Raw genomic sequence first — 72,089 nt, forward strand, 5'->3', positions numbered from 1 at the left:
ATTATACTTTAATACAACATTATAATACCTTAAAGGTAATATTATTGTAATAATAAAAACTTATTCCCGTAAAGTCTATTTATATCATACACGTGTTATACACGTATTGTTTTATGCTTAATGAGTTTTCCGTTAAAAGTGTCCAAATTCAAAATTTAAATTAAATTGTAAAGTTTTATAAGGAGTATTCGCACCGTGCATGAGTTTTATTATAATGCAAAAAAAGGAGTAAGACAAGATTGTGTGCTATCTCCTTTGTTACATAATCTCAATAGTGAGCAAGCTATGAACGAAGCATAAGAAGGTAAATATGGGAGTTTCAGTGAATGGACAAATCATAAACAACATCCGATACGCAGATGATACAGTACTTTAGCGGATTCTGAAGAAAATTTGCAAGAACTGCAAGTGTAAGTGTGCAAGAACTACTCAGTTTATTTGACCAATGATAAAGTGTTGCAAATTATAAATAAAAAACGACAATTAGTGAGCCAAATAAAAAAAAAAGACAATGTTCATATCTTGGTCACATAATGCGTTCGGAAAAATATAGTGCACAACAACTGATTCTAATGGGCGAACTCCAGCAGAAAAGAACTAGGGGCAGAAAAAAACGTCATGACTGGATAACATCATAAAATGGATCAACATTAAATTCAACCACCTCATCCGTAGTGTTCATGCTGGAATTAATTAAATGGAACAAAGTAGTATCTAACGTTCTCTAAGGGTTATTATTCAATAAATTTTATTTGACATTTACTATACCAGTTACATGTAAACAATTGAAAATTAATCATATTATAAATAAAACTTGTGATTTATTGAAAATTTTATAAGAGAGCAGCGCTGCGATCGATTCAGTTGTCCCCTGCAGATAAGAGCTAACTGAAAATATTTTTACTTTATGCCATATACAAATGGCTTAACTCGGACACTATTAGTGGAAAGCCCATTATTTAAATATTCTATAGCAGTTATTATTTCAGATTCAATTTTATATTAGTTAATATGATATGCATGAGACCGTTGAGAGCGTTAGTCTGATGTTTACTAGTGGAAAAATGATAAAAATAGTAGTTTTTTAATCTTATTTAAAGAAGGAAAAAAAGTAGATAGAAATATAGCAGACACGTGGAAAAGAAAATACTCAAACAAAATTCGACGTAAAAATAAAATAAAATGTAGCTCTTGCCTAGAAAATCTTTTACGTAGAATGTAACACTTATAGAGTCCAGTTAAAGGTGATTAAGAATGTAACACTTATAGAGACCTGTTAAAATATGATTAAAAATAAAGATTATCGAAGACAGCATATAAAATTTTCCATTTTACTTCATAAAAATGGTAAAAATTTTAATCAACCAAGCAGCATTCGCAAGTATCAGTCTCTCTGTCAACTTAAAAAAAGGATTCATTGGAATTCATTGTACCAAAGTTCGGTTGATTCTCAATCAAAGCATCCAACTGTTTTCTCCAAAGTGTGTTTTCTTTCAACCATATACTCCAACTTTTTAAAAAGCATATTACAACTTTTTAAACGAACTCCATATCATTAATAACAAAAGAACTAAACAAAACATTTTTTAAAATCAATACGATGCGATGAGATAGATAAATATTTTGTATTATTTATTAAAAATAGATTAATATTTAATATCTGACCTACATTTATAAAAATAATTTTTTTTATCAATGTTAAAACGTATATCTTCATAATGCTAAAATCAATTTTATCTGTCCGACCTAGACCTGATTTTCAATCGAATATTAAACATATGCATTTTCGAAATGAATATCTGAAATAGAATTAAAAATAACTTCTTTTTTTTTTATTCAAATCAAATCTCTGTCGAATATAATAATACTTTAAATAAATTTCGTCTCGAAGTTCGAATCTTAAATTTTACTTTAAAATACAATGTTAGAAATCTTGTCTTACCTCTAAATATGCATTGCTTTCAAAATACCAGTCAAGAAACCTCAAATTAAAAAACGTGATTTCAATCGCGGTCTTCCGTATTTTACTTACCAAATGATTTATTTTTATCGAAATATTCGATAAAAATATCGTAGTTTCTTAAAAATTAAACTACATATAACACTTACCTAGTCAAATATATATCTTGTGTTCTTAGCGCCGCTTTCACCAGGCCAACATAAAAGTATTTAAAACGTTGTTCACGTAATGATTTTTAAACATAAAAATGCTTTACTCTAGACGCTTTTCGAAAGGCCCATATGGAAGTTATACTTGGTTTGGGGGACCGAGTAACAATTTTTGGATCCCCTTTTTCAAGATCCAAAAATTTTGACCAAAGTAGGTATCAAAAAAATATGTAATCAAAAAAACCAAAGTTATGGTGTTAAGTATATCTTGCATACGACTTTTATAAAAAGCGTTTGGAGTATTAAGTGAACAGGATGATATTTATAGGATGGATAATCTGAAAGTGAGTTTTATTTACAAATTTGAAAAGAAAGATGCTATTGTATCTGGGCAATTTTAAATATAGTATTGCCCCAATGTCAATCATAGTACCTTGCAAGTTCAATGCTGAAACTTTTTTATCAAACCAGCTCTATCTCATGAATTGCACATTGAATAATCCGATGGTCTCAACAAATTTGTTTTTCCATATAAATAACGTTTTATGTCGAATTTAACAACTCAATATCATATTACTAATTTTCTCAAATGTTTTTGGGTACTGAAAATTAAATAAAGATTTTTCTTTGTTTAAATATTTTTATTTATTTCAAATAATTACACTATTTCTATTAATTAATTTAATCAAATTTTTTTTCTCTTTTATTGCATTAAAAATATCACAATGAATTTTTTTACTCAATAGAAATGATAGGAATTTTTAATTATAACAAAAATGCTGTAGACAAAATATTTACGACATACATTTGTACTTAATTTTCTGATATTCTGTGAAAATTAATCAAAATTTTACAGTTATTATGATTTGTTAGTTTGTAATTTCACATGATTTACAGCCATTTTAATAAAAACATTTTGATTATTTTCCAAAAAAAAAAGAGCAATCATAAAAAAAATTATTAAAAAATTCCAGCCCAGGTAATAGACCTTTTTATCGATTTGCTTTTGTTTCGGACAAAAAACTATCCAACTAAAGAAAATTTAATATGTTTTTTCTTCTCTAACAGCTCTTTTTGTCCGAAACAAAAAAGAATCATTTTTTAAATAAAAAGCCCTATAAGGGATACGGATCCATAACAAGGCCGTAGCCATAGTACCTGAAATTATTTTTGACAAAGTATTCAAAAAGACTCAATTTATTGTCATACACTAAAATATTATGTTCCAAAATATTGTTTTAACGTTGAACTGTAAAATATGAAATCTGTATGTTTTTACATTATAATAGATTAAAAACCATATTTTACAACCAAAATCTTTCGTAGTATACCTCGTGTTCAGTTTACATCTAGACATAGGCCTACCACAAGTATGAAAAAAGACATGCGTTAAGCAATGCATCTAAGAAAGAGGTGTTATAGACATTCTTTTGCAATTTCATATAAAAACATCTATAAAACCTCTTACTTAGATGCATTGCTTAACGCATGTACTCTGTCATACTCGTGGTAGACGTCTATGCCTAGATCTATACTGAACGATTAGTATGTAATCCTTACCTATAGAGAAACAATCAATATCGCTGCTTAAATCTTTTAAATAAATTTAGGAATATACATTATCCGTACTCTTTTATATTATCTTTACGAAATTTTTTTGCGTTATCTTCATCAGATGCGACAAGAAACAAACAATTGTTGAAAAAAAATTCTTTCGACGTATTTTTTAATTATCAGTTTTACGGTGTCTCATAATGTGTACTTATTTTAAGCTTTATTTATTGCGGTTAACAAACCCTATTGAAACCATGTAGCTATCGTTTTTATGACTTATACAGTGCGGATAATGTTTACGACTTAAAATCAAATAGTTTAATTACAAAACTCAATTATTATATTAATGCTTATTATATGAACATCAAAATATAATTTCCTGAATAAAATAGAAATATAATGGTATAAGAACTAGCAACGTCATGAAAAAAGTTGATTTTCACTTGTTTGGATTTTGGATATTTCTTTTCTTATTGAAAAAGTAAGGTCAAGATGACAGTGAAATGCTGAGAGTGGTTGCATTTATTGCGTTTACTTGTGCGATCACGCGATAAAAGCTGCGAAAATTGGTGATTTTAAAATTATTTTAAGATTTGTTCATATCCTTTTGGCAAAACAAATTATAATTCAGACAGTTTGCCATTGCAAACCCGCACCAGATATCGTAAAAAAACAAGTGAAAACAAACGATTGATTGAGTTAATTGTTGAAATACCCGGTATAGAAAGTGTTGAATTTCAGTGCTTGCATTTTTTTTTATAAATTTGAAGAGTTTAAAAAACGAACACAATAATAGCAGCCTTTCGGCCGCCATTTGTTTTGGTTTTCAAAATTCCGAAAATTTCCGAAACTGTTTTCTAGAATTTTTCTTGGTTTTTTGGGACACTTTCACGTTCACTAGTTGAAGCTACCTGCAAGATTTCAACTCCCTATCTTTTAAAGGTTTGGAGAAAATGGATACTAAAGTTTTGTTCTAATTTGCGCCTACGTTTACGAAGAAATGTTTCAAACAAAAGTTGTTTATTTTTTATAAGAAACATTTAACACCTAAACTTTTGTTCTATCTCTAACGGTTAACAAGATAAACCCTACGGACTCAAGACCCAATTGACCTATGTGGCTCATTTAAGAACTTCAGCTCACTTTTTCCGTCCTGAGCACGCTATACAAATTTCAGATTCAAATCGTTTTTAAGTTTTCGTGATGACGGATGGACAGACAATCGGAAATGGACTCGGAGTTGATTTTATGAACACCTATACCAAAATTTGGTTCGAAGCATGAATATTTATAAGAGTTACAAACTTGAAACTAAACTTAGTATATCTTAATATATATTTCATATATGTGTATACAAGATATAAAAACGCCTTCAAAGCATGTTAGCTATAATTTTAATATACCTGTAATTTTAAAATAATAAAGTGTAATTTTAATTTATCAGACAAAAATTCGATTACTAAACGCTCTCATGTGCGACTCGTACTTCTGAACTATCCAAATAGAATATGGAAAAAAATATCTGAAATTTAGCCGTCTTGAAATAAGTTCTCGAAAACGTTGCCAGCTCTTGTACAAATATAGAACTAAATTATTGCTAAATTATGTTAAACAATTTTCTATGTATTTAAAATATTCCAAATAAATGTCAATATGTCAATCAATCTTATTTAAACATTGTTCGGCAGTTAACGTCACCACTCACTGAATTGAATGATGTATATAAATATAAATAAATTATTAATTTTATTAAATATTATATTTTATGAGATTACAATGAAAAGAATTACATAATCACAGAATAGAAATATGATGGCTGTAAGTATAATCGACAGAGAGTTTGATCAATATTTTAGGTGCAATTCATCATCATTAGACTCTCAACTTATTGTAAAACTACTCATGGATACGTGAGTAGTGGATTCAGAGCGAATACCACCTCTTACTTTATACGTAGTACAACTGAATAGCTCGAAGCTAGTCGAGAAAAATATCTCCAATTTTTAAGTTTTTTTCAATTGCCCTTAAGAAAATTGGAAACCTTCTTTGTGTCCGATTTCGAATAAAATTATTTTTCAGAATTATTTCGACACAATAACTACAAAAATCCAGCTCATTTGAAGGTTAAATGAGTATCTCCTGAATGGCTCAAAATTAAAGCTTTTCGTACAGTATTTTAGGCGAAATCTCGAAAGCAAAACACCCAATGAGTAAAAAACCCGATTTATGTACTTTATGGGTCAAGATTATCTTGTATACCAAGTTTTATCAAAAAATTTTATCGGTTTTTTCAAAAGGTTACTTACCCCTCAAGAAAATTACAAAAATGGAGAACATTTTTTTGTGTCCGATTTGGATAAAAATCATTTTCTAAAGTTGGAATATACAATTCGAAAAAATCGGATTCAATTAACGACTGGGCATGTATTTTTGTTGAGTCTAAAATCATTTATGAAGAACAAAATTCTGGAGAAATTTAATTTGATATGTCGAAAAATAAAATTTATAAATATTTATTGCTTGTACTTGAATCCTATTTCTAATATGTAATTTTATGTAATTGCAGCCCACCTTTAATATTTTTAAGACTCTCTGTAAATTATAACAATTATTACTTTTTACAATAATGATATTCAAATACTTAAAAGTATACAAATATTAAATTTTTTTACGATAAAAATAACAAAAACGTGTACTTACATTAAATTTATTGCTTTTAATTGCTTTGAAAGTATTTATTTATTTAAATTAGGTAAATAATTATTTTGTTTTCTAAACTATACATAATTTTGTATTAAATTAAAAGTATAAGCGTTTTTAAATTTAAAGAAATGGTTAAAAACCTGTCCACGAAAACTACAATTAAAAAAAAACATGCATTTGTAAGTCAAGATGGAACCATGTTTACTCTGAGCTTGTTTACCATTCTGTAACCACTAGTTGTACCGAAAAGAGTTTCAAGATATGGGTCATAATGTGGACTTAAGAGTTTTATAAATATTAGCCAAACAAGTTCATTACATTTTTGGCAATTCGAATGTGCTAATAAAAAAATCTTGTATTATATGCGCAGTAAAATTCCACGTAATGGATTAATCATACGTCCTCAATTAGCGGAGTTTTAAACTATCCTATGGGAAAATATGGTTATTTATATAAAATTGTAATTAGTTCTTTTGAATTAAAGCATTAAAAAATGTTGTGGACAGGCAAAATTGTTTTAATTGACTGAAGAAATACTTAAATATATTTTTTCGATGCGAAAAATTTACATTTTTTTACTTACAAATTGGATCGTATAAAATAAAAAAAATTTCTAAAAAATCTAATTAAAAATAAATGTAAGTTGCATATAAAAGGATCGTTGCACATTTTTTAAAGAAAACCTGGAAACTAATTTTAACCCCCGACGTAAAAGATTGAAGTTATTACTTTGAAGAATATATCTAAGTATTTGCCTGTGGTGTTATCCCTCCAAAAGAACAGGAGTTTTTAGCTGTAGAAAGCTAATAAAAAATGTGACAGCACTAAGAAGAAGAAAAGATAAGTAATATTATAATATCCCTGCACTTCCGCAATAGCAGTATAAAAACTTTGAACTCTCTATTTTGCAGTTTTGCGTCGGGGGTTTTTAAAATTTTTCAAAATTTCTCTTGTTGCTCATCCAAGTTAAAATCAGTAACTTAAATATTATCCATAGCCCGGGCAAATTAAGAATTTGGTTCGTTAAATTCTCAAACGAGCAGTTACAGTAAATATGTAACTTTAATTTTATGTACAGGGATGGGCAAAGCTTAAGAGCGTATTCTTTGGACAATTTTAAGTCGAAAGTGCTTTCAAAACTTTTGTCCAAAACCCAATAGTTAAGGAGTTAAGTGTACTATTAAATTTAACTAATTTAAAGTAAAGGCATTACTTGAGTAAAGTAGTTTAATGCCTTATTATTTATTTAATTTTTGCAGGTAATGCTAAAACAAATTAAAATTTTGATTAAACATGTCCCCCCGCTACCTCACAACACATTACTGAGCTTCTACAGCAATTGAAGACGTAGCTCTCTGAAGAATATATGGATCATCTCGTATGGATGCAGCTTTAGCCATAATCCAGCAGACATGTGCTACTTCAAAAGATTATGACTGCAGCGAGACGACCCAGTTACTCAGCGCCGGCTCTACCCCCAAATCAAGGTAGAGCGAGATCGTCTTTCGGTGCTTTTTTTTCCAAAAATTAACTTTCGCATTTTTCATTTTAGCACCTTTTACTATCTTCCGCATAAAGCACCTGCTCCACTTGCTCTACTTTTGGACCGGCGCTGCAATTTCTCTACAGAGAGCTACGCTTTTAATTACTAGAGAAATAATGTGTTATATAATTATATAATTTTCCAGGTGCTGTGATAAATTATATAAAAATCAAAACTAACAAATGCTCAACGATCCATAATATCACTGGCCTATATTTGAATGAAAAGAATGAGGCTATGCTGTATTTTAATATAAAAACTTCGTTAATAAATTTTCTTTGAGCCGTATAACATGAGATGTTCGTGATCAATTCCATTAAATATAGTAATGTATTTTTCATTAAACAGAAGTGCATTTTTATTTCAAAGTGACCCATCATCATGATACTATTTATAATTTATGCAAAAATTTTATACTCAAAAGAGCTTTTAAAAAAATTTAATATATAGATTCTTTTTATTACAATATGCTATCCAGTTCATCATACGATAAAAAGAGGGTGGACTTTTAAAACTATTTTTTTTATTAAAAAAGTGAGAAATTTTTTATTACTTCATTACAAAGTATCCCAGAGTAACTATTTCTACCTCTCAAATGTGATAAAGTATTGTTTAAAGGAGCTACAAAAATTAACTTGTGTAACTAAAGTTTCTAATTTTTTTGGCATCGCATAAGTTATTCGACGCAAAAGACTAAAATTGAAGGGAATAATAAAAAAAAGGTATTTTACCGTTCATAAAAGATTAATAATATATTTTGTCTCAGCTCTATGCAGAAAATGTCAACTTTCGTCCCGCTGTGTAAAACGAAGTTGCTGCTTGTTGCCTACGTCAGGGAGAAAAATAGTATACACACCAGAGGAACAAATAAAGAATGTCTCAGATCTCATGTTTGGCACCCTCGGCGTCGCCTCGGGGCATGAACATGAGATTTGAGACATTTTTTTATTTTGTTCTCTAGATGAGTAATATACTATTGCAGAAAAATTAAAAACAACTTAATTGCTGCTGACTGCTCTGCGCCAACACCAACACACGTATTTGAATCCATTTATGAATTTGGAAATTTCCGATTAGTGTTATTGGATTGAATCGGAATTCAATCGGAATGAATTGAAAATATTTTCCAATTAAATAAGATTCATTTCAATTAAATTTCGATTCAAATTAATTGGAAATTTTGTAAAATTGAATCCTATTCATTCCGATTGGTTGAATTGGAAATATCTGATTCATTAATCGGGCTTTTTTATCATACAAATATTTTAAAGAATTGTAAGGAGGTTTCATTTGGAGAACAGAATATATTGCTTGGAATTTTTTCCTTGAAAAATTAACCACAAAGTAATCTGTCTTATGACTAAAAGTCAAGACTTGAATGCTAGGCCATAAAAAGTAACACTCGGGAGATGAGATGTGCAATAATACATTGGATAAAACAGATATTTTTATTACTCACTCTTTGAGAAAAATAATTTACTCTAGGATACTTTGAGTAATTAAAAAATACCAAATAAGCAATATGGAAAATAATAAAAATATATTTCCAACTAGATCTGCTTTAAAACCTACTAAAATTACGTATAAATTTAATTGCCTACTTAAGCGTTTTTTTCAACCTATTTTTAAATTTCTACTATTTTAATTATGTTAAAAAATGTTATTAAAAACAGGGTATTTTAATTTACTATATTTTATTATCTACCTGAGACTTAAAAGTTAAGCTTATAAAATTGTATGCAATTGAAACAGGCTTTCCAAAAATATTTTAAGAATTTTGAATATTAATAAAAAGTTATTAATTTTAATAATACAAGGCAGAAATCTTATATTTACGCAAAAACGTACATTTTTTTCATTGGCATTTTACTTGATTCCTGTGAAAAATTCAAATTTTACTGTTTAAAATTTTTATTATTCAAATCGATTTACAATAGTTTGTTTTCTTACTTTGTAAATTTTCAAAATTAAATTTCTGAGGGGAAATTTGAGCTGCAATTATAATGCTTTTAATTTCAAAAAAAAAGAAAATTAAAACAATGCTTGAGATTTTATAAGAGATAATGTTCTTTTTCTCCGTTTATTGACTCTCCTATAATAATCAAATATGTTCTTTATATTAATTATATTCATCACATATTTTAAATTTTATTAATAATCGTTAGCCTGAAATCACTTTTGGAAAACCCTGTGTTTTTATATAATAATTGCACTAAATAATAATATAATATTATTAAAATATGTCTTAACAAATGGCTTAAAATTTTCAAATTTAATAATAATTAGTAATATTGTTGTATATAATAAATAGTTTCTAAGGCATTTTATTATTTTTAATAATTTATATAAATGGTGTATATTAAATTCGTATACTTAATATAGCATGCATGGCATTTTTATAAGGTGAGAAATGAAAAAAAAAATATATTAGATTTAACAACCCTACTCAAAATCTGAAAAAATCATCGCAAATATAAGCATTTTAGTTTGGTTTCTTCTGACAAAAGTCAAGAATTCGATTGTTCATCATCAAATTAAATAAAGACATATACTCCAATCATCTTAGGGTTTCACCTCAGAATCTAACGAAATAAGCTGAATTTTTTTACAAACCTTTATTTTGATAGTAGGTATAAATGTTGTCTCAAAAGTCACATATGGTCACACGTGCGCATCCTTATATATTCAAGGTCAAAGGTCTCGAAAATCAGTATTTTGTGAATATCTCGTTTCTGTCGCCTTCAATCGTATTAACATTTTTTAAGTAGTATTTAACGAATAATTATGGAAAAAACTGCATAATAGACTGGGATTCACGATTGACCTGTCTATTATACGGTTTTTAAACTTAATTATCGATCACTAGAGAAAAAAATATTTTTTTAATTTACGTAATGCTCGAAAATTCAAGATACTCTTTCAGAGTCGAATAATTTTCGCATTTATTTTAGAAAGGGTTGTTAATCCTAACAATAAACTTAAAAATGTTTCAGTGTTTACGTGTGTGTTTTGTTATTGTAATCTACAGCGTTGATTTTTTTCATATTTATTAGCTAATTGTTTTAATATAATTGTATATGCTTTAGCATTTTGTCGTTGGTATGGTCGACGCCATATGCTGTTATTTGTTCGACGTTTTATACCAGGTATATGCACCAAAAATGCATTATCCAATATGACAAAACGATATTTTAAAAAACACATTTCCAACATCTAAAAACAAAAATTAAAATGTTCTTTTTTTAAATTTCCAATTATACTCTTTTCTACTCTCTCTTCCTGCCCCCTTCCCCTATTTAAATGTTTACACGATTTTTATTAAAAATTTTCTCGATTTAAAACTTTTAAATGACGTAGCAATATTGATTTGGACTATCTTAATTACCAGCTCTATTTAACTTCGGAAATAAAATATCAATTATTTTATTAAGCGCAGGTGTTATTTGTAATATTGGATAAGGTCCGTAGATTTCTTAAATCGGCATCTTTAAATTATGCAAGAAAATTACACTTTTCCGTAAGTACACGAAAGTTAAAAATATCAATGTATTTTTCATGGGTTGTCCATAAAAGACGTCACGCATTTTCTGGCAATTTTTGACCCCTCCATCCCCTTTGACACAAATTCCTAGGACCTGCTTCCGGGACCGTGGTAGTGGTTGATCAACCTTAAAGGAAGAACCAACACCAACCTTATCGAACTTTGTTACAAATACATGAATACTAAACACCATACTTGACAAAATTTTCCTATAGCTTTTTTATTAAAATGTAAATGTGAAAAGTTATATTTGAAAATAAAAAATTTCATTAAAAACTTCACAAAAATCATCTTCACCGAGGTTTTTATTTAAAAATATATTCATGATTTATTGTAAACTTTTTATAAAGAAAAATTCTAAGTAAGTTTTATACGGTATTTTACAATCAATAACAGTACATTTTATACTGTTTATAATTGTTGTTGAAACTATTCATAAAAATGTTTTAAAAGTTAAAACATCTTCTCTATTAGAATTTGATTTAACTTAGATTCAAGAACACTCGTGTATGGTGAAAAAAACATAGGACATCTTATATTCGATGTCAGAAATAAAAGTTTTTTAAACTAGATAATTATAATTTGATAATAAGTTTTATCAAATTATAAAATATTTCTCTTAGATTTGGACGATATATTGCATAAACGATGTGATTTGCGACTCCAGCGCCATAGTGGCAAAAATCTGAACTTCAACGGTGAGCCTGATGAGAGTGATTATACAGAATGTTCGATTTACATCTAGGCATATAAATATCACGAGTACGACAGAGTACATGTGTTAAGCAATTCATCTAAGTAAGAGGTATTATAGGTGTTATATGAAATTGCAAAAGTGACTTCTATAGTGGCTTATCTGTTGTAGTTCATCTATTCAACTAAGAAACTCCCACTCTCCAAACGTCTTACAACTATCTCAACGCATATCGAAGCTTCAACACATGTATATAATACCTCTCACTTAGATGCATTGCTTAACGCATGTATTCTGTCATACTCGTAATATTTATATGCCAAGATGTAAATCGAACATTCTGTATACTATTCGAAAGTATTATATGATTTTTTTTTCGTTTTGTATATTCTAAACTGCTAACTACACGATTCAATGATCGACGAAGATCGAAATTTTAACAACTGACATGTTTTACGTGCTAGTTTAATTTTTAAAGACGAAATACGTAGGTACGGCTTTATTAAAAATACATAATAACTTATTTAGAAAGAACCTATTTTAAAATAGCAGTTTTTTCTACAACCAAAAGAAACCACGGTCTCGTTTACTTTAGAAATATCTACAATCCATTTAGTGGTATACCAAAAAGTTTAAAAAAATATCAAAAAAAAACCAACCTGTGTCATTTTATCTTGAAGTCCTTCCCAGGATAATGTTTCACTGTACAATGGATCTTGATTTGTTCCAATAAATATCGGTTCCCAACGATGGTAAGGATATTCACGTTTTACAACCACTAAGGGCTGTAAAAATAAATATAAAAGAAAATTTTATAAGTGTTTTATCAATTGAAATTATTAGAATTGTAGATATTCTTAATTTCTAAATATTTTCGAAATTTAATAGATAGTGATGCCGCAAAAGATGAGGAAAACAGGACATGACAAATATTAAAACTATACTTTTCTTTTTCCACAAGAATTATAATAACGGTATCCTTTTCTATCAACACTGATTGTAGAATACCAGCGCCTGAAATTCAAAATGCGAAAAATACCTCTCTAAATACAGTAATTATTGAATATATAACCAAATATATGCAATTAGTAGAAAAGTCAGGAAATTACATCACGTAGGTATATTAATTTATTGCGTAAAATTCGTTTTAGGGCTACATCAAATAATTAACAATTTTCTCAAGAAATACAAAATTTCAAAACGAATCAAGATTTTAAAAAAATGTGCTTATGGCAATTACATTGTAAACAAAAAGTGTTTATTAAAGTTGATTTAAAATTACCGCTTGTGTACAATTAGAGGCATCCTGTGATGTAAACATGAACTACAATAATATTTAAATTGTGTACCATTTATAAAGCATGCACATGCATAAAACTACTATGGGCTCGCAGCTACTAAAAAAATGTAAAATTGAATATATTTAATGAAAAACCTTAATAATATCAGGATTAGAAGATTTCGAAAGCCATTTTTGTAAACCAGGAAAACGTTGGCAATGCATACATATCCATCGATGAAAATAAATTGCTTTATTATTTGCATACATTTGTTGAAGTGTAAATTTTGTACGAGGCACTTTTTCAGATTCTTCCACTTCAAAAACAGGCACTACAAACACATAACGTGTTGAAAATTGTCCATCATGTTTGAATCGTAAACGATTGAGCATATTTATAAATTTGTATGCTAAACCATCACTTGGTATTAATTCAACATCCGATACCAAAACATATTGAGTTTTAGCACCAAGGCGTGCAATATTTCTGGCTACATTTACCGGATATTCTAATGATTTTTTATTTCTATAAGTTACAATTTTATTATATGAGGCAGGCACTAAACATTCATTTGTTTGTTGTTGTAAATGTAATTGTTGATATTTATTTGCGAAATTATTTACAGGAAATACAAAATGTACCGAAACTTTATACATTTGTGGCAAGCAATCACATATTTGTATTAAATAACTAATTGCAATTTGTGCGTCAGATTGTGGAACAAATACAGTTAAACTAATTGGGCCATCCCAAAACCGTACAATTTCACTAAATTGAAATAAAAATTCAGGTGTCGCATGTGTACAATATGTTAATTGAGGTATATTATGTATAGTTGCGTTAATCACATGGTATAGGACGCGATATGGGCTCTCCGTTCCCAATTCAGGGCTTGGTAGTATATCATCAATATTATAATCAAATTTATATGGCAAACCATAATTAAAATTACAATATGAATAATTTCTTTCGTTAATTATTTGATAATTTTTTAAAAAATCACCAGGAACATTTATCGATGCATAATCATTCATTATTGAGAATTCATCATCTAGACTTGTTTTGTAATTGTGCATTTGTTGATATTTGAATATTTCGACAAACAACATAACAAAAATAAATATTACTAATGTAGTAAACACTGTTTTTATCTTCAAATAACGATGCAATAAATTCATTTTTTAAGCACATTTTTTTTAAATATTAAATTTAATTATTTATGTCTAATTATTTACTAATTTTAACATCAAAACTTTTTGCATTTAATTACTTGAAATTAAATTATGAACATTTAAATTGTGAAAAAAAATTACTTATTATAATTCTATACATTATACTTAATCAATTTTTTAAAAAAATTTTAGCACCATTTATTTTTAGTTTTCAATTCTAAATTTTTCTTCGATTGTATTGTCAACGTCACATTTAGACTAAATCAATATATTTTCAACATATAATATATCCTAACACTGTATATGTATACGTATTTTATTGTAAGTTGGAAAAATCGACCTTATTTTCTTCAAAAATATTAACAATACACAGTTTATTCATACTCTATACGACATCTATAAGTATTTTAGTGAACTCATTGTCACCTTTATATAATCTTATTTTGGGAAAATTAATTTAATCGAGAGGATCGAGAGTACGTTTTTACTTTATAATATTTAATCTATAGTTTTAAAAGAAACTATTCTCAAACAAGCAATTTAACAATAGAATGTATAATTTTTATTGATAGGCAACTTTTTTTACATTAGAATACTTATGATTACATAAAAAAATTACGTGTGTTGAATATAGTCAGAGCAATCATTTATAAACCCACAAAATTTTTTTTAATCGAAATCCAACCGTATTCTACTAAATTGTCTGATGCCAAAGCGACATCAGTTTGCATTTTGAGATAATATAACAAAATGTGATACAGATTTTTAGATTCATTAAATCCTACTTTATGATATAAAAAGTGTTATGAAGTTGTTGTGGAGATATTTATCAGCTCAGAAAACTTTAATTGTGGACGATGAGCTTCCGTGTGAATAAGCATTTGGTTTTTGTATTATTTCAGTATAAGTAGTATGGCCATTACTTATAAAAACATGCTTTTCTTATTTTCTTTTTCATTTCTTGATGGATATAAGTTTATTAGACTCTCATATGGCCAGTTTTCCACGCATTGTGCGATAAGGAACTAATCAAAATATGGATTGCGGAAAACTATTCTATATCCCTTCATATCCTTGCCATTGAAGGGATAGAAAAATGAAAGAATGTGTGTGTTCAGTACACAAAATGTAATCGCTCTGAGTAACTGATAACCCGTCATCTATGTTGCCTAGCTACGGAACCATTTTCGGCTTAAAGTTTACTAACTTATGCAAAGCTCCCCAATTGATAATCGAAAGAGTATTTGTAGAAAATTTTCGTTAATTAAATTCAAGTTGTTACTACTTTTTTAAAAGAAGTAGACACCAGCAGGCGGCGTGGCACTATTGAATATTTCAAGATCATATATTACTTTCCCCATGTTGATATGTGACGTACACACTTGTATATTACTAAAACTAAGCCACTTGAATAAAACACATGTCAGTGTGACATTTTAATGAAATCTGTGATTATTTCTATACTAAGGAAATAATTTTTCATATTAACTTAAAAGTAATACAACTTTAAAAAATAATATGGCTTCGTAAGTAAATTTTTATATTAAACAAACATATTCAAAATTTTTCATAATTTACAACATAACCATATGTTTTAGATCGAAAGTAACGTTTAAAATTACGCTAACATCAGATCCAAAGCTACCATTCAAAGTGTAAGTGAAAAAAAAAAAATGTAATTTCATAAAATGGCTAATTTGAAGAAAATGTTCGACACAATAAAATATCTAATTTCAATGAGTGAAAATAAACTTTGGCTTTTATCAGCTACTCCAGCGACTACTCTCAATGTTTTTAAGGCTGCTCTATTTGTGAAACATGCTATTGAGAAAATTAAATCGAACAAAGAGACATGCGAATTATTTCAAGAAAAATTTAACAATATATTACGCAATGATCTCAATATAACCGACCCTAAATACATTTTGACACCAATCGTCTATTTTTCTCAATTTTCGGATATTATTTTAAAAATGTTTTTAATGCAACCAGGAGTAAGTACGGATAAAATAAAAGTTGCTATTCGTGTTTATATATCTGTTTGTGGTATCGAAGCTTTTAAAAAGCTCATAAAGGAAACCATTCTATATACTAATTCTTATAAAATTGTTGTTGAGTATTTAACATCAGCTACAAACGTAGATTCGAATGAATTAAAAGCTAAAATTTTAATTGAAAATTGGATAAAAGATATTCGTTTAGGTAAATCGAATTTAGTTAGAAATAAAATTGAATCAATGATTGATTCCGAAAATGTTGATATACAATTACTTTTAACAATATTAATATTAGATTTTGATGATAGTGACAGAAAAAATATTGCTATTTATATTAAAAATAAAATTATTGATGTTCTACAACCGATTTCTATTGAAAATAAAAATTTATGGTTGGCTATTTTAAAGGAGGCAAATATTTCAACGTTTGCAGTGGTTTTAGAAAAGCACGATGAAATCATTGACATTTTAATTAGTTTTTCATTATATATACAAGATTCTACCTCACAACAATTAAGTGGTATCAATTCTGTATATCCTGAAATTAACGAGAATGTAATTAGTCATGTACTTTTTGAATTATGTAAATATAGTAGATTGGTTAGGAGAAAGATGAAAGATTCAATTCAAAAACAAAATTCAGAAAATGTTGGTTTTGTTATTAATGTATTAAATAAGGTGGATTTATTTTAGTTTTTAATTGACTAGATTTTATCTAGTGAGTCACAACAGTTTTACTGAAACCGTTGCGTTGTTTACCAATTGATCTTTTTCCGACACTAAGGTAAATAAAGGCGTAACATTATTTTCGTACATTAATTCTCTGAAATTAAATGCAAATTAAAATGCGAATAAGTTTATAATCTGCATTATGTGATTATACCATTTGGCTGAAAATGATTTCGTTATCAAAAAAAATCTCACTAGACAATCTCTAGTTTGAATTAGTTCACCACGTTAAACGTAAAATTATGGAATAGTTATTTGTACTACTTTTAAACTTAATAAAAATGATTTTTGAATTTTTATCGATGTTTTAGTTTCGTAAGCATCCTAAAAATAGAGAAAATAGATGCCAATCTCCTATAAACCGAGGGAGGGAAGAAATTTGATTAAATTAAAAAATTAATTAAATTAAAGTTATAAGAAAATTTAAGAACGTCCGTTTTTTATGAAGTTATCCCGGAAATTTAAGTTATTTAAACGTAGATTTTAATATTGAAACTGAGATAAATATTTGAATAATGTAAATTATTCATTAATTTTTGAACCTGTCTTAAATACGATACGTTTTTACCTTAACGTTACGTTACGTTTACGCTACGTTAAATGAACGTTAATATCAAATTGCAAAAAATGGTTGTTAATGAAAATTCAAAATAAATGAAACTCAATTTCACTTTGTCTTTTTTAGGATGTTTAGAAACTATTTTAGTTAACATGAAATATTAATTTAAAAAAGCTTCGCCTAACGACCAACATTCATTCTTCCTTTCGATGTTTTCTATTTTTGATTATAGACCATAAACTTCTTTTTGCCTTCAAATCGATTACTTTTAAATTTTGACTTTCCATAAAAGATAATTTATCTGTCTTTCAGTAAAAGTATTCTTGATTTATTTATTGAGAATATTTTTAACAGAAGACTAATTTAATAAAAATATATTAACAGGCTTAGTGTACCAGAAGCAACTCCATTTACTGCTGTATTGAAATTTGCAGCTGAAGAATTCAAAGTTCCACCCGCAACTTCTGCTATTATTACAGACGATGGTATAGGCATTAATCCACAACAAACAGCAGGTAAGATTCGCCATTTCCGCGCTAGTCTTATGATTTAATAGAAACAGATAAAGAGGTGCAAAATGAACATTACCTACAGTTTAAATAAATATAACTTAATAGCGAATTTTATTTATTCAAAATGAAATTCTCTGTTTCTCTATATAATTTAGTAATTAAATGGATTTGAATTATTAATGTAACTTTAAAGACTACGAATAAATGAAATCAACATTGCGCTTAAAAAGCCATTGATTGAACTACTTTAAATATTCACACGAGATTGTGACACGAGGAGTGTTCATCGTAAGGCGTTTTTTTAACTAAATATTAGGCGTCGGGATACGACAATCAAGCGGTGACATTTTTTTTAGTCTTTCTGGGAGCCTTTTAGAGAATTTCTCTTTTCCCCCGTTAATGAATTTGGGACTCCCTTTTCATACAAAATTAACAATTACGGCTAAATTTTTTTAATTTCGGCGCCCTTAAATATGTTTACACTAGGCCTAGACCTTACAGACCTAAGCCGAAATTAAGCCTCAAATTAACATATTAAAATATCGACGTTATGCGGATTCAAACTCATTGCTATCTCTTTTCGTTTTTGAGTTGTCATGTTGATGCATCAAAGAAAAAACATGTAAAAATTGAGTAAATACGACACGAAAAATTGTCTCTTCATATCAACATTTTTAACCATTACAAACTGAACGCTAAATTTAATATACTTCTCAGATATTGCATATAAGCAGGATGAAAAAAGTAGAGGCTAATGTAAATTTAAGGAATTGATCCTAAATTCAATCTGACTGATTAAGATTTTTACTCAAATGATGTTTTATTTTCAGGAAATGTATTTTTAAAACATGGGTCTGAATTGCGATTGATACCAAGAGATCGCGTAGGAAGCCAATAAATTATAAGTTTTATAATATATTCGTAAATTGTTAATTTTTTTAAGCGAAAAAAAAGGAAATAAAAAAAATATCTATTTCTTTTGTATTTTTTCTTATAAATATTTCTTTTAAAGTTTATTATAAATGTTATGTAAATACATTATGTTTTATTTAATTTTAGAGAAATATTAATTAATAATAATAATAAATTAATTATATAAATTTAAGTTCACAATACAGACATTGAATTAATATAAAATTACCACACCTACGCTAAATGAATTTTTTTTTTTTAATCATTTAATCTAAAAATTAAATATATATCATAGTAAATACAAATTAATTTTAATCAGTTTTGAGAATATTTATGATGAATTTAAATTTACTATAACATATGACACGCATGCCAAATTTATGACAACAAATGAATTAAAAATTGGAAAACCCAATTAAAGCCAGCTTAAAAAAATTTATCACTTTTGAAAAATCTTTTATGTATAGAACTGTTTAAAGCATATTTCCCCCAACTATTTCCCATTCCCTTAAAATAAAGCTTTCCCTTAAAAATGAAAGCTTACCTTAAAGCAAAAATAAACCAAAATTTTTTCCATTTGCTATCACAAATTTTTTCAAGTTAATTATTTAGATATAATTTTTTTTAATATGAAGAGATCTAGAGAATTAACATATTCCTGTAGAATGGAAATTTAAATTAAATTGCGTTAATTTTATCACAAAGCAATATTTTACATAATTTTTGTCTGATACTTGGTGCAATTATATAATACAGACTAACTGAATTTTTTTTTTTTCATATTACAAGAGTTTTAGGGCAGCAAATTAACGAATTTACCCTATGCAAAAACAATTATATACACAATTTTTAAGTTGTTTTTTCAAAAAATAAAATTCCTTGAAGTTTTATATGCTGCGCTTATTAGATGATTGTCCTCAAAGCGTACTATACTTAACCAAGGATGCGTACTTAACCAGAACAATTATATCTGTATTATATTTGAGAATTAAAAGAAGAATTTTTTATTTCAAATATAATTTTTTTAGACTATAAAAACATTGTAAAAGTGCAAAAAGGTAAAAAAATTGTCATTATTTTATTACAGCTAGTGATTGGTCCGTAATTGAAAATTTTCATTGAGCATTTTTTTAAACTTGTTTTAATACTGAAAGTCATGGAATGCTTTTTCTGGGGTGAAATTGATTGTGTAAAAGTTTACAATTGCCATTATTATATTTACTAAAAAAAATTGGCACAATTTACGAATGGAACTCACTCAAAACAGTTCGGTGTACTGATTTTGAGTTGAAAACTTAAAATAAATATAAAAAAATGTGATTATTGTACGTTTCTGAATGTCATTGATGTTATTTGTACTGAAATAATGAGATTATTTTAATTAAAGAGGAAAACTTTTGAAGTAAATTAACTAAGTCAATCGATGTGTGGTCGATTCGTTTGTTTCGATGGTTAACTATAGAACTTTTTGTTATCTTTTCGGAGCATAGATTTTTTCAATAACTATACAATTTGTAGTTGAACAGTTTGAAATTTATATAAACTTTTATTCGAAATAGAAATATAGATCGTTTACTAAAATTCAAATAAATGTTACACTTTTTCAATGAGTAAAAACCACTTCGTCAAAATCTTTCGTCCAACTCGAACAAATTTTAAAATTTCTAGAAATGGGGGGTAAAGTAAAAGGTAAATGTTCCAATATTCAATCCTTCGGAAGTTAAAATGGAAGTTGATTCAAACTTAGTTTATTTATGCATTTATTACCGAAATCACAAACTTTACTTCAAAGATTTTTTTATGTGCGTTTAATAAGTCAAGGGTTTGCAGGTGTGTATGAAAATTTTAGAGCCAATTAGCGATGGAATTCATTGTACAATTTTAAATATATCACATTTTTAAGTTAAATTTATGAATCATTTATCATTAATTTTACATTATATATATATTTTAAAACGAAGTATATTTTGTTTTCATTAATAGACTAGAGAAATAGCCGTTTTTTGAGTATTTTTTTAAATAATTAATAAAATTAAATAAAATACCTACACAAAAATTGAGCACAAGTATTAAATTTCAGGGCATTCTTCAAGTATAAATGCTTCAAAGGAATATTTATTAATTACTTTCGAGTCTTGGGACTAGTATTATCATTTTTACTTTGCAATAAAAAAAATTTTTTTAAAAATTCAGCATATAAAAAATGTTAAAAAACTTTTCTAAAATATTATTTACTAATTTTACTTGATGATGAGAAGATATGAAATCTGGGCGTATATGCGATATAAAATATGAAAATTATTATAAAATATAATAATATTAATAGTAAATATATGTTTTCAAAGCGTATATGGATTATAAAAAATTTTAAATTAGCACTTTGATTTTTTTTTCGTTATTCCACACAATTTTTTTGAGATTTTGAAATTTTCACAAAATTTTTGGTAAGACAATTTTTTTTTGGTAAAATATTTAATACCAATTGTTTTTATTGTCACTGAAAAGAGAGCAAACTTTATGAGAAGATGTTTTTTTTTTTCAAAATCCCAACATTCTTATACCATTTTAACTATAATAAAACGTTCAGTCCTCCCATTCTTTCTCATCAACACCCTCCATGTGATCTTGTTCTAAATTTAAATTCATTTCCAAACGACTGCTCATTGATTTTGTTACCTTAAGTAGAAAATTAATTAGAAAAAATTATTAAACCGTAAATAAATTATTCTTTTACCTGTTCTTGTTTGGATTTATTATCCAACCAACCAAATCGAGGTGCAGGTTGGGAATTATTTGATGATGATTTTATTGATGGCTTTTCAGGAATACTTGGTTGACCTTGCGCCCCCGATACTGTAAATATTTTTAAAATTAATTATATATTTTTTTTAAATATATATGCAATGCAATTTTTACATACATGATTCCATTCCTTCAGGTCTAAGGCTAATACGAACAGGTTTGCAAGGTTTGCCAGCAAACCATTCATCACTAGATAATACAGCTTTCCATGTAACAATTGTTGGTGGAAACAAATCGTCTTGGAATAAGTCAGACTAAAATTTATGATTATCAATAATTAATGTAATAAAAAAAAAAAAAAAGTTTTACCTTTATTCTCGGAACTGTGAATGACAGTGGCTCTATTGTGTTATTTGTAAGCCTAAAAGCTTTAGCAAACTCAACACTAGCGACATCACAAACATTTTTTGGGAGAAATGATAAACCTTGATGTAGCGAATTACATCTATGATGACTCAAGGGGCAAATATATGGAGCTTCTTCTGTTATTTCAAATGCGTAAATTGTAGAATCACCCTAAAAAATAATAGTGCTCTAAATTATTGTATATAAATTTATGTATTATAAACTTTACCTTTCCAGTTAAAAATAATGTGGAACTATCATTGTCATAATACGCCATAAGAATTGCCGGAGAAACGTCTAATCCAACAGTATTTAATGGTGCTGATAAATCATCAGCTTTAAAAGACATTATTTGTCGTTCAGATACTTTATCAAAGCCAGTTACTACAATATATCGGCCATCTAAAGCCCAAACAATTCGAGCTCCTCGTGTTCCAACTGGTCCTTTCCCTTCTTTAATCGGTGTTACACTACTTCGTGGTTTATAAACTCTAATTTTAGTATCTTTACTGACTGTCGCACAAAAATTGCCACATGGTGACCATGCAAAACTGAATATTTGTTCGGTATGCCCTTCTAATACAATTTTTTCAGCTAGTGTTGCTAAATCCCATATTCGTACTGTCATATCATAAGAACCAGAGGCAAGAACATCTTTTGCCAAAGGATGAAATTTTATAAAATATATTTTATCTGAATGAGCATTAAGTTCTGCTTCAAAAGCACCAGTTTGTTCAGTTAATCCACCTTCAGGTATCCGCCAAAATCGTATAATTCCATCGTCACATGCAACTGCAAGACGTTGATTATCAAAAGGATCCCATGTAAAATCCATTATGTTTGTTCCATGAACCAATGCTGGAATAACACCATCGGGAAGTCGACCTGTTTTACTTAATTCAAAAACAGCAATTTTACCACCGGGTCCACTTAAAGGTACTGCCACACGCTCAGGATTCGCTAATTAAAACAAAAATAATTTATTATATTTTGAAAATTTCAATTTAATTCATTTTGTAATACCTTGAAATCCATCACATTCCCCTGGAATTTGTCGACTTAAATTCCGTATATTTTCAATATGTAAAGATTTATGCGCAGGTGTCCCTTTTAAATGTCGGAATTTAGAAACTCGACCGAACACTGTTGAAGTACGTTTCGGAGTTGGTGTAACAGGTTCAGCTTTACGATTAGATGGCACATCATGAGACTGTTGACGTTGAATAACCGGTGGAGTCTTCTTTTCTTCTTCTTCGATTTTACGATTTTTAAACGAATCTCGTCGCCGCATTGGAGTTGGTGACCCTCCAGACTTTTCTTTTTGTGTTGTAGTCGTTTCTTGTACAGATTGTGAACGATTTTCATACAAACGACGACGTTCAGCAATACTACTTCGTTGTAATGAAGCACGCTCAAAATTACTGTCGTCATTCCCATCAAAATTATCAATTTCTGCATTTTGCGCGTCATTATTATTTTCTTTTGAGTTGATACGTGTCTCAAACATTTTTCTACGTTCAGCTGTACTTGGAGTTTTTGGTTTATAACCATCACTATTATTTAATTCTTCATCTAGACTAGAACTATCAGATTTACCATTATTGCAATCGTTTTCACCACTAACTTTAGTCAGTGATGAAGGAGGCTCTTGATCACCAGTTGGTGTCGTTTCTTTAATTGATTTCATATCGGTTACTGATGGAGTACGTAATATTGAATCAGCAGTTACTTCATGAACACCATTCGAATCATTGCTAGGTGCTGTAGGTACAGAAAACACTTTATCGAAGGATTCTTCATCATTAAATTTAGGTGGTGTAAACGGTTTAGGTCCAAGTCTTGGCTAAATTGAAATAAAATCAAACAATTAATACTCTAGTTTACAATTTAAAACAACGAATGTAAAACACAATAATTAAGGCGAAATATTACTAAAGAAAATGATTATTTTATAGACGTCACATGTGGAAAAGATCATCAGTTTCATCCTCTTACCAAATAAAATGATCAATAATTTTGATTAACATATACCATTTAATCAACATATACCATAATAATACACGATAAATAAATTATATTATTTGATAACATATAGATTTAGTTATTATCTATGTAAAGAATTTAATATGCGACATCTATAAACTGATCAGATTGATTTGGGCGGTATTATTTTTTGCTACCGTTGACCCTGAACATAAAATTAATTATCGTGTTATATAAATACGATATTAAAAATGATTAATTCTATTTCTATAAGGACGAAATTTTCAATAAAGATAGTACATAATTAATTCAGAAAAATTAATTACAGAAGACTTTAAAAGAAAGTGCCCGAAATCGAGTCAAAAAATTGCCCTTCGTTGGGATTCTGGACGATATTTCAGAAACCATGCACTCAGACATTAAATGAATTTTAGTTGTATACAAATATTGTAATAAAATCTAAAAAAATAGCCACTCTTAATAATAATCAACTACTAGTACACAATTTGCACCCATTGTTTTTCAATTGCCCAGATTAACAAATATCGCAATATGCACGTAATTCTTGTGTATTCAATTTCTGTAAAGTTTTGTGCTCTTATTTACACCGGTTTTTTTTTCCAACTTATCTATAACGAATATATTTTTTAGCGAAATTCTCGTCCTTTAGAAAATGTGCTTATTATTTTAAAGGTATCTTTTGGACTAAAAAGAACATCAAAACACAAACATAATAAAAACAAACAATAAATAATCAACAGTAAAACTTGGATAAGAAAAAACATGCTCATTTTTTAAAAAGTGCAATTAAATGAAAATTCAAGTATATAATTTACTATTTGAAAATACGTAATTTTCGTTTAATTCACATAATAATATGAATAAAAAATGTCTACAAATGAAAAAAAAAAAAAAAAAAAAGACCTAAAACCACTCTAAAATTTGGGGTGCACTCACAACAACAATATAAATTGCAAAGTTCATTGTTCTCTTTTGCAAACCTTATAATTCGAAGGGTTGACGGAGGTTACTAATGGAGTGGCTGTAGTACGTGGGCGTGCAATAGGTCTTGGTAATCCTATGTCATCACAACCTTCAGATATACTACCAGTACGTCGGGGTAATGGTTTTGGGGGTACAATTGGTGTAATTATTGGATCTCCACCGCTGCCATTTTGTTCCTCTTTTATATTATTTGATGATTGTTCAATATTATCCTCATTTGTTGTCATAGAATCAATTTTTGGTTTAACCGATATATGATGATAAATGTTATCTTGTTTATTTACTGAATTATTGTTCAATTTATTATTTGTTGATATTTTTATATTCATTTGATCGTTGATTGTTTTTAATTCCGATAGAGGACCTCTATGTACCTGTTCATTTTATTAATTTTAAAATCAATTAAAAATCATCTTTATTTATTAATTTTATAAAAATTTAAAAGATGAATCCGATACGATAAAAAAATGTTTAATTAAAAAATAGACTTAAATGAAATAGCACAATAAACGACGAAATGTACGTTTTATAATAAACTTAGTTTAGGTAATTTAGAAACAGAGTTTTTAAAAACTAAAAATTGTTTTTATTGCTTCACTTGAAATGAAATGAATATATAGAGCTCTAGATCAAACTGGTCGCAATACAAAATATTTTGAAGACTTTTACTAGGCCTAATCCTATCTAACTTCCTCCAGCCTTCATTACATAATTTATTAACTAGAAAACCATATTTCAGAAAGGCTGAAAATTTCATGGATGTTAGCTAGCGTCGCTTCAATCTTAAAAAGATTTCACGTTCTCAAAGCAAGGTGCTTTGGTCCCAATAGAGTGGCAAAAAAGTAGCGTTTGTCTCAAGTTAGAACTAATTCCAAAAAGAGTAGAACTGGAGTTTTAATCGACAGGTATTCCAAAAAAATATAGTCGATGTAGAAGGCTGGGGCGAATGATATAATTTTTGTGATTTTTAGACTTACTTATTCATGTGAGCAGATTTTAAAGCCAATCTAAAATCAATTCCTTGATGAGATAGAATCGACATATTTAGTGTTGCGGGCTAGCTAAACATGTCGGCCCCCCACAATTGCAGACGATCTCATACTACTACATAGACTGTATATCGTTGGAATATCTGTCAATTAAAACCGGTTCTACTCTTTCTGGACTCAGTTCAAACTTGAGACATGCACTACATCTTTGACACTCTATTAGGCCCGAAGCCCCGCCTTGAGAACGCGGAATGAAGTTACGATTGATAATGCGGGGATCCCCTAATGCGGTGCTGGCTAACACCTTCGAAATTTTCAACCTTTCTGAAATGACTCACTAAAACTACGCTTCTCCGCAGATCTATTATAGGAGAAAATTATATTTATTAAAACATATAAAGTGGAACTCTTTAAAATATTCGACGACATAAAATTATGTCCTTATTTTGCTCCGTGGGATTCGCATTGATTGATAAATAGAACTGATGAGAGTTTTTCGTAGCTGTGAATGAACTCAAAAAAAAAGAATACTTAAATACAAACAATAAAGCAATTGAACAATTTCTAGCTTTTCAGACATCATTTTCGAATTAGCCCGCTGACGTAAATATTATATTTTACTATATATATGATCTCTATATTTTCTTGCTATTAAACTTTAGAATTTTACTATAAACTACTCGTAAATTTAAACAATAATTTTTGAAAATTTAAAAGTTAATATCTTTTTACCTCTAATTCAAATAATTGTTACAAATATCTTTTTACCTCTAATTCAAATAATTGTTACAACTAGCCAAAATAACTAAATTTTCTCATTTTGATAATATAAACTCTGTCAAATCTTAATAAAAAAAATTGGACTAATAATATAATAATAATCCATGGAAATAAATAAAATAAATTTTTTTCTGACATAAAGATAACTTTCATATTTAATATTAGGAGCTTGTAAAATTAAATATTGGATTATTAATTTCCTTTGAATAAAACATTGATGAGAAATATTTGATGAATTTACAATCTTTGTACGGTAAGGATTTTAATACTTCTGATAATTCAAAGTAAATCCAATATTACTCACTATCTTAAAAAAGTATTTTATAACTCTTATACTATATAACTCTTTAGCGATGTGTATTAAAATTTCAAATTCAATCAATTAATGAATACGTAATTTATGCAATCTTTTACAATTGTAATAAAACCGAACACCGTTGAAACTTTTACATAATTTAAACGTGAAATTTACAAAAACCCCCATCCCCGTCTCATATTTATAGCTAAAAACACTCTCGATCAAATTATCTTTGAAACAAAAAAATCGCATTCAAATCGGTTCATATTAACACCCAAAATAACACCCCTTTTTTTCGTTTTACAAATCGAAGAACCATCGCTAGAAAACCTGCTTTCAAATAAAAAATACGCATTCATATCGGTTCATCCGTTTAAGAGCTACGATGTCACAGACAGACACACACATATTCTATCTTCCTTGGTGTACTCGAAAAATTTGCTATAAATTAAAAAGTTACGTGGAAATTTTATTAGAATTTGGTTGAATGTCAACAACTTGATACGCCGTGTGTTTCGCCGTTAACTTCTCCATGCCGCGTATTTTTTTGTCTTCTCAAATATGTTTCATAATAACGTCAATTAAAAAAAAAAAAGAAGATATTTATAAAGGAAGGTCGAAAATAAAATGCAATTAGCGATAATCTTAAGTTTCAAATTATTATAATCACTCTAACAAAAATTAAACTGATCTTCAAGTAAAAAAAGTTGATATTTACAACTAACAATATTTGGTCAAGATTTGGATTATATAGTTTAGAAACCTCTGAATACAAAAGCAGTAAAATAGTTTTTTCACATTTTATAATAAAAGCTTTATAAACCGATCCTTATTGATAAATATTACTAACTTATTCTTACCTTAATAGGTTCTTCACCAGCTGAACGTTTAGCAGGATCCAAACTTATTTTATTCAGAGGAATATTTTTGCCTTGCATCCAGTGTGAAGCAGTTAATTCTGTAATATATCCTGGTGTATCAGGATACAAATCTGAATGGAAATCACGATAAGATTTTCTAGGTACTTGATACATTATCGGAATTACTGAAGAACTAGTTAATTGGAGTAATCGATTCACTTCTCCTTGCATCACATTCAAAGCACGTTTTGGAACCAAACATGCACCTTTTGTTTGTTCTCCGGAATGGCGTATACCTAAGAAAATGAAATAAGTTTATAATTAAATCAACTTCAAAGATCTTCTTACATAAGTTTACAAAGTTAACTTAAATACACAATTGTACCTTCAATTAAGTAAGGTTCGCGGTCAGTAACTTCCATGTATCCAATTGTAGTATCACCTTTGCCTGCCAAGAATAACATTCCCGTATCAGCATCGTACAATGGAATTAAAATTCCAGTTGAACAATCTAGTTCCAGAGTTTTTTCTGGATCGTTGAAATTTCTCAAATCACGTATAATTACTTGCCGTAAACGTGCCGAATCAAAGCCTGTGCTGAGAACTTTATTATGATCACCAAGCCACACAACTCTAGAATCTTTGATACTTTGATGGCTGTTACATGACTTGATACAAACATTTTCTACTCGAGGGTCAATAATACGTAACTGTTTATCTTTACAAGAAGTTACCAAAAGAGTTCCATCACGCTTCCAGCTTACGGATTGAATTACTTCAGAATGATCGGAATTAGCTAAACATAGGAAGAAAATAAAAACTCACTTCAATTGGATGTTTTAATTTATAAAAAGAGGGCACAAGAAATTACTTACAGAACAATTCATTTTGAGAAATAATATCCCACAATGTTAATGTTGTAAACGATGTAGAATACAGCAAAAAATCAGCAGTCGGGTGAAATCCAACGGTTTCAACACGTCGCTGTTTATGAGAAAAAGTACATTCAGCATTTGTCATAGGTTCGTCAAGGCCTTTTTCTGGAATGTGCCAAATTTTAACTAAACAATCTTGTGAACCCGTTGCTAACAATCCATCGTGAAATGGTGAAAACTCCAAATCGGTGACCGTATCAGAATGAGCATGCAGCAAAGGCATTGTTTTACTTTTTCTACCACAATCATCAATAGGCAAAACAGCTAAACTAGAACCGGTATGATCCCAGTTAAATGCCATGAATGCCGCTGATGCAGTGATGTTATTGCCATACGTCTGATAGGAACCAACGCATATATCACGTACACAGGCCTCTGGCTTGGGCACAATTGGTGCCGCATTTTTATATTTAGATGCTTTAAAACGCCACGCCATAATTATTTAAACGTTTTTCAATCAATAATTAGTGCTTAATCAACGTAAACAAAGAAATATTTATGCATTCAATAATGGACACATAGATTAGAAATTTTTTAGTCAAGTAAGTTGCAATATGTTTTATTTTAGAACACTTTTAGTACACACATTCATTCATTTCGCGACATATAATTTAAATCAACTAATAAATGTCATAAAAAACTTTGTAACTTCTAAATCACATCAACTTATTATGACATACGCCCTTCCAGACAGCGTCATGTCAATTCTACAGCCGGCAACTCTATTGCTTACCACTATCGTATGGATGGCGTTTGATTAAAGTATCCCTCTACCACTCGAGTAGACACCTACCCATAGATACTTACCTCTGTTACTCCCAAACAAAAGGATTTTTAGAAAATATTTTACCTACTTATTTATTAAAATAATTTAATTTCAATCTGTTTTTAAAATATATAATTTTTATGTTTGTCTACCCTAAAATATTTTCCAATTCCAAAATTTGTTAGTATATTTTGTAAAATATTTATATGGTACGTTTTATATTTATTACATCACATATTTTAAAAGCAGATGAGTAATTATCTATTTAAAATAATTATCTTAATTAAAAAATTAATACAAAGGAAACAGTTTAATATTTGTTCAAATTTTATGTAGGGTAACCGAAATTTTGATTATTGAAATTATAGAGAAAAAAATTAGGTATTAATTTCTCTGTTGTATGTTGTATCCAAAAGATGAATATTTCGATTAAGAAAATCAATAATTATAAAACAGGTTTAACTGTAGATAAAAAATGTTTTGTTTTGCATAGTAACGGAGTAGTCACAAAGCAAAATAATATAATTATTTTGCATAATTATACTGTCTGCTGCGAAATGTTTAACAAAAAATTAAAATGTTCAAACGATAAATTTTTAGTTAAAAAATAGAAAATTTTTCATTTTAAAGATCGATTTATTAAAGAAATGACAATCCTATAGCTTTAAAATTGATTTATTACTCATTTAAAAGTCTGGTATCCATTTTGTATCCAGCGGCTAAAAGCAGAGTGTGAACAAGTCACAAGTACCAAATCGATTCGAAGGTTTCCTAGAATAGGTAATGTTGTATCAAGGTTCTTTAGTAGATTTTCTTGTAATAGTCTGTTTTTATCTTGTACAACGCGTGTACTAATGTAATAAAGAAAAGTCGGATTTAATTAATTTTAAATAACAGCTGGTGTATTTACAAACATATTTAGAATGTTTGCCAAGTATTAAATATTTGATAATTGTGGGTAGAAAGTTCATATTCCATAAAATTCATGAACGCAATATAAAACAATACGTTATGCTTAAAAATTGTTATCAAAAAAACTAATTTAAATATTACCGCTGTAAACATATTACAAATAAATAACGCTAGAGTATGCGATTGGAATGTCATAATTTTATCAATTTTCAATTTGTTGTTTGGTTCTGGTTTACAATTTTTACAAAAATTAGCATATAGTTTAGATTTTTAATAATGTTTTTATTTAGTTAAGTATCAGTCAGAAAGTGAAATTCTGACAAAATAATGACTATGTGCAATGGTACTACCGAAAATCCATTCGTTTTTATTGATTTTGGAATAGATGAGGAGAAAGGTTACTTATTATTTAATAACTTAATTTTAATATGCACATATATTTATCAGTAAATTGTCTTATTTAATCAGTTGATTTATTTATTTTGTAGTCGGGCGTGTTGTAATAGAACTGTTTCGTGACATTGCACCGAAAACTGTGGAAAATTTTCGTGCATTATGCACAGGTGAAAAAGGTTATGGAAAATTTAATAAGAAATTACATTACAAAGGGAGTCGAATACATCGTGGTTTGTATTTACTTAATATTAATCATTTAATAAATAAAACATGTGCCGTAAATGTTTCTAAAATCAATTTTATTAAATGATTGATTTATTTACACATAAAATAATTTAAATTACGTTTTAGTTGTTCCACAATTTATGGTACAAGGTGGGGATATTATTAATTTTGATGGAACAGGTGGTGAAAGTATTTACGGTGAAAAATTTGAGGATGAAAATTTTAATTTGACGGTAATTACTTTTAGTACAAAATATTATTTATAAGAAGTAGAAAATATTATATATAAGAAGAAAAATTAGAAAAAACCTGCTTTTTTGATAAATATTGATTTTACAAAAAAAAAAAAACAAACAAAACATATTTAAATTTTTACAAGCGGCAAGTTTTTAATTAGAAATTCTATCTCACATATATATTTTTGGAGGGAATTTCATTTGAGTGCAATTTAGTAGGGTAAAAACTAACCCTTTCAAACAATTGGATTTAAAACTGTTTTGCGATTTTAAGACTTTGCCAGGGGGTTGTAAATATGTATGTAAGATACGTTAGTGTCTTTTGGGGCTATAAACTTCCCAGCACTCTTTCTTCTTTTGTAATGTCCAAATTCTGTTTTCCGCGCTTTGAACATTTACAGCCTCGCTTAATTGAGCTAGAGGATTGAAAATTCGTATTTAAATTGAGATAGTGTCAAAGAAGTGCCTTTTGGTAGTTTCAATTTTGTATTTTCAAATATCATGTTTTTTTCTTGGCAGTTTTTAAAGTTTTGCGCATCTTTATAACAAGTCCAAATTAAGTTAAACGGTCGAAAATTTTTATGTGAATTAAGTCATTTGAAAGGAAATGTGTTTTAATGCCATAACCTCAGACTGCCTTCCCGCCTTTTTTTTCTTGAAAATAACAAAATTCCATCCCAATAAGAAACATTCAATGGGGGGCGGGGGTACATATAACTTGACTTAAGCGATTAAGCTCTGCTGTTGGTTATTATTAAAATTATGTTTTATTTTCTAGCATGAACAAGAAGGCGTTCTCAGTATGGCAAATGCTGGCCCGAATACAAATAGCTCGCAATTTTTTATAACAACTGTACCGTGCACACATTTAGATGGTATTAATGTGGCTTTTGGAAAAGTACGTAAAGGTTTTGGTGTCGTAAAAGAAATTAGTGAAGTAAAAGCAGATAACGGTCGTCCGATTCCAGAATGTAAAATATTAAATTGTGGTCAATTGAGACGAAATGAAAATTGGGGTATCGAAGATGCCGATTGTACAGATGATGTGTATCCACCTTGGCCAGAAGATTGGCAACGTACCGGCAAAGAGGAAATTCACGATTATATGGACGTTGTAAATAAAATAAAAAACTCAGGAAATTATCATTTTTCAAACAAAAACTACGTAGAATCAGATCGTAAATATAGGAAAGCATTACGTTATATAAATTTCTCAACAAAAGTTCAAATGGATTCAGATGGACCTGATTATGATAGATCAACCCTGAATAATATTAAAGTGATTTCATTATTAAATTTGGCAGCTGTGAAATTAAAGCGAAATGACTTTAAGGAAGCTCGTGATTGTTGTATTGAGGTAAAGTGTTGTACACTGTTTTAGGTTTAAAATTATTGAAGCTAAACTTTTTTTACTGTGCACGATGTGTGATGTAATTTAACAAAACAAAAAGAAAGAAAGTAGATTTTGCATTTTCGAAATTTTTTTATAGGTTTTAACAATAGATCCTAACTCAAGTAAAGCTTTGTATAGGCGAGGTCAAGCATATGTGGGATTGAAAGAGTACCAATTGGCTTTAAAAGATTTTAAAATGGCTCTAAGGTTGTGTCCGCATGATAAACGAATTGTCGGTGAAATGAAAAAATTACAAAATACTATTAATTTGTATTTGGTAGAAGAAAAAAAAGTTTTTAGTAAAATGTTTGAATGTTGACTGATTGTATTTTTCTTGTTGCAATATTTTTATTCTGTATTTTTTTATTATTAAATATATTTTTTATTTTCATTTATTGATGTTTTTATTTTCTTCATTACATCAAAATTTTTTATATAAGCATTTTTAACATTCAAAGTTAAAATGAAACTTGCTCGGTGCAACACTGTAGTAGATAGGAACAAATGATGTCAAAAACCTCTGGTTAATTGTTTTCATTTTTAGAAAGTGCTGGCCCAGCGAAATTTTTTCTTGCTATCACTCTGAAAGTTTTACTCTAATAGGTTAAAAGATTGGTGGCTGATCGACTATTGAGGTTTGTATGCAGGTTGAAAATAAGGCAGTACAGCTGTTAAAAATATATATTTTAAAAATTCCAAAAAAACTTTATAATTAAAGAGAATTGAAAAAAGTTGACCGTTATGTGTTTTTGCCTGTCTGTCTGTGGCACACTGGCACCCTAGTTTTTAAACGGGTAAACTTATTTGAATGCGGGTTGTTTTTGTTTGAAAGGTAATTTGATGGATAATGTTCTTAGCTATGTTTCTAAGAAATTCGGGAGGTGTTTCGTGCGTTTTTTATTTTATTTTTTAATTTTCACTTGTTATGCGTGACACTTAAATTAATTTATATTAATTTCTGTTATCATAAGAATTTTTTAATACTTGTAGGTATTATCATGAAATGGAATTTTCACTTATCGTCGCTTGATTATAAACTTCAAATTAATATAATTCTTTTTCATTGAAAATACTGATAATTTTTTTAATAAAGAAATTAAAATTTGGATTTTCTACTTCAATGTCAGGTTAAATAGACTAGTAAGACACAAATTTATTTTTCATAGCGCGTAACGGGGAGGGAGACCCTCTTCCCGGACCCATGAATTTTTCATTGATTTTAGTTAATAATTTTGCAAAAATACTGTTGAAAATGAAATTTGTAAGAAAAAAAATTTCTGAATTGACCAAAAATTACTGTATTTTGTATTCTTCCCCCCTTTGAACCAAAACCTGGGTACGGCTACTAAACTACGGCTACGGTCTTTCTAAAAATATACTTATACATTTTTAGGTCACTACGATTGTTTTTTAAACAATAATTTTTTGGGAATTTGAATGCTAGAGAAAATAGAGAAAATTCAATTTCATAATGAATATTTGTGTTTATTTAAACAAAAAAAGCAATACAATTATTTAAATCAGTTCTTTTTATAGTTTTTTACAACTGTTTTTGTTGACATAATAGTTATTTTCCATGAGTACAATTTCAATGAAAAATTCTATTTAATAAATAACTTTGTTTAATGAATAATATTGATTTTTCATCTAACATAGTGGTTCGGGAGATGCACGGGAAAAGTTTCTGAGAGATGGCTGCGTCAATATTTTAATACCATTACAAAAATATTGCCTTATCTGCCGTTTTCCATCGAGACTCGATCGCGTAACCTTAATCAGGGGGTAGATAAAAAGAATTTGAAAAATTCTGGTGAGGCTTTTTCGATATGGCCACATTACGCAACATAGACAGATAGACAGAAAACAAACAGATATGACATAAAATTCAATTTTGCGTCAAATAAAATTTGATGCAAAGTGAAAAATAGGTCTTTAATAACTTTCTGCCCATATTTCGTGATCAAGCTATGCCAAAAAAGTCTCCTCGGTACTATTTCAATTTTAGAAGTTTATACTTCCTCCCTTAATTGAGGTGTTGGGAGATTAAATCATGTATTCTAGTTGAAAAACGATAATTGAGACGATATCTCTAACTCTAGCTCGAACGAAAGTTCGACGCCACATCTTGCACGAATTTTTCCCGTCTATCTCCTGGGCTATAACTTATATAAGTATAAATAACTAGTTTTCAACTTTTTCAAACATTACAATTTTTTTTCTGCATGGAAAATAACAAATAAAATCAAGTAGATGTGCGTGTGAAAAATATACAGAAATATAGTAAGATTGTGTAAAATAACAAAAATTAAAACTAAAAGAACAAAAAAAAACAGTTGAATAACAAAGAAATTTTTTTTTGCAAATTAAAATTTTTCATTTAATAATTAATTAACGAGAATGATGATTTACAAATAATAATAATTATACATATTGACTAGAGAAATATTTCTAATTAGTAGGCAGCAATTGCTTTATTATAAAAAGCTTAAAAAATGTTCTTTTTAGAAAAAACTTTGAAGTACACACCACGTGGTACTTTTAAATATCTTACTGTTTCTTTTGATTTACATATTTTACGATACATATCTGACAGTTTCAAATAAAACAATTTTAATAAAAACAAATTTTGACCATCGTATCGAAATAATGTGCAAATAAACAAGTTTATTAGGGGATAAAAACATACCGAAACTATTACAATTTTATTTTTAAGTATATAATAAAATGGGTCATTTATATTAAAATTACAACCAATAAAAGTGTTTTCGATGAATATATTATTTTATAATAAGAGCCCAGAAAAATAAGACAATAAAAAAGTGGATTTGCTTAAAAAATCCAAACGTAAAGTACCTATGCGACATTACTCTAACTTTTCTTAGCTAACTATTTCGAAAACTGTTGCTTCTACGGAAATTTTATACATTACCTTTCTTGTGTAAAATTAACTCGCAACAAATTTTATAATATCTAAAACTGCAATAAACTTAATAGTTTTCGAGATATTTGAAAAAACCTATTTTCGTGACCTTTAACTTTGAATATTTTTTTTGCACACATGATTTGGCAATGCATTTTACATAGGTTATTTCTTGCATCCGAATAGATAATCCTGGTGAAAAAATTTCACTTGGATTTTTAAGCAGAAAAACCTTTATTTTCTTGGGCTAAGTAACAAAAAGAGGGGTACCGCAAGTTTTCGATAAAAAGTATTCGAAAGTTATTTGGATTTAATTAAATTTCCTAATCTAATTTTTTTTTCAAAAAAGGGTGTATATCTATTCTAAGAATATCACACAATAACAGTGAAACTTCTTTAATTTATTAAGGAAAGGTAAAAGATCATCTACTGAAAACAAACCAAATATCAAATCAAATATCTTCACAGCGAAGAAATCTTCGACTTGGGTGAAGATCAAAATGGTTAATTTCAAAATAAGTCTAGAGCCAAACGTAATGTTTGATGGCTTTTTTAGAATTTCTTGGGAGTTGAGAGGCTGATGCCAAGGTTGTATCAAAAAAATTCCCCTCTTTACAAATTTTCATAGCCGAGAACTTCTGGAGCCAACGAACTGAATAATTTTTAACTGCGTTTAGTGAATATTAAAATAAGAATATATATAATTTAACAAAAAATATAATAGTCATTTTTTCGACTCAACAAAGCAGGATATCTCGTCTTTTTGAGTGTAGGGGAAAATGAATTTTATTAAATTCTTATTTGAATACCGTCCTCAATAAATAATAATTAATTTTAAACTTTACTCGCAATTAAAAATTTTTTAAGTCCTCAAAGAGAAGTCCTCGGATATAAAAATTTCGTAAAGAAAAAAGTTTTTAATCATGACCTTAAACAGCCTCTCAAATTTCCAGTCCAGGCGTTCTAAAATGACTATCTTCCTGAATCCTTCGTTCGAACAACTCATTAAGTTTTCACGCGACTGTTTGAATAGAATAGTCTCGAACTTTCGGTTTCTTTTGAAATTTTTATTGCATTTGAATATTATTGGGGTGAATAACTAACTACCAGTTATATTACATACCTAATGCGACTCGTTTTGTTTCAATAACTTTTTTCTTTTCCTATTTTCAGTCATGATCTATAAAATTATTTTATTAACTTCCTTTTTTTTAAATACTGAGAAAAAAATAGTTTTCTTGATTCATGAATACTTCCTTTAACTTATTACTAACTAAAGAAGTTTCACTTTAAAAAAAAACTAAATTTGTGATGCATTTTACGGTGGTTTTAACAGTTGATACAAAATTTTATTTTGTATTTAAAGGCATTAGAGAGCAAGTGAGTATTCACGTAATTTTTAATACTAATAAATCAACAACATAAAAATTAGATCACGAATAAAGATACATATTCGTATATCTGTATAAATTTCTTGAAAACTCGAATTGTTTTCAAGATGGAAATCCTAGAATGACGTTGAAACAATTTTTTTAATTTTCCATAGCTACTTTTTTAAAAGTTACAAAAACATTATGAAATTATAATTCTTAAAAAAATAGCTCCAAATGAGTGAAAAATTAAAAAAGTAATCAACCTTGAGGGTATATCGAAAATTCGAATAAATTGTTAAAAACATAGAAAAAAATATCTTTATCCACGATCCAAAAATTAACATTAATAAATAATTTGAAATTGTGCTTAAAACAATTTAAAATTGTATAAAAGCCACAAGCGTTTCTACAACAGATATATTGGTAACATTAATAAAGTAAATTAAACGATGGTCTCTTGTTTTCAATCATTTTGTACAAGAAAAACAAGGGATGTAATCATAGTCATCTTTTTGTTTTTAGTAAAAGAAAACTTCATCTTTTGAATGTGAAAAAATACTAATTTAAAAAAAGTTTTAATTCATTTGAAAGTTTTGAATTCATCTTTTGTTATCTGTTGTAATTTTGCTTGGCAGTGTTTTGCAAACAATTGAGAAAATTGCTTAATATTGAATTGTAGAATAACACGAGTGCCTCAAGTATATTTGAAAAATTTCAAGACGATAATATTCTCTTAATGATTTTTAAAAGGCTAGTTTTCGGTAAGAGATATTTAAACGCATTTGTTCTGTCAAAATAGTCATGTAAGCAATCATATTTGAAACATTGTATTTCTAAAAATTTACTTGAGTTACAAAATACGTCCCCCCCCCCCCCCCTCTCCCAAGATAGCAGGACATTTTACGATCAATCAATTAGAAATGATTGTGGTATGATATCGCTAGACGAAAATTATATTTCATAAATGAAGAAAATACAAATTTTTCAAAATTTTTATCTCCAAAACATGAAAGAAACTTGAAAAACTCGGTTATAACCAGAGGAAAATATTATACAATCACAAAGAGAATAATTTGTCTAAATTTCTCGTATATATTTAAAAACACTCTGAATATTCAATATTTAAAAATTTTCTCAAAGATTCATCCCAACATAATGAACTTCTTTTTCATTCATTATTTGGCTCTTGCTGGTCAGTATCATCGATTGAGAATGTATCGCTCTTTGAATCTAACAATGTACTATTTGATTTGGTATGTACACCATTTTCATCTGTTGTTTCGTCAACTTGACTTGCTGCTGCATTCCCTTCGGCTTCGTTTATAGTTTTCATGGCATCATTCACAAGATTACCTACAAATTGTTGTACTTCTTCAGTTGCTTCAGATCCAACAGTGGATTGTTGCTGTTGATCATCGTTCGTGGTGGATGTTGAACGAATTCGGTTTTGAGGTAATGGCAATGATGAAGGACGGGGTGTACGTTGATAAGGAAACATTTTACCAGCCTCGCCCTACCAGAAAAAAAGTAATTTAAAAAAAATTACTAAATTGAGGTTTAATAATAGGTACTTACTTGCGGTGTATGAACTGCAATAATTTCTGTTTGAGTTGAAGTTCCAGTGTCTGCAATTGTACTAGGATTATTTTTTATACAAAGTGTTTTTAAAACACTTTTCACTTCATCCAAGGAACCTTGCAAATTATTGACCTGAAATAATAAAACAACAATTAATCGTAAAGCCCTAAAACTAATAAGCGTGATAAAAATGACAACGACGCCTTAGTCAAAATATTAACGGATAGTAAAAAAGTAGGGACCAATTTGTGCTGATCAGACGAGTTCGTTTTATCAACTTACTTCAATATCATACTCTAAAAAATGTTAAATTAAGAGATGACATGATGCAAGATGACAGAAACGAGAAAATATTAAGTTTTTTTTAAATATATTCTAAAAAAAAAAAAAAAAAAAAAAAAAAAAAAAAAAAAAAACAAGCAGAAATATATGCAATAATACTGGCACGCGATACAAATCTCATTTAATCGGAGCAAATTAAAGCTATAAGAATGAGGTAAGCCCCGTAGTCACTAGATTCTTGAGAAGGGACGTAAGAAGGATGTTGATTTTAACAAGGTCATAAAAGAGGTCAAAGCTCACGATGGATGATAGTTGTCGAAAACCCCTTACAAATCAAATCGATTTTCTATGTTCAATATTACTGATTGCTTAATAGTTTAAATAAAAATTACCTTTTTAGAAAGTTCAGAACACGTTTTCGTTAAAGTTAAGAGTTCATTACTAACAACTGCATTTGAACTAAGGTTTGCGTCTAAAGAAGCTAAATTTTTTTCAGCAGAATCAACATTTTCCATTGATGATACTTTTTGCCATAATGCATTAATTGCTTGCATTTGTAAAACCTGAATTTTACGTTCACATTCCAATGCTTCCTTGGCTTTTTCCATATCTGTAGCTAATTTTCTAAAAATTAATTACATAAAAATTAAAAAAAAATTTAACGTGGATATATAAAAAAAAAAAATTACTTACTCAATGTATAAACGTGTACGAGTATCCTTAACATTTTTTAGAATACTCTTAGTATCCTTATTAATGTTCCTGCAGTAAAAACCACGCCATATTTTTTGAATTTTTATGGCGGCATCAGTTTCTGTTAATTGTGGTGGTTTAGTTGAAGGATGAGATTGTTTTTCAGTATGTTGCGTCTGCTGTTGTAAATTAGATTTACATATTGTATTTCCAGCTCGTCGTTCTTGAGCTAGATTGCGAATTGTTAACAATTTCGATTCACACATTTCGCTATCTTCATCACTGCTATGGATTGTTGAATTGTTTGTTTGTGGGCTTGACTGCATTGAAATTGTGTAATTTCCATTTTGATGTTCTAAATATAAAAAGTCTGAGTTGTACAATGGAATTAATAGTTACAGGGTTGAGGTTTCCAAATTTTTTGGATAAAATTCAGATTATTAAGATAATTTTGAGCCAAAAAATACCGTCAATTGAACGAACAGTTTCGATGATAATGCTCTATTGTAAGGTTTTTTGGCCCAAAAATTCAAAAATCTCTGCCGATTATCTATTGGGAAACTGGTTTTGGTAATATCGCTTCGATACTTAGTCTTTACACAGGGTTTCATGCGTAATCTCAGAAATTACTCGTCTGATCGTTAAGTTAACTAGATTTTTGGCTCAAAATTACCTTATTTACTTAGTTTTATCGAAATCGAAAATTTTTTCTTGACTTTTTTAAGGAGTACCCTATGAAAAAAAGAACAATGTTTGTTTAAGATTTTTGAGCCAAAGGTAACTTTGGCTTGTTAAAGAATTTCGCTTTATTTTTTTTTTAATCCTTTAGGAAGGAAAATTAGAAAGTAAAAAATATAAGGAAATAACTTACTTTGCACATCACCTTGGTAAGTTGTTTGGTTCAAATTTTTACGTGTACGTAAAGGTGATGATGAAATCCCACTTGCTTTTTGATTAAAATTTTGACGTTGTTGTTTAGGACTAGAATTCGGCGTTCGAAGCATTTTTGGGGAGTTTCGATTTGATTCAACTTTCTTAGACGTATTAGATGATAGTGTTGTGACTCTACTTTGATTTGTGGTTGTGTTACGCATCGCTGGTGTTGGCATACGAGTTGGTATAGCATTTGGTGGGCGATAATCAGGACTCATCAATGATTCAGGAACAGGAACCAATTTTGTATTTGCTTGTAGAGGACTACTTGCGTATAATTGACCTGGATAATTTAATTCAAAATTTAAAATATTTACTATTTATTTTGATTAATTTTCGATTCATTTTTAATAGGAATTAATTAGATTATTTTAATAGGACACTTTTTTGTTTATTACCTTCTTCGGAAATTCCATTTAATTCATCATTCGAGGTAACTTTATTGATCAGATTGTTACTAAGCATTATTGAATCTAAACTTTGGCTCATTAATGGAACACTCGAATTATTTACGGTACTTGTATTTGTTTCCATAATACAGCTAGATGTCATGCGATCAGGAGATTTGGACTTTATTCGAGATTTTCCTATAATAATTTGAATATTAGATTTCAAAATAAGGGTTGGTAAAAATTGTTAGTAAAATATACCTTTGGGCGTTAATATTCTCGACATTTTGCGCTTAGAATTTGGCGATGGATTTGGTGAACTTTCCCGACTTCCTAAAAAATTAGTTTTAAATATTACATTTTGTACAAAGATATATTTTTTAATTTCTTTTACAAGTTGTTTATAAATCTAAACAAAAAACATCAAGCGAGTTACATCATGGCAGTTTACTCCCTTAATTAATTTTTTGATTAGAAACATCCAAAACATCCACAATGATAGAAATCAAAAGAATAATAGAGGAATTGCGCCTATATATTTCTATATACATAGCGAAAATTTTGTATATTTATGGTAGCTAAATAATTTCAACTGTTGTTTGGTTTTTCGTTTTATTCCTTCATCCCTTTTATAAGAGTAAACAAGAAAATCATAAACGCTTTTTCTCATAGGAAGAGGATTTACGGTTTTGTAACGACATAAAAATTTCATTTATCAAAATTAAAATCCATATTTTGAGTCTCATCCATGTTATAAAAAAAAAATATTATAATATTTCTTGGGTACTACGACAATTAAAATAATCTAGGTGTTATATTTCAAATATTGCAATGTTTCGTTGGCCTTTATTTCCTACTTCGTCAAGCTAGTTTTGAGATTACAACATTAAAATTAAATCTTTGGTTCATTTAATAAGATTAATTTTAATGATGTAATCTCAAGATTATTTTAATTGTCTAAGTACCCAAGAAAAATTATAATACTAAATTAAAATTTATAAAATAAAGTTATTTTAAAGATTAATTCATTGACACTGGTTTAATACGAAAAGCCGACTGCATCTACATAAATCGCCCTTCACCAGGCATTTAGCAACCCACCCCATAAATAATTTTGTCTTAATGGAAAAAATGAAGTTATCGATATATAAAATACCAAATACTTGAAGAGGCGATTTAGATGTCACGCCGCCTCTTTTTGTATTAGTTATTCACGGTTATAAACGATGATGTTAATTTACTTGTTTCAAATGCCAGCTTTAGAGAAAAATGCAAATGATTTGAAATTTATTTAACAACCATAAAGAAAAAATATACTTAGTAAAAAAAGAAAGAAAAAGAAAAAAGGAAGATGAAATAAATCATTATCGAAAACAAAAATGTTAATGCGTTAGTAAAAAAAATTTTGATCTGGTTGTATAAAGAACCGTTTGCGTTGAGTTGATCGCGAAGTTGTTGCTGATGATGTTGAGCTTTACTCAATATTAAACGTAATTTTCTTTCTTCTTCTGTTTGTAAAGTTTCACCTGAGGGTGGGCATACACTTGCCAAATATTGTATTAATTCTTGATGATCACCAGTACGAAAATGTCTACCACGGCCCTGGGAGTACAACCATTCGGCTCTTAAACTACAAAAATATATAATAATTTATATTGGTCAATTTTTCATGCAAATTCTGGCAATAAGCGAATTATTATATGTAATTATACCTTTCAATTGCGTCGACAACATATCCGTCAATTACTTTTAAACTCATAAGCCAATTAATTACAAACGGACGATAATCAAAACCACTACACAATATTATTAAGAAAAACATACACAAATGAAAATTTTCGGACAAAAATAGGTAAGATGTTTCGTAATATCTCAAAATATTAATATAAAAGCAAAATCCACACAAACATGGCTTTTTTCCTTATAAATTTTTATTATACCATTGTGCAACTGAAACGATATTAAGTTACTTATCTTCGAGCATTAATTAAAATGAAATGGAGAGTTATTTTAATATTTTCATTTCTATTTAATAAAAGAAAAATAATTATTTTAATTTCTACTCCAGTCAAGAGGAAATTTAAATTTAATTAGTATTAGATTAGATTTTATATAGTTATTAGATTATTACGAAACAGCCTACGCTGACAGGGGATTCACCACACACCAAACATATCGGAAAAAATTAACCAATACTGTTAGGTATTAATGAGGCAGCGAATAAATTTTGATGTACACAAATAAAACACATATTAGCATTTGACAAATTATATAAAATTTTGAAAAACAAAAAATGTGATCTAGTGCTTAGAAAGTGCACAAATGTGAATAACTTAAAAAATAACATGTTTTTTTATTGATAATCAAAATTCAAATTATAAAAAGTACTCCTTAATTTACCGGGCCACTTTGGCGTTAAGGCGAATGAAACAGCGGAAGAGTTGGTACGAGCAGGATCATCCCAAATGCCCCTTTCACATGTCATTCCCATAACAAGATGCTCCGTAATTTACCGAATCAAGAAATGGCTACAAAAAGATCATGTAGATCTTATTTTATTGTAATTCAGTGTATTGTATTTATTAGCTGTCTACTTTTCTTTACAAAGTCTATGAATATCAATTTTGTTTACAATATAGAGATGAGTCTAACAATTACGCCCAATTATTCCAGAGTAAAACAGTACAGTAAATTTTGAGAGACGATTTTGTTATTTTATTAAATTTAATAGAAAGGTTTTTGATAAAGGAATGATTTCTAAATAAGAGTTCATGGAGAAAGTAAAAGTTAGTTAAATATAGAAAAAATTCCGTAGTTTTTGTACGTAAAATATTTTTTGGGACAAAATACAAGATTTTCACTATTTTCCGACTTTATAATTAAGTAATATAATAGGTTCAAAATTTTAGACCGTAATAAAAAATTGCGGGGTTCTTTTTGTATCATTTGTAATAGAACCATGATTATTAATATGTTTTTATTTATGTAATTCAAAACGTATTAGTGATCAAGATAATGAACTTGAAATATTTATTTTTTGAAATATTAAACGGAAAGGATACACTTTGTTGCCCACCATGCATACACAAGGATTACCAGTTATCGAAAAATTGTTAAGATTGATTAAATGAACAAGTTGTGAAATTTCATTTAGATCTGCGATGTTATTTGAAGCAAGTGTTAATGTTACCAAACCATACGGTAAATATCGTTCACATTGACGTAGATGGCCAATACGATTACCATGTAATAGGAGTTCCTTAAACATTACAGACACCAGATGAGCCCAAAACATAAACATCATTTAACAAAAAGTATGACAACAACAAGTAACAGTCTCTTTTAAGGATAACATTAATTTTATAATCCAAGAAAACATTTGACATTTAATGAATCAAAATCTATAGATCTTCTTTGCTAAATACAGTTCTTAGTATTAATGTTGAAAGCATTATCTGAAAGTTCTTTCTCGATTGGCAAACACAGATCCAGAAACTGTGGAGAAGGAAATTTTGATCTCACTCGCTCCACTAGGATGAACCGAGAAATTTCATATAACATTTTCAAAACTAATAGTTTTGTTTAAATTAATTTTGCAATAAATTATATTCGAACTTTGTTGATATTTATGTTTAATTTTCCCGAATCATTGTTAGTGGACAAAATTTGTTCGTTGTCAAACTTTTTATCTTCAAGTGGTAAGAATTAGAGCTAAGTTAATTAATTACCTTCAAGTTTTTAAGATATGAAATATCCGAAATGTGTGTTATATTATTTTCAGACAAATCCAAGTGTTCTAAGTTAACGTTTGTATGCAAATGTTCAATTGTCTAAAATAGAAATTAAAAAAAAGTGTTTTTATAAAACCGAGGTTCAACTGTTAATTACGCGAGTTAGTTAAAATTACCTTAATATTATTGCCAGCTAAACAAAGACATTTTAATTGAACCAATTCTTTTAGACCCTCAATTGTTATAATCCCATTATGAGCTAAATTTAATGTTGTTAAATTGTGCATTCGGCATATTCCGTACATACGAATTAACTGATTTCGAACAATTGATAGCTGACATATGAAAATATATTAATATTTTTATTTCAAATTAAATTGATATTTTAATTCAATTTTTTCAAAATTGATATTACACATCAATTTTTTCAAAATTGATATTATTAATACAGTGGGACCACACACGTAAATTTTTAGTTAAATAAAAACTTTATGTCAGTTATTTTTGAGATTCATAGCATTCTAACGTTTCTGAGTATAATTCAATGTTTTAACACAAAATTTCTTTTTAATTTATTTAAAAAATTATTTCTAAGTAGCTTAATTACAAAAAGATGCTTCGACTCTTCATAAAGCAAGTTATTCTTTTGAGGAAAATTCTCATCATAATAACATATAATTACGCAAATATTTTTAGAATTTATACTCCGATTTTGTTTTTCAATAGTTACTGAAGAAATAAAGTGTACTCTGTCTTTAAAATATCTCTTAAAGAAAAAAATCATAAGACCAGGAAACTAGTGGTTGTACCTTTCGTCTGGACAACTTATTATACATATCTAAACCATCCAGGTTGAGCAAAAAAATACTCATTCAGTATCTTACAGTGGCACAGAACATTAAATTTTAAAACATCGAATTTTCCATTTCTTGTTGTTGTGATTTTTTATTGCTTCAACATCATCTGTCAATTTCCGATAGGTAATCGTCTTTATTCAAAAATAAAGAAAGGGCAATTTAAAACATAAAAAATAGGACGTAATTTAAAATGAATGCTATTATTTCAACACTAATTAAATTAGAGATTCGGATTCAAATGTGCTTTAATTCGTTTAGATAGGAATTCTTTTAATATGCGAGAACGCAAGTTGGAAATCGGGGTAAAAACTTTCGATTTTGTGCACCTAATTTAATGAATTAAGGTTGTATTCATTTATCTGTTAGATGTTAGAAAAAATAAACATGTTGAAAAATTTATAATTTTACAGAATTTGTAAATTAAATATTTATAATTTTACATATTTTATAAATTAAATATTTGTATCAATTATTATTATTAATCAGACAAGGGAAAACTTTGTATCACCCGATTAGTAGATTTTGAAAAGACAAAATAAACTACAAATGCAATCGTAGAAACACAAAAGGTGTAGAGGCAGAAATCAAAGTGCTTAATTTTTCTATTGTTGTTTTTATGAAACTTTATACGAATACGACTTCTCAAAAAGGAGAAAATAATTTTAAATTACGTAACTAGTATGATAGATTCGCCCACTTTCAACAATATAGTTTTAGCTCTCTCAGCTTTCAACAATTCTATTCTATCTTTTTTTTAAGCGAATAGTTAGCCATTTCTAAATTATGACGGCATGCGTAAAATTTTTTTGCTACATATTATTCAAAACATAGAATTTAACGAGCAAAAATATTGATTTTATTACAAAAGTGTGGTCCGACTGCATAGCCCCAACATTGAACGTATGCGGAAAAAAGTACCTTCTGAACCTTCGAATAAGTATCAATATTATCCAATTTTTGTAATTCATTTTCATCGAGTATTAGTGTCGTAATATCATATTCATGAGGTTGTGCTTTGTTTATTTTGGTTAATTTTTTTCCCGACAAATCTAATATTTCTAAATTCGTTTCTGTAAAAGAAGCAACTAATGTTATACATACATATAAGTGTTAATGTTTCGAAAGTAAATGTTAGTTTTATTCGAATAAAATTATGTTTTCTAAGTCATTTGAGTGTCCAACCAAGTGTGCAAACAATACATTGATTGAAAATGAATGTTTACAAGTGTTTTAAAATGTGCTTCGATCTTGTAAGTAAATTGTGTTTATAAATGACGCAGTGTGTAGATAACATTACAAAAGTGTATTTATTGTTTAAAAATACATACCCATTGGAATGTTTTTATTAAAATAAATTAACAAATAGGTATTAATTAATTAATATATTAATTTCATTCTATAAATAAATGTGTCAATTTGACATAACTATCAAACTACGGATTACGGAATGATCAAGAATCAAGTGAAACATTAAATTTCGACAATTTCGATTAAAAAGTTCCTCAATTTTAAGTAACCATTCGGAATATAGATGGCACATTAATATAGCTTTAAACTATTGAACAACAGATGGCTCTCTTTTGTTTTGACAAGGTTTGAATCTAAGAAAAAATCATAATAAAAATTCTTACTTTATTTAATTTTAATGAAACTTTCTTTAAAATTTGTTCAAAATTGGATTATAATTATAAAATTATCGAACTGAAGGTAAAGTTAATTAATTTTAATTTTTTTTTAATTCTTATGTTTTTTCTTTGTAATTATAACCTAATTTTCTAAGTCATGCTGTGTATGTTTTGAAACTATTTTTAAGAATACATTCCTCATAAAATTTTACCTTTAAATGATATTTAAAGTTGAAAATGATTTTACAAAAAGATATTTCACATGTGATTTATCTAAAAAAATGTTTCTTTTCAACAACAAAATTACAAAAAGAAATTTTTCCTCGAACTGTTATAAAAATGTTTAAAACAACTAAAACAAATAAAACAAAACAAAAGGTAAAGAAAGAAGTTAATGAAGAAGAAGTTTTGAATACTAAAGAACATTCATCCAGATTTAATCATTTTAATATCCAAATGATTTCTAAGAAACTGTATAATCAACTTTTCGATCCAAAATTAAACCAGCCAATTTCTTCGGATGTTATATCCAAATGTTTACAAGAATTTGAAAAACATGGAATAGACATCAAAACAGCAAAACCTGTGCCAGATGTAGATTTAAAAATTCCTAAATTTTGTGGAGCATCTTTAGAGGAACATTTTCATAATATTGGACTACAGCAAGCTAAACCGTACTTAGATTTAATAAGCGAATTTTTATTTGATATACCAGTGAAACCTAAACAATGGTTAATGCAATCTGGTTGGACGAGATACAAAAGTGGACAAAAACCAGAGAAAGTTGATTTTCCTTTAGAAGATTGTATGGTCTTTGATGTGGAAGTTTGTTCAACAGTAAGCTCAAATCCTGTTTTAGCTACAGCAGTTACCAATCAAGCTTGGTATGCTTGGATTAGTGAGGATTTAGTTAATAAAAATTCTACTCCCAAGAGCGAATTACAAAGTCTTATACCATTAGAAAGTACAAATTCGCAAATAGGTAACTTTTTAGATCCTGTATTCAAGAAACCACGGGTTGTCGTTGGGCATAATGTATCGTATGATCGAGCTCGAGTCAAAGAACAATATTGGATCGAACGAACTGGAACAAGATTTGTGGATACAATGTCGTTACATATTTGCGTAAGTGGTATTACCAGTTATCAACGAGCTGTTTTAAAATCTGGTAAATTTGATGAATCGGATGAAAAATGGCTAAATAGTGGTTCGTTAAATAGTTTAGTTGATGTATATAAATTGTACTGTAATGAAGAACTAAGCAAAGAAACAAGAGATATATTTATAAAAGGGAATTTAGATGACGTCCGAGAAAATTTCGATTCACTAATCGCATATTGTACAAATGATGTTGAAGCAACTTATAAAGTTCTTCAGAAAATCTTTCCGTTATTTTTAGAACGATTTCCGCATCCTGTTACATTTGCTGGTATGTTAGAATTAGGTACCGCTTATTTACCAGTTACTAATAATTGGAAAAAATATATAAAAACAGCGGAAGAAACTTTTAATAATCTAGAATCGAAAACAAAATCATTGTTGACACAAAAAGCTAACGAAGCATATCAATTAGCGAAAGATAATAAATATAAACAAGATTTATGGATGTGGGATCAAGATTGGAGTCCTAAAATACTCAAACGGCAGAGTAAATTACCAGAAGAACAGAAATTTGCAGAGTATCCAGCTTGGTATCGAAAATTATGTGAGAAACCAAAAATAATCCCTGAAGGTTGGATACCCACACCTAATTTGATAAGTACTTCAATGCGAATAACACCCAAATTATTAAAGTTAACATGGGAAGGTTATCCCTTGCATTATATTCAAGGGCATGGGTGGGGATTTTTAGTTCCCTTTACTACTGATTTGGATCAAGCTGAGAAAATTCCATTAAAAGAGCTAATACAAAAGTGCCCTGTTGTATACTCTGATCGAGAAAATACAGTTTCTCCAAATATGAGTCATTTGTGGAAAGATGTTCAAGAAAATCTTGCACGGAAAGAGTACTACACTAAAAAGAAAATTGAAAAACAAAATGTCTATAAAGGCACTGGCGTTTGGTGTAATGTCATTGTAGATAATTGTTGCTATTTTATGAAATTGCCGCATAAAGATGGTGAATCGAATCGGGTTGGAAATCCTTTGTCAAAAGACTTTATAACCAAATTTTCAGAAAATGTACTAGCAAGTGAAGATGGAACTGCAGATAAAATTTTAGAAATTGGTCGACTATTGACGTACTGGAGAAATAATCGCGATCGAATTTTAAATCAAATTGTTATTTGGTTAAATCACAATGAAATTTTCAAAAATATTCGAATTAATCCAGGATTCGAATATGGCGCTATAATTCCTCAGGTAATTTTTTTAAATAAACTTTTAGCCCACTTATTTAAGCTTGCGTAAAATCGAATCATATCGAAATTTTAAGTGGGTCAAGTTGTTGTATTTAAAATTTTATAACATTTTCAATATTTAAAATAATCGAAAATAAAGTGGCGATCGTTACTTTTCTTATACGACCATTAAAATTTTGCTGGGTTACGAATTATCGCAAATTTATTCAATTTTTTCCTACAATGTTCCTGGATTATAGTCATGTTTGACATCATTTGTTTTTTAGATTGTAGTTTGCGGGACTTTAACTAGAAGAGCTGTAGAAGCTACTTGGATGACCGCATCGAATTCAAATGTAGATCGGGTTGGTTCAGAATTACGGGGATTTGTGCAAGCTCCACCTGGTTATAATATTGTCGGCGCTGATGTCGATTCTCAAGAATTGTGGATCGCTTCAGTTATTGGAGATGCTGATGTATGCCAAACAAATGGTGCTACACCACTGGGCTGGATGACACTTAGTGGGAATAAAGCTAGTGGAACAGATATGCATACAGTAACAGCACGAGCTGTTGGAATATCTCGCGACCAAGCGAAAGTTATTAATTACGCTAGAATTTATGGAGCTGGACAAAATTTTGCTGAAAGATTATTAAAGCAGTATAATCCAACAATGACATCAAACGAGGCAAGATCTAAAGCAATGAAAATGTTTTCTATGACTAAAGGGAAAAGATTTTGTAGAATAAGAAATGAATATTTTGAGGATTTCGTTGATAAACCGTACTCAATTTGGGATGCACAAAAATTAGCAAAGGCCCATGGGAAGATATTGGGAGAGATGTTTTATCATCCTAAATGGGTTGGTGGAACTGAATCGGCAATGTTCAATCGTTTAGAAGAAATTGCAACTCAATCGTCACCAAGAACACCATTTTTGGATTCAGCCTTGAGTAGAGCATTAGAGCCAGGCAACATGCCTGACGATCGATTTCTACCAACGAGAGTTAATTGGGTTGTACAAAGTGGAGCCGTTGATTTTTTACATCTTATGTTGGTATCAATGCGTTGGTTAATGAAAGAACAAGCAAGATTTGTTTTAAGTTTTCATGATGAAATTCGATATATGGTTCCAGAGAAGTATAAATATGACGCAGCTTTAGCAATGCATATTACAAATTTATTGACGCGAGCCTTTTGTGTTAAAAAATTAGGATTAAACGATTTGCCAATGTCTGTTGCGTTCTTTTCATCAGTTGAAGTAGATACTGTCCTACGGAAAGAGTGTAAACAAGATTGTATAACGCCGTCAAATCCTGAAGGATTAGAAAAAGGATATGGTATACAGAAAGGCGAATCATTAGATATTTACGAAACTTTGAAAAAATGTAATGGGCTTTATGAAGAATCATCTTAAATTGTGTACTTTTAACGAAGGTAGCCAATTCCGTTTGAGCCAAATTAACTTTTTTTTGTAAGTTTTGTTTTTAAGTATACAGTGTGACTTTAATAAGTAATAGTAGATCTATTTCAAAATTTTATTGGTACATTGACTTTAAAAAACAATATATTTTAGGTACTTCATAATGTTGAAGTATTAAAATACTGAAAAAAGGATCTAGTTTGCCATTTGTTGGCGAACTAGAATAATAGCTTCCAAAAACTGTAATTACATCAACCATATAATTTCTTTTTCTTTTATAGGAATAAATTGATTACAAATAGATAATGTCACGTGCAACAAAACGCAAACATGTTATGAAAGAAGTACTTGAAGATGATTTCAGTTTACCAACATCAGAACAAGAAATTGTCCGTGTCTTAGAAAGTCGTGGAAATAATTTACATCAAGTGGAATCTGCAGATAAAAACACATTTTTAATATCAATGCCAACAAAATTTCGTCGTACTGTATGGGTAAAACGTGGTGATTATATATTGATCGAACCAATTGCTGAAGGTGATAAAGTGAAAGGTGAAATGGTACGTGTCTTATCAAATGAACACATTAAGTACTTTAAAAAGAATAATAAATGGCCAGTAATGTTTGATGAAAATGATAAATCCGATCAAGAGGACAATGATGATGATCTCTTTGTGAATACCAATCGACCGCCACCAATTGAAAGTTCCGAAGATGAATCAAATGACAGTAATGATTCTGATAGTGAACATGATTCGGCTGTTAGTGAAAGTTAAATTTTTATTTATATAAAAACGTTTCTATTAATCGATTTTTATTTCATTTTCATTGATTTTTATTCATGATGCGCTGTTTTTTAAACATTGTAATATTTTTACTCATGATACGCTATATTAAACATTGCAATCTGTAAAGTATTTTTTATAAATTTTTTAAGGAACGTTGTAATTATAGTTACGTAAATCGTGTGATTCAGTTAGATTTGAATACATTGTAATTCATGCAATTTTGAAGACAGTAGATCATAACAAGATTGTTTTCAATTTAATTTGTTTGTATTCTAGAGAAATTTGCAATAAAATGAATATAATAGAAAATAATTTTTTTTTTTTTATTCTAATAGCTATTCTAAAAACCTATATACACGGTGATCAAATTGTCATGGCGGATGGAAAGGGTTTAAACCAGGTTTAAAGGTTTAAACTGTGTTTAAACAGATCAACGTCAATAGAACCTAATATAAACCTCTTAGTTTGTATCGTTCCAGTTGTATTATTCTATACTCCTCTACTTCAAAAGTCCACTGACAGAATTCTTCAATTCACTTTCATTTTATTCTATTCTAAGATAATATTTACAACCTTTTTACGAGTTCATAATTTTGATAAACCAAGTATGTAATTCTACTAAATTTGGGTCATACTTTTCAAATTTGTGACCAAAATTAACCTAGCTCTAATAGGTTTCAAGAATGTGGAGTCATGGTCCCGGAATTAAGCACATAAGTGATAGCTAGCGAAAAATTGACATCACAGTTGAAGAGAATGGCCTAAAATTAGTAGGTTTCAAAAAAAATTCCACTAAAATCGCATAAAATTTGCCTGTGTTATCAAAAAAATCGAATTTTTTAACTTTATGACGTCATCAGAATCAAAAAAATTTAATTTTTCCCTATCACATCCAAATTTAATACAATTTTGATAAACCAAGTATGTAATTCTACTAAATTTGGGTCATACTTTTCAAATTTGTGATCAAAATTAACCTAGCTCTAATAGGTTTCAAGAATGTGGAGTCATGGTCCCGGAATTAAGCACATAAGTGATAGCTAGCGAAAAATTGACATCACAGCTGAAGAGAATGGCCTAAAATTAGTAGGTTTCAAAAAAAATTCCACTAAAATCGCATAAAATTTGCCTGTGTTATCAAAAAAAAATCAAATTTTTTAACTTTATGACGTCATCAGAATCAAAAAAATTTAATTTTTCCCTATCACATCCAAATTTAATACAATTTTGATAAACCAAGTATGTAATTCTACTAAATTTGGGTCATACTTTTCAAATTTGTGATCAAAATTAACCTAGCTCTAATAGGTTTCAAGAATGTGGAGTCATGGTCCCGGAATTAAGCACATAAGTGATAGCTAGCGAAAAATTGACATCACAGTTGAAGAGAATGGCCTAAAATTAGTAGGTTTCAAAAAAAATTCCACTAAAATCGCATAAAATTTGCCTGTGTTATCAAAAAAATCGAATTTTTTAACTTTATGACGTCATCAGAATCAAAAAAATTTAATTTTTCCCTATCACATCCAAATTTAATACAATTTTGATAAACCAAGTATGTAATTCTACTAAATTTGGGTCATACTTTTCAAATTTGTGATCAAAATTAACCTAGCTCTAATAGGTTTCAAGAATGTGGAGTCATGGTCCCGGAATTAAGCACATAAGTGATAGCTAGCGAAAAATTGACATCACAGCTGAAGAGAATGGCCTAAAATTAGTAGGTTTCAAAAAAAATTCCACTAAAATCGCATAAAATTTGCCTGTGTTATCAAAAAAAAATCAAATTTTTTAACTTTATGACGTCATCAGAATCAAAAAAATTTAATTTTTCCCTATCACATCCAAATTTAATACAATTTTGATAAACCAAGTATGTAATTCTACTAAATTTGGGTCATACTTTTCAAATTTGTGATCAAAATTAACCTAGCTCTAATAGGTTTCAAGAATGTGGAGTCATGGTCCCGGAATTAAGCACATAAGTGATAGCTAGCGAAAAATTGACATCACAGCTGAAGAGAATGGCCTAAAATTAGTAGGTTTCAAAAAAAATTCCACTAAAATCGCATAAAATTTGCCTGTGTTATCAAAAAAAATCGAATTTTTTAACTTTATAACGTCATCAGAATCAAAAAAATTTAATTTTTCCCTATCATATCCAAATTTAATCCAATTTTGATAAACCACGTATGTAATTCTACTAAATTTGGGTCATACTTTTCAAATTTGTGATCAAAATTAACCTAGCTCTAATAGGTCTTTGTCACGTCCTAGTTATGGACTTGCCTATACGAAAGTTTTGTTACTTTAATCAAAATTGATGACAAACAATGATGTATAACAATAGTAACCTAATCGAACCTACTACCTTAACTGACTAGGACGTAGTCTCTTCTCTACGATAACGGTTCCGTAACCACGACGTTGAAGAAACTTATATGGTGGTATCCCATTATTTGGAGCTTTGTATATTTTAGTACATGTTTGATCTGTGGACAGTTTTAATATTCTTAAATTTATCTAAGCAGTAGAGGACAGATTATACCCTGACCTATCATTTTCACTATTCACCCAATTTGTTTACTTATCAAGATAAATTAATGTTATTTGTTTATGTCAGTTTATTTATTTAAACACCTATTTATATACAGAATGTTCCTGAATAGTGTGGAGAACGGTCTGATACGTATAGTACACCTAAAAATAAGTCGAATAGCAAAACTTACCTTAATACAGTTAGCTTCAAATTTGAATTATTTGAAACAGAAACCCACTTAAGACTAACATTTGGTAAGGAAACATTGTTTTACCAGACCCACAAATTTCATGTACAATAATCATAATTGCAATGTGGAGTAAGGGTGTATTATACTTACTTTGAGGTGTATTATACGTGCTAGAGTGTTGTTCACATTAATGAGAAGAGTTCCATTCAGTATATAGTAATTATATCTCTACTAGGTATACATTCCATGTTTGTCAAATAATAATAATCAATAGCGTAGAAACAATCCTACATACATAATAATCTATAATTCTACTATTTTAAGGAAAAATTATTTTTTAGGTTTCGGTTATCAAAAATGAAATAAAATCGGTCGACTCGCACACGGAACGTTTTACACACTTTGTCAAAATTTCAACCGTCTACCTTTTGCGGTTTATGAGATACAGCCCATTGATAGACACACGGAAGGACGAACAACGAAGTCTGAGTAATGCGGTTCCGTTGGTTACCCTTCGGGTCAGAATCCTAAAAAGGAACGGTTATAATAGATGTATTTAGGGTTATTTAATTTTATGTTTGGGACGATTGCCGAAAATCCAATCAGATCTAGCGTGTATAGAACTGAAAAACATAATCTTAGGGGATGTTTTTCCGAATTTGCGGGGGGATGCAATGAAAATATTATATTTTAAAATTTAAAATCAATTAGCTACACAAAGTGGTTTCTTTGCATTATTATATTGGATAACTGATATAAAGGGCGAAGCTCAATTTCGGATAGCCGATTTTCGTAAATATTAGTTCTTATACCAAATACGGGAACATACTGCATCTTGGAAATTTATTGAAGAAACGTTAAATTTTATCCAAATATTTTATATTTTTGTGGTAGTTATTCGTTTATATTAGTCCTTATGCCAAATGTGGAAACCACGAGACGGTATTTCCAAAATTTATTGAATATACATTAATTTTGGCCAAATATTTGAATGGTATGGCCCAAAATTTGTTGGATTACATACTCGATTGATCAAAATTGAATAAAATTTGCGTGTGGTGGAGCAAAATCAAATTTTTTGGACTTATATGTCCAAATACTATCAATAATATTTTAGTTATAATTATGTCGTCTACTCCCCTTCTTTTAGGTGCGATACAATTTATGAATGTTCCCTTCTTTACATAATTAAGTTTATGGTAATTATTTTTTTCTTTGTTTAAAAACCACCACGCGTGCGCTTCTTTGTAACGTCGCGTCTATGGGTACACGTCTTCTTTGCCTTACTATGGATAATTAACCTTTGCCTATTGTAAATTTCCAAGAAATAAAATTTATTAAAATAAATCATTTATTAAAACTAGGTATATACCTCAACGAATAGACAAATAGTTTTATTAAATCAAAGTATAAGTAAATGATCAAAAGTTTTCGTAGAATTAATTTTCTTTTATATTATACATAATTTTCTTATTAATGCTTTTTACCTGCGCTATAACTCGGGGAAACCATGAATATTTGTGTTTTTTTTTAGCGTAAATTACTAGAGGTTGGCCGGGAGACTAAAAAAAGATTCTCGGTTCGCATTCTATCACCCAAAAACGATACGTGTCTTATAGACATTGCCTGGAGTATTAATTAGTTGCGTTTAGAACCGAATTTAGTACCACATGTGAAAATCTATAAATATATAGGAGACTTTCTATAGATATAGATAGATAGATAGATAGATAGATAGTCACTCATCACGATATCTCTGGAACTATAAGACCTAGAGACTTGAAATTTGGGAGGAATATTCCTTTTGCCAAGTAGAGGTCAGCTAAGAACGGATTTTACGAAATTCCACCCACAAGGGGGGTTGCGGGGGTGTTCATGAACAAAAAATTCATATTTTTCAATTATGGCTTTTAATAGTTCAAAACTTGGTCAGAATGTTTTAAATTACATTTAGAAATTTTTTTAACCTTCGGAGGGTAGAAAGGTGTAGCGAGAAAGTGGGAAGGAAATATCGAATATTTACAAATATACCTAAGTGGGGTATCAAATAAAAGAGCATGACGTGTACATTACAAAACTGTTATCCAACGCAAGGAAATGTGGAGGGAGGGGTGCAAGTGGGGATGTTGCCCAGCAAAGCGGGCGGGTAACAGCTAGTATAATATAAAGTTCTACATCTTTTCATTGTATTATTATATTAATCCGCCTCTCTGTCGACACGATAACTCAAAAACGCAAAAAGATATTAAGCTTAAATTTTTATAGCTAGTTCAGGACGTAAAAAGTAAAATCGAGTTCATAAATGAGCAACAAAGAGAGCAACAAAAGAGAAGACTGTTTTCTATCATTCCCTTTATTATACCATGTATATATGAAATATATCATAGTATATTAAGTTTAGTCCCAAATTTGTAACTCTTAAAAATATTGATACTACGAACAAAATTTTGGTATAGATGTTCATAAAATCACCGATTTAGTCCATTTCCGGTTGTCTGCGTCTGTCTATCTGTCCGTCTGTGTACACTAATAAAAAAATAAACAACTTTTGTATGAAATATTTTTTTGTAACCCTCACTGTTTACGCACGGGGGCGCAAATTAGGTGCAAATTTTATAGTATATATTATATGGGAATATCAGTTATAAATGTGTGGCTATCTAAGAGTGGATATCTTTCTGCACTTGAGTGACGTCAAAAAAGAAACGATTGCGCTATCAACACTGTCTATACATGGTATTTTAACAATTAAGTCAGTCAATTTTTTGTTTTCACTTGTTTTTATTAAAATCATTCGATCTAGTATGATAAGCGGTATTTTAAACACAACGTACCTACTTGGATACTGGATAGTAAGTTTGTATAGTAAATGTACCTACTAGAATTATAGACGTTATTGTCACAGGTGCATTTCTTTATTTTCAAGTATTATTTTATCATCCATATAATGTAGAATAAAATAAGTACTAAATTTACTCATATTTATTATTTTAAACAATATACATTTCGCTTGTAAAATTATTGTCGGACATGTTTTTTATGGCCAGTCACATGTAAGAGGTGACCCATAACTATTATAATACTCTATTGCTCAAATTTGAGATAGGCAATTAGATATGTGTTTTTTCGTTCTTATATGAAAATTAGGACGTTATGAATTGTCATAAATTTTGGATTTACTTAATTGTCATAAATTTTGGATTAATTTTCTTTTAAAATGATGAGCAAAAAATGATATTAAAAATTTGTCAGATACCTTTCAATTTGACACACTTGTTAATGCGTTTTTAAAAACCCCACACGAAAAACTTCTCAACATAATCAATAGTATAAAAAAAAATAATAATAATAACTCAACCGAATCGAACGACACGATAGAATATTATGAAATCCTTTTCGCATCATATTGCCGTTAATACGCTTCGTTCAACACTTCAACGAAATCAATATCATTTTTTGTTCGTGCGATATCGATCAGGAATAAATTTCAAAAAAACTCGCCCGGCTCGAAACGATTCGACCGAATATTATGAAATTCGTTTTGGATCATATTTCTGTTACTACGCTTTGATCGACACCCCAACAAAGCCGAGTAATTTTTTGTTATTTCTTCTCAAAATTGGTGTTAGAGCCTTGCCCTTACCATAAAACGTAAAGATATGTTGAAAATTTCGATTTCGAAAATCGGACCCATTACAATAATTTCTTATACTGGGAAGATAATTATTATTTAACGAGTTTTGTTTCATGTATTACCCAGTTAAGTAACTTATTGATTGATTTTGATTTATACCTGCGAAATTAAAAAACTATATATAATATATATAAATACTATCAATAATATTTTAGTAATAATTCTCTTTAGCAGTAAATAAATATAACAATTTATTATGGTATTAATTATTAGTACCAGGATGACCGAGCTTTACTCGGTATTTTTTTAGTTAAAAAGACACAAATTTTATCACTAATATCAGATCCATTTAAAATGTCTCAACACAAATTCTAATTTGAATGTCCCGGTATTGTACTTTATTTCGTCGCTAATAGATGTCATCAAAAGTCATATTTTGCAGTCAATGTTTCAGTTTTTCCGGAAAACGGATATAAAGACGTTTTCTAAAAAAATAACATAGCTAGATCGATTTTTCGCCGGGGTGGGTAACTGCTATCTATACATATAAAAGAAGAAACTGACTGACTAACTCGAGACTCGATGAACAACGCCCGCTGAATTTAGAAGAATGAAAATTTGTACAAATGTTCCTTAAATTACGTAAGTGTGTTTTAAAAATTATATCGCTTATAATAAGTTGTAATGCAGAGATTCTAAGATATCGCAATAAGATATTAGTCCGTATCTTAAAAACTATTCGACCAGTCATCAAATGAACCGATTTTTATACTTTTTAGGTCAAAATTACCTTATATACTGAGTTTTATCGAAATTGGAGATAAAATAATTTCTTCATTTTTTGCAATTATTTTAAGAGGTACCCCTTTGAAAACGAGAAAATCGAAAAAACAATTTTTGTTTTGGAATTTGATGAAACTCGGTGGATATTCGAAACTATTCGACCAGTCATCAAATACACCCGATGTTTGTACTTTTTGGGTCAAAATCACCTTATATACTGAGTTTTGTCGAAATTTGAGAGAAAAAAAATTTATCGATTTTTTGTAATTTTTATAAGGGGGAAGCGTTGGGAAATATTGAAATATTATATTTCAATACAATATTCGAAATTATATATTTAAATTTTACTCCAAATATTTGAAATAAAATAGTACAATTTATTTATATGTATGAATGAAATGTAGTATTTTTATTGAGATAAATCTGTTCAATTTTTTAAATTACACACAAATAATAATAAAAATTTATATAAATAAATCGGCTTACTTTAGTTCATATGTAGGTATTATATAAGAGACTTATTAGTTGATTTTATAATATAAATATAGGTAATACAGGTAGTTAAAAAGAAACTTTCCTATTAAAAAAGTTATTAAATTTTTTTTTGATACATTAAACTATAAAGATAATAACGAATATGGAAAAATACACCATTACAAAGATAGAATAAATAGTGGAAAATGACCGGTAAGTAAAGAATGGAGCATAAAAACCAAGTTTTTTTTTTTTAAATACTCTTTTATTTCTTAACTCAAGGTAATTTATTTTTCAACTGCCATAATGGAGTTGTCATTATTGTGGACGGAAAAATTGTGGACTTATATTCCTTTGTACACTGGAGATTCAATAAAGAAAGCCCTCTGTACACGCGCGAGACACATTTATATGTCGGGTTAATAGCCGTCGAACAGAAGGATCAATGCTGATAAAAGAAATGTCAGTTCCGAGGTCGGTTAAATGGTCGTAAGTTTCTCGATTGGTTTCGATGTTACACCCTGTATTATATGTGACAATTTGTCCAATAGTGTTTTATAAACGTGGTTTTATCCAAATTTTCACATTCTTCGTTGGGTACATACTCTGGCTCTTTCTAAACGTAGAACTTGAATGATTTGGAAAATGGATAATATTATTTTTTACAAACTTGCAAATATAGGAGGTTACTACAAAAACTTAAATAACATTAATAAAATTTCTATCAAGACGGAAGTAGTTTCATAACATTAATTTCATGAACATTCATAACGCCGCTTATTACAGTGGCGGATTTAAGGGAAATGGCTCAGTGGGCAAAATCTATAAAGGGGTCGGTTTTTTTTCTCATTTAAGCACTTTCTGCTCCTCTTTTGCCCTTTCATAAGAATCCCTTCCATAAGAATTTGTCGTCGCCCCCTCCCCCCTTTTTATTTTTCGTTAATGCATATGGTGTCCCTTTTATACAAATTCGTCTTTTCTCCCTATTTTTTGTTTTATCTTTGTAAACGGACTTGGAGCCCTCTCGTGGCGCCTTATTTCGAAAGACCAGTGTCAACTGCTCCTTTATCACCTCTTAAACCGACCACTGCCGCTTAATCTCGACAATTCCTAAAATTAATTGTTCGTAACACAATAACTTAACTACCTGATTTTGTGCGTAAACGTTTTTATGGCCTTTTCAACTTAAAATTGAACAAGAAAGACACTCTGAAAGTATTTATTCGCGGAACATTCTGTATATGCATGGGAGATTATATAATTTATTTGTACTTATTTTATATTGTGTTAGAGTACAATTTATCATAGCAGTAAACATAATAAGAGTGAGCTAGGAAGTTGCGCAATGCGTTTCTTCCGTAACTGTTCAATAGTTTAAACTGATATCTTTTATTTGCTTCATCACAATTATTAACTTTGTAGAGTTGAACATCTCAAATATTATAATGTTAGTTCAAAGATGTTTTCTTTATTCATGCAGAATAAATACTCTCTTTCTACATTGTTTTCAGGGGCGGGCTGGCCATACGGGAATTCGGGAGAGTTCCCGGTAAAAGTTTATCTGTGTATTTATTTGATTAAAATTACTTTTAGTTTTATTATCTTCAAGCTTCCGCCACGCCTCTACCTTAAAATTTCAACACTGTGGGCTCAACGTTGTAAATGATAAATCACAAAATAAAATAAAATTTTAACAAAAAAAAAATCGACTTCAAAAAAAAAAAACTATTAAAAATATAATCTAGTTACAATTATAGTTATTTTTGGAGTCGGTGTCAGCCAAAGAAATAACTGTGACAGGACAGTTTGCTACATTAACTTGGCTGACACCGACTCCAAAAATAACAATAATTTTAATTACATTATATTATCGTTATTTTTTTACCTTTTAGTGCGTATTATATTGTTTTTGAATAGTTTTATTTGAAGTCGGTTTTTGAGCTTTAAATGATCCATATTACAGTTCTTTTGAAATAATACAAATCAGCCCTTTATCTTTATCTTGAGACGTTTGAAAGTAATTTAAAGGATACCGAACTTCTTCTCATCACAGTATATATACGATTGGATTATCTCTTTATCGAATTTGGTATATATTTATTTTTAGACATATTTATTGAGTGGGATCTTAATTAAGATTGTATTGTTTTAGAAACATAAAATATTTCTTTGTTCATAAAAGTTGATTTAGAAAATAACAAACGATAATAGTATATATTTATATATACAAACAAATATGTATATACGAGGTGTTAGAAAAGTACCGGAACAGCAAAATAATTTTTCTAATGTTTTCTACAAATGTATTCAACAAACTACATTCTTCTAGTCTTCCTTTTTATACAGACCACCTTTCAGATAGAAAAATTATATCTTCTTTAAAGATAGATATTCTAGATTATCTCAGTTTGAGCCGTTATTTTCCGAGCTTGGCTACTGTTCTAGAACATTTCTAACACCGTGTTATATATATAAGGCCTGGAGAAATTTGTTCATATTAACGTCTTTTTTGATGTATTTTTTTTACGCTGAATCGAATAAAATTTCTTCAAGTCCGAAATTTGGTTCAGAACACCAGTAAATCACAAATTATATTAAAATTAAGCATTTTTATGGTCCTTGTTTAACGGTTATTCCATAAATTAAAGAATACACGTAAACTTTTTTTCGTGATACAGTTGCTGTCCTATTGCAGTATCTTTACAGAAATTGAAAATTGTTTAAAAGGTCGTCATTTTATTTATGTAATTACTTAAATTACAGAAATTATTTTTACATTTATAATATAGGTACAATAAAATATGTCACAGGTGGAGTGCCTATTAAAAAAAAACTTTTTTAATTTAACAATCTTATTAATGAAAAAAGTTTTTATTTGAAAATGTTTGGGTTTGGAAAATGCCAAGGCAAATTTTGTTGGTTTGTGAACAAACAATTTTTCAATTGATATTATTATTGTAATTTAATAACAACTTTGTCCAGTACCTACATTTAAAATGGAAAAATAATTTTATATTATTTAACCTTTTATTTATAACTTATATATTTCAAGCTAAAAATCATTTGGTATTCGTCGAATGCAATGAGTAAGATTAAAAGCACAATATCACGTAATTTATCTCATTTTGAAAAAAAATTTCTGTCTCAAAAATTTTATAAGTTTCTTAAACAATTCGTATTTTAAAAAAGTTGTTTTTATTTCACTAGAGAGTATTATTTACCTACAAGAAAAAACTTATTTAAATTTTCTTGATATACGTTTGTATTTCAAATAGAAATGAAAAAATATTATATAACTTACCAACTATTTTTGTTGAATTTAATGGAAATATTTCCATAATTTTGAATTTATAAAATTAATGTAAATACGTAAAAAGTTAGAAAAAATAAGTTAAAATACAACTAGAAGAGATTAACCTTTCCACGTAAAAATGTAAGTGGAATTATGTTAATACATTTTTCCAAATTATTTTTTTACCACCATAAAAAATCTTTTCAGAAAATTACATAAATTATATTTTGAAGTGACTGATAAATTTTATTTTTATTACTTAAAGTAATTCAATTATATTTTTAACAACTTGTAGTTAAAAATATAATTGAATTAGCTGTGTATCTAACTCAGCTCAAAAAATGATTTAAGACAGTTCCTCAAAAACTGAATATATGATCATACGTGAGACTTTTTTTTCGACTCTATTATTTATTATTTATTTATATATACATATAAGAATGGAAACTAACTGATCGATCAACGCACAGCTGAAATCACTGTGCGATTCGCTGAATCTAGAAGCATGAAATTTTGTCACAAATTCCTTAAATGGCGTAAGTGAGCACTAAGAAGGGATTTTTGTAAATTCATCCCCTAAGGAGTTAAAAAGGACGTGTGAATCCATGTTAATAATTTAATAGATAAATATAGATCAACGTTTGCATGTTTGTCATGTTACTAAGGTTTTTTTTTAACTTCGTGTAGTTTATAATATTTACAAGGAATTTTAATTATTCTTTTTACAAGCGGTATATTTAAAGAAAATAGTATTAACCGGCAGAAAAATTCGAGGACAAAAGTGCAAAGTAGGTACAGTTTCGTTAAATAGAATGGATAAGACAGAAAACAGAAAAGTTGAACAATATCATTTTGTTCTACCTTGTGACAACTTTGTATCAAAAGCTTTCTCCAAAAAAACTGAATGATAAAGATTTCCTTGAATTCCCTATAAAGAAAATAGAAAATAGTATAATGCTAACGAAATCATGAAAAATTATTTATTAATAACAATAACGAAATATGAACCATCTACTATACTTAGTAGTGGCGCGAGGCAAGTGTAGCATCTTTTTTTTGTATTATATTTACTTCTAAAAGTTCTCTATAAAAAGCGTCTCTACTGTCGAAGAATTTTTGGAAAAATTTGTTCTAAGGAGGCGATACACGTCTATGGATTGTATATTTGGTTTACAGTAAAACAAATTTTTAATAATATTAATTTACATTTAAAAATATTATTTATGCATTTTCGTCTCTAATTTTTAAGGCAACAAGTTATTATTGCCTATTAATGATTATTTTTCAATTATTTTAATTTGACATTTACTATACTAACTAACATGTTAAACAATTGAAAAAAGTCATATTTTAAATATAAGGGATGATTTATTGACAATTTTATTAGATGACAGCGCTGCAATCGATTTATTTGAATACCCTCTACCTACTATACACTCAACGAATAAGCAGGAAGCCTTTACTTGCGAGAGTATTTTAAGTCTAGTGCGCTAAAGGAAAAAATATAAATAAGTTTTAATAATAAACTTGGTTTATTACCCTTGACCAAGGCTTAGATTTGGATGAGACAAGCGATATAATAACAAGGCTGGTAATGCTCAACGCTGCCCTAAGCTCGATTCTATCGTTTAATTTGATATTTTCTACTTTAGCGCAGGTCTACTCTCAATTCATCTCTTATTTTCCCTCTCTGGCGGCAACACTAATGCTTGTATACTTAAATACAGTTTTTATTATTAAATGTAAAAGTATCTATGATTCTATGCAACTAGATATTTGAAGATATAAAGCTGTAAATAATTGGAATTGTTCATAACAAACTATTATTACCTTATATTTATTATATTTATATTATAACAGTTGCCACAGAAACTAGTTTGCTAAATAATCATAAATTGTATCTATAAAATCTGATGATAACAGATATCAACCTCTGTATACAAAATTTGTTTTTATATATAAAGACTGTTTTTATATTATTAAAGAGTGAAAACTTTAATTGGAAATTAAACACATAGAAATACTACTTATCCATCATGATATTGAGAAGCTAATTTCACATCATTGTGTTTCAATATGATTTTGCATCTAAGATCCCCTTCATATTTTTGTTATTTATTGATAACTGGGAGTTGCAACTCGCAAACTGGAGATAATAATTCGTACTAATTAAAATTAGAAAAAGCCTCGAATTCAGTAGTTACAATTTTGACCACCAGATGGGAATACTTGTACTTACCATTTTTTTAAGGCCAATAAAAATATTGAAATTCAAAGCAGATAAATCTCGCCAACTGGCGATAAAAATTTGTACTATTAAACAGGAAGTAGACCGCTTTTTCAATAGTTCCAATTTAGACCCCCTGATTACTTACCATTTATCAATAGAAATATTAATTTGCAATTTTACGCATTTGTACAGAGTGCGGGTCACATTTTTAAGACACTTATCCGTAATCTGAACTTTAAACTCAGCCTACTATATTTTGATAAATAGAGCCGATTCTTAATCTTTTGTCTAGCGTCAGAGATAGTTAGAGGTACCTATCGAAAAAAATTATTGCAAAAAGTTGCTTAGAATTTTATTTTTTTAAACCCATAAAATTCGCATATTTAATTTTTTCATTATTTTATTCCGCATTCATAATTATTTATATAGAAATATTTGATTACATAACAGATCAATCAATTTTAGTTAAGTGTCTTAAAAAATGTCACCCTGTATGACAATTTCAAATCGATATTCCTATAAATAATGAAAATATGAGAGAATCTTCATCTTAAATGTGACACACTGTATAAATGAGTTATCAACTGTGTTTCAAAAGTTGCCATGTTCTTGATCCTTTTTGCCAAAATTGTATTTCTAGATTGTTAAACAATGAGTTGTGATCGATGTATGGAGGTAAAACAGTAAATAAAACCATTTGTTTATGTTACGAAAGTAGAGTTTACAAAAATGATAGTAATAAAACAGTTCTATTTAGAACACACAACAATTGTTCAGTGCACTAATAATTTTAATAAATTTATTAATATTTACCTTACATACACAATGTATGCGAAGAAATTTGCAATTTGACTTTAGACTGGTATCTAGCCTGAAAATGGATCTGGATTCTGACCTAGTTACCACCCGCATTCATTGCCGGAGAAAACCTGTTGCAAATTGTGTGTGTGTGTGTGTGTTTTTTATTTCGGTCTTCGTATATTTACCTGAGGTCTTTGACCGGGAGGCCCTTTGGTAAAAAATTACTCTACTTTCTTGCATTTGTCCACTTTTCCTTTTCAAATCTACCTAGGGATCCAAATGCGCGTACGTGTAGCATTTGCTACTCTTGGAACACAACTAATCCAAAAATTGGTTAGAATTAAAACAGAAGTCTGTAACATGAAGTACAAGTAATTTTATTTGAATTTCACATTTTTTCGATTTGAATAAATTGACATGTGTAAGGTGTAACTTTCAATTAGGACTATGTTTTTGGTTAAAATAAGCAAAACTTTCATTACGTGAGAGCGTTTCTCAAATAGGTATTCAATTTTTAGGATAAATTTTTAAATTATGGACACTGAAACTTATAAAGTTTTTTTATATACCACAAAAAATACTAATAACAGAAAAACTTAATAGACTATATGTTGAATACAAAATATGTATATACAAGGTAGAGGAAAGATGCCAATTAAAGAGTACAAGCTATGAAAGTTAAAAATTGAAGTATTACGATTAATCGGAAAGCCAATAATGAAAGCATCTTTTTTATGTTTACCTTAGGCATGATTAAGCTCAATCTATTTAATATGTAGCTGTTCGTTAGTCTGGCTTAAGTTAAAAAACGTTTAGAGCGATTCGAATAACTTTTTGTTGTTCATGTTCATAATCAAGAAAATCAAAATTTCAAAAGCCATCTTTGAACAGTAATCAGAAGCTACCAAAGATCAGAATCAGAAGTAAGTTTTGTTAACTTCTGATCACCCTTCAAACTTTTATCAAATATCAGAATTAGTAGTTATTGGTAATTTTGTTTTGATTACCGTTGATAGTTGGCTGTTTAACTTAGCAGCGGGCTCCAGGACCGAAGGCCGAAAGAAGTGTAACTGACCAAGAGATAAAATTAAAGTTTGTGCTTAGCGGAATAAGTTTAGAAAATAAATTAAACATAAGAAAGCTAGTGTCATTATTTTTTGTACGTATAAATTTTAATATTTTCACAAAATAATTAGTAAAATTTTAAAACCTCGCATTTTATCATTTAAAAACCATATTTTCCCAACTTTTGTATATAAAACAATAGTAATTGTATAAATGATATAAATTTTTTTTTAATTCTCAAAAGTACAAAGTACAAACATGTACAAACTCCGAAATAATCATTATTTCCATGAATAAAACAATCCCACAATCGACAATAAATTTCAATTATAATAGGCATAAAATACTCTTCCTGAGATAAAATATGAACTATGTTACATAAGATACAAACAGAACCCAAAATTTTTAAAATAATAAGTACAATCTGCTTTCATATAGGTACTATATTTATATTTTACCCTACAAACAATTATTTTAAAGAATAATACTTTTGATTTATGGTTAGAAGGTTAGAATTACGAATTCTTATTCGCCTCTGTCTACTTCAAATAAAAAACGGCGCGCGGCGAGTCAGGCTATTGCACTGAAGATTTCGTAACACAATAGATTTGTGATATATTATTACCATAAAAAAGCTTTTTCATCTGACAGTTCATTGATGTACTTTTTTGGACAGTATTATTACAGTTCCGTACAGTATTTACAATGATTTCATAATATCAATCCAGTTTAAGCATCTTATCTAGGTTCTACTTTAAGGCATCGCTTGTTGCAGGGCAAAATGATTGTTCCAATATCGAGTACCAGGTTCGAAAATAGAGCTGCAAAGGCCTCAAGGCAAAATCAAAAGTGGGGGACTCATCCAAAAATCACTCGTTATAATATCATTGTGGAAATGTAAAGAAAAATAACAGTATTTTGTCGATAAAAATTTTTTTATTCCATTATACTTACTTGTACAAACAGTCATGATACTCATACCATTTATACTCTTAACAAAGGTACCTGGTACAATAATACCACTCTCCCAGGTTGCTACTATTTTTGACAATAATGTATTTCACAATCGAGGCTATGTTTGTTATAGTTATTAATATTTATTTAAAAAACTTTACTTATATCCTTATTTGGGTAAAAACTTATTAATGTGCTTAGATTTGCAGTATGATAGACTATTAAAAAACAGGACAATAAGGAACTAATTGTAAGACGTTCGCGGGTTTTTATTGGAGGTCTCGTTCAATGGGTTATTAAAAAAGAAAAAGCCGCATAGTACTATTAAATGGGGATGAAAAAGCACCTCTTTTAGTTTTTTCAAAATTTCTCGTAAAGTAAGCAATATTTCAAGAAATTTTATATAAAATTTTTTGTAGAGAATAAAGTTTTACATCGGATTAGTATTTTTTTTAAATAAAAAAGAAATTTCATGCCAAAACAGTTGAAAAAAATAGGAAAAAAAATCACAAAATTTCGATTTTTTGTAATTTTTTGCTTTTTCTCTTGTATTTTTTTTTGGGCAGAGATAGGGATAGAAAATGCAAAAGAAGCCAGGCTGAAATGGTTATATCCCAGTCAATTTTTAATCAAAAGCATTTCAGTTTACCAATATTATGTGCAAATGTCAAACTTTCTATCATGGTTCACTATTTGCAGTTTTGGGAAAGCAGAACGGATGGACCAATGGAGATCGGATGCCATAACTTTCGAATCAATGGCAACCTTTCGGTGCGGAATCTTAAATTGGTAAATAAACTGTCTTTCGAAGTTGCGTATTAAAATAATTTTCATTTTAACTCTTTTGTGCATATTTAATTTTGTCGTTATTTATGTTTTATTTATCGTTAATATCTAAATTATTTATTTTTTAAAATTGTATTATAACCTTTGGTAAAGTATACAGACATAGAAGCGAATTTAAGTATTCAAAACTTGAATGTTATGTGTAAATATAGTTCTCAGTTCATTGATGTTTATAAATTATTCAAGACAAATGAGACTTAAATAATCCATGATTTTTTTGTTCCACATTATATGACTGCAAAGTTGCATAAAAGAAGGTCGAATTCAATTTTCATGCTTTTCAATACTTGTTTTAAGTCTGTCGTATATTCTGTAAAAAAAAGTCAGTAAAATAGCCATGGACCAGAAAACATTGAAATTTTTACCTTTTTTCTCTCTCCACCTATTGCATCCGGAACTGAAGAACGGTTACTATCATGGCTGAGCTTGAATTTTGCTTTACTGTGAATATTTGGATCGCTTATCACATTCAAGCACTATAGGCTTTGTTTGGGTAGAATTTAAGAAGTTCTAGAACAACCTAGCATATGTTTTTCAATGTACCTTGATAGTTTCGTATGTAATCCGCATGCTATAAATAAAATTAACTAAATTTTGTGATTTTGTTACCTCTTGTTAACTTTTTTTTTTGTTTATCAACAATGGATAAAAGTTTGACAAGAAACTACTTTGTAATTATATTTCTTCTTTGTGATTATTTTGTCTAGTTTAATAATAAAAAAAAAACTTCTGACAAAAAGTGACCTTGTCGTAAAAACTATTGAAAACTTTAACATTAAAGACTTGGAGACACTGGCACAAAATTTCAAAACATTTGTTATAGTAAGGCGACTCGTTGAATATTTAGAACTACGTAATTATTGAAAGAAAAATGTAAATCACAGCGCTGGCCATCGAAGCCGAATGAAAGGACGATTAAAAAAATACTGCCCGAAATATCCGTTGTGATTATCATTTTCGTTTTTAATAAGAACATAATTGAGCCTATTCACGTGTCGTCATACTTGTAACAAGTGTATGAGTACAGTAGTATTGAAAAATATTACAGACTATGCTGAGTATATTATTTATTACAAACCGGCTAAAACTACTGAATCACTGATTTGTAAAATGAATACTCGATGCTCGTCGAACTATCAACTTTTTATCATAATTCCTATTTTGTTTATAAACATGAACAATTTTTTTTCAATATTTTTACATTATTTTCCAATAAATCCTATCATTTAAAAAAATGTAAATTGAAAATATAAACTAGCATAAAAATAAATTAAAATTTTTTGATTCTTCTTTTTCAATAATCATAAATTTTCCAAAAAAATGGAAAAACAACTTCCATGACGTAAGTAAAATACCGGTTGGAACAGTAAATATTACCACTTCGGGAAATCTATCAATATCAGAGATAAATTAGAGAAATCAAAGTTCTTTGTAAAGGAGAGGACATTATAAAAACATGGGATTGAAAAAAATACACTCGCATTTGGAGTCGAACCCAGTCCTCTCTGATTCATACAAGCTCTAGACTCAGAGTGTAATTTTTTCCTCGATTTTTTTTGTTCATGTGTAAACACTAAGTTATGTATTTATTATTTGGGTTTGTTTACTAAACTCTTGTATATAAATTTATTTACTTGTCAAAGTCTCTCGATTTTAATTGACGTTTTAATTATGATACAAAAGGCGTAAACTGTACATATAGACAAAAACTTCATTCATTTGTATTATAATCAAAATGGCAATAACAATCGAGAGACTTTGACGATAAATGAATTTTTACACAAGAGTTTATTCAATAGACTCAAATAATAAATAAATCTTGATTTTGATTTAGAACTTCAGAATCATTTAAAAGACAATTCGAATTTGCAACTGATAAGCTATAGAACACCAGTTTAAATCAAAAATTGTTTCTCATGAAAAATGAAATGCTTTGACATTTGCGCAAATTACTAGATTTCTGACAAAATGTTCGAAACATTTGTTAATTTAATTTATGAAAACCAATTTTGTAATTTAAATTTCTCTATTCAATTTTTTCTTCTTAACCACGATCAGAAATTCAAAAACATACTTAAATTAGTTACAATCTTGAGTTGATGGTTGACTAACTCAGAAGGTCTAAGCTCAATTCAAGACTATTGAATTTTAAGCCTAACAATTTCGGGTTCATAAATTTTTCTCTGAATCTTAAAGATCTTAAAAAATTTAAAGTGGGAATAAAAAAATAATAGGGGATGTCACATTTCCATTTTTCTTAAACCTGTAGTGACAACATTTATTTTTAGCCATCACACATACGAACGTGAAAATCAATAAATGCTGTTTTAAATACTATGTAATTTCGTTTTTCCTATAGCTACATAAAAAAATAAATACAATGAATTTATCGTTTTCGTTTGAACCTTAATAGTAACTTGATTATTCGTAATATTTAAAAAAAAACAGTTGTTCAACAATAATAAGAAAAATTTTAAAATTATCCATTTTCAAAAAATTTATGATAAATTAATAACATTTTAAGTGTAATTTTCTTGAAAATATGTTAAAAAGAAAAAAATATTTAAAAAAAATAGATTTCCGCATAAATATGTTTATAATATATACTGAGTGGGTCATTTTAATCTATTTTTTGTAGTTAACCAATCAAAAAATGATTTAAACAAAAGTTGCAGAGTTTGTTGGGAGGCATCATGTTCTGACATCAGATTGGGCCAAGTTCTTCAGGTTTCTTTAATAAACAATTTAGATCCTAAACGCTAAGAGATAAAATTTTGTATTAGAAAGTTGATTCTTCTAGAAAACTAACTATTTTTTCGAAAATGGTCTGCTGTCGGAGGAAATCCGACTTAAAAATATGTCATTATTGCATTTGATCGAAAGAAAACACGCTAACTACGGACAAATGCTTTAGTCAAAAGTTGTTTATCGATAAACTTTAAGCGTATTTTCTTTCCATTAAATGCAATAATGTCATAGTTTTAAGTCGCATTTCCTCCAAAAGCTAACGTTTTTCGAAAAAATGTTTTGAACAAAAATTGTTCGTTTTTATAAGAATCAACTTTCAAATTTGACGTGTTAATCTATTTCTTTGACGTGTTAACCGATTAGAATCTAAA

General features: G+C 28.7%; 7 protein-coding genes across 10 annotated transcripts; 4 read left to right on the forward strand and 3 right to left on the reverse strand.

The window, feature by feature from the left end:
• Positions 1-10,921: 10,921 nt before the first annotated feature.
• LOC123298703 (beta-1,4-glucuronyltransferase 1-like) lies at positions 10,922-15,477 on the reverse strand. Its single transcript, XM_044880796.1, has 4 exons — positions 15,440-15,477; positions 13,580-14,315; positions 12,804-12,929; positions 10,922-11,122 (listed from the first exon to the last, which is right to left on the reverse strand). The coding sequence occupies exons 1-4, from the start codon at positions 15,475-15,477 to the stop codon at positions 10,922-10,924; spliced, it is 1,101 nt and encodes a 366-aa protein (XP_044736731.1).
• A 479-nt stretch (positions 15,478-15,956) lies between these two features.
• LOC123298116 (ubiquitin-fold modifier 1) lies at positions 15,957-19,340 on the forward strand. Its single transcript, XM_044880024.1, has 4 exons — positions 15,957-16,122; positions 16,195-16,251; positions 18,266-18,396; positions 19,224-19,340. The coding sequence occupies exons 1-4, from the start codon at positions 16,115-16,117 to the stop codon at positions 19,289-19,291; spliced, it is 264 nt and encodes an 87-aa protein (XP_044735959.1). The 5' UTR covers positions 15,957-16,114; the 3' UTR covers positions 19,292-19,340.
• A 2,415-nt stretch (positions 19,341-21,755) lies between these two features.
• LOC123297676 (coronin-7) lies at positions 21,756-30,037 on the reverse strand. 2 transcript variants are annotated; one of them, XM_044879426.1, is made up of 10 exons: positions 29,243-30,037; positions 28,753-29,163; positions 28,368-28,663; positions 25,437-25,814; positions 23,476-24,295; positions 22,682-23,412; positions 22,417-22,623; positions 22,226-22,361; positions 22,040-22,158; positions 21,756-21,981 (listed from the first exon to the last, which is right to left on the reverse strand). In XM_044879426.1, exons 1-10 carry the CDS (start codon positions 29,736-29,738, stop codon positions 21,889-21,891), a joined length of 3,687 nt encoding a protein of 1,228 aa, XP_044735361.1. In that variant the 5' UTR covers positions 29,739-30,037; the 3' UTR covers positions 21,756-21,888. The 2 variants fall into 2 exon arrangements, with proteins under 2 accessions (XP_044735361.1, XP_044735362.1); XM_044879427.1 differs by lacking the exon at positions 25,437-25,814 and having other exon boundaries at positions 21,757-21,981.
• Positions 30,038-30,742: 705 nt separating this feature from the next.
• On the forward strand, positions 30,743-33,565 carry LOC123297286 (peptidyl-prolyl cis-trans isomerase D-like). 2 transcript variants are annotated; one of them, XM_044878890.1, is made up of 5 exons: positions 30,743-30,848; positions 31,469-31,606; positions 31,728-31,834; positions 32,616-33,194; positions 33,328-33,565. In XM_044878890.1, exons 3-5 carry the CDS (start codon positions 31,742-31,744, stop codon positions 33,547-33,549), a joined length of 894 nt encoding a protein of 297 aa, XP_044734825.1. In that variant the 5' UTR covers positions 30,743-30,848; positions 31,469-31,606; positions 31,728-31,741; the 3' UTR covers positions 33,550-33,565. The 2 variants fall into 2 exon arrangements, with proteins under 2 accessions (XP_044734825.1, XP_044734824.1); XM_044878889.1 differs by lacking the exon at positions 30,743-30,848 and adding an exon at positions 31,149-31,377.
• A 4,370-nt stretch (positions 33,566-37,935) lies between these two features.
• LOC123298704 (centrosomal protein of 97 kDa) lies at positions 37,936-47,188 on the reverse strand. The gene is made up of 14 exons (XM_044880797.1): positions 47,182-47,188; positions 46,905-47,071; positions 45,306-45,464; positions 45,127-45,228; positions 44,461-44,657; positions 43,111-43,194; positions 42,826-43,028; positions 41,660-41,731; positions 41,408-41,596; positions 40,948-41,292; positions 40,077-40,431; positions 39,776-40,007; positions 39,099-39,233; positions 37,936-39,036 (listed from the first exon to the last, which is right to left on the reverse strand). Exons 1-14 carry the CDS (start codon positions 47,186-47,188, stop codon positions 38,692-38,694), a joined length of 2,592 nt encoding a protein of 863 aa, XP_044736732.1. The 3' UTR covers positions 37,936-38,691.
• Positions 47,189-47,631: 443 nt separating this feature from the next.
• On the forward strand, positions 47,632-52,385 carry LOC123298262 (probable RNA-binding protein EIF1AD). Of its 2 annotated transcripts, none has more exons than XM_044880219.1 (2): positions 47,632-47,693; positions 51,656-52,384. In XM_044880219.1, exon 2 carries the CDS (start codon positions 51,680-51,682, stop codon positions 52,148-52,150), a length of 471 nt encoding a protein of 156 aa, XP_044736154.1. In that variant the 5' UTR covers positions 47,632-47,693; positions 51,656-51,679; the 3' UTR covers positions 52,151-52,384. The 2 variants fall into 2 exon arrangements, with proteins under 2 accessions (XP_044736154.1, XP_044736155.1); XM_044880220.1 differs by lacking the exon at positions 47,632-47,693 and adding an exon at positions 51,312-51,425 and having other exon boundaries at positions 51,656-52,385.
• Positions 48,068-51,368, forward strand: LOC123298705 (DNA polymerase subunit gamma-1, mitochondrial). Its single transcript, XM_044880798.1, has 2 exons — positions 48,068-49,972; positions 50,238-51,368. Exons 1-2 carry the CDS (start codon positions 48,068-48,070, stop codon positions 51,366-51,368), a joined length of 3,036 nt encoding a protein of 1,011 aa, XP_044736733.1.
• Positions 52,386-72,089: the final 19,704 nt, after the last annotated feature.

The sequence above is a fragment of the Chrysoperla carnea genome, chromosome 4 (assembly GCF_905475395.1).
Source record: "Chrysoperla carnea chromosome 4, inChrCarn1.1, whole genome shotgun sequence".
NCBI classification, from domain to species: Eukaryota; Metazoa; Arthropoda; class Insecta; order Neuroptera; family Chrysopidae; genus Chrysoperla; species Chrysoperla carnea.

Bases quoted from the DNA above. Each gene is read 5' to 3' on its own strand.
- LOC123298704 (XM_044880797.1), bottom strand. The intron at 45,229-45,305 runs GTAATTTTAACT...TTTCTATTTTAG, and splicing joins TAGCTGGCAATAATATTAAG to ACAATTGAACATTTGCATAC. The intron at 40,008-40,076 runs GTAAGTAATTTT...ATTAATTTTTAG, and splicing joins CGTACACGTTTATACATTGA to AAAATTAGCTACAGATATGG.
- LOC123297676 (XM_044879426.1), bottom strand. From the start codon at position 29,738: ATGGCGTGGCGTTTTAAAGCATCTAAATATAAAAATGCGGCACCAATT. The intron at 22,362-22,416 runs GTAAAACTTTTT...CATAAATTTTAG, and splicing joins TCACAGTTCCGAGAATAAAG to TCTGACTTATTCCAAGACGA. The intron at 22,159-22,225 runs GTATGTAAAAAT...AAATATTTACAG, and splicing joins ACCTGAAGGAATGGAATCAT to TATCGGGGGCGCAAGGTCAA.
- LOC123298703 (XM_044880796.1), bottom strand. From the start codon at position 15,477: ATGCTTATTCACACGGAAGCTCATCGTCCACAATTAAA. The intron at 14,316-15,439 runs GTTTTCTGAGCT...TATACTACCAAG, and splicing joins GCTCATCGTCCACAATTAAA to CCCTGAATTGGGAACGGAGA. The intron at 12,930-13,579 runs GTTTTTCATTAA...TTATTTTTACAG, and splicing joins CTAATCCTGATATTATTAAG to CCCTTAGTGGTTGTAAAACG.
- LOC123298705 (XM_044880798.1), top strand. From the start codon at position 48,068: ATGATTTCTAAGAAACTGTATAATCAACTTTTCGATCCAAAATTAAAC. The intron at 49,973-50,237 runs GTAATTTTTTTA...TTTGTTTTTTAG, and splicing joins ATGGCGCTATAATTCCTCAG to ATTGTAGTTTGCGGGACTTT.
- LOC123298262 (XM_044880219.1), top strand. From the start codon at position 51,680: ATGTCACGTGCAACAAAACGCAAACATGTTATGAAAGAAGTACTTGAA.
- LOC123298116 (XM_044880024.1), top strand. The intron at 16,252-18,265 runs GTAAGTGAAAAA...ATATATTAACAG, and splicing joins CCAAAGCTACCATTCAAAGT to GCTTAGTGTACCAGAAGCAA. The intron at 18,397-19,223 runs GTAAGATTCGCC...TTTTATTTTCAG, and splicing joins TAATCCACAACAAACAGCAG to GAAATGTATTTTTAAAACAT.
- LOC123297286 (XM_044878889.1), top strand. From the start codon at position 31,308: ATGACTATGTGCAATGGTACTACCGAAAATCCATTCGTTTTTATTGAT. The intron at 31,607-31,727 runs GTTTGTATTTAC...ATTACGTTTTAG, and splicing joins AGGGAGTCGAATACATCGTG to TTGTTCCACAATTTATGGTA. The intron at 31,835-32,615 runs GTAATTACTTTT...TTTATTTTCTAG, and splicing joins ATGAAAATTTTAATTTGACG to CATGAACAAGAAGGCGTTCT.